Below are 68422 nucleotides of genomic sequence, written 5' to 3'. Positions count from 1 at the left end.
TTGACAACTGGCCTTTTGAGGCTTGTGGACTTGTGACCTCAGGGGGAAGTGGACTCACGCCGTCACCCTCCTACATACTGCACTTTGACTACTGAATTTATTGCGAATGTTTCAGGTTTTTTGAGCGATGGTTGAAAAACCGCTACTTCCTCTCTACATTTTGGCCTGTGCTGCTGAAAGAGAGATTAAGGGAGAGGAACAGAGGGAGATCAGATCCCTAGACATGAGGACAGAAAATAAACTGCCGATCGTATTTAACGCACAAATGACAGCATAGTTGTGAAAATACGTTGCCGCAGCTGGTCATCAAAATGAAGACTTCTAAAATATCAAAACTAAATGTTTAAAGATTATATTAAAAAGCTGGTCTTTTTGCTGGGATGGCAGCAAATATTAATTTCCATGGTCTTTGGGTCAGCCTCTAAATGCTGGAATAGAGCCTAAATTCTCCAAAGAGAAGCCATAACCCGTGCCACTCGCTTCTGTGCTCAATCCACTGCTGCTCTAACCAATACATGGAAAGTTCTTTCTGTGCCAGTTTGTCTTCTGGTGATTTCTGATTCACGTTAAATTGAAGACAGCTTCTCTGATATATATGAAATACCTATTTGCCCTGGAGCAACAACAGCATGAGATAGATCTCACTAAGCAATCAAATAGAAATGAAAAGATGTAGAGATAGCGCCGGGACTGCTGGCAGACAGACTGTGAAAAGGAACTGCAGGCTCAGGGAACAGCTCAGGAGCAGCTCTGGAAGCTCTGCCATTCCGATTTTCAACTAGTAACATAAATACAGATCTTGTCCTTCTGGGCTATAGGCCTGGGAATAAGTTATCATCTGATCTGCTCACTGTCCAGTGAACATAATTACATCTCATGGATGGAAAGGTCCTAATTATGTATCCTGCATACAATTTATGCCACCAATCGCTATCACGTACAGAGCGCGGCAGTTGCATTGAGACATCAGTCCTTAGGTGAAAAGGCCCTAGAAACCCAGCTAAGTGTATCAGATTTTGTAAAATCCTTGCAAAGACAGAGAGTAGCAGCTACCGGGCAAAATGGGATTTCTAATGAACATATTTTCCTTAAAAGCAAGAAGCAGGAGAAACTCCTGACTGCCACGAAGAGCCCCTCGCCCCTCTCTCCCCATGGCTTGTTACCATATTCCTTGCACAACCTTGGCTAAATCAAAGATGCTTGCAAATTCTTTCCTTTAAAACCATGTAAAATTATTTTTTCAACCACCTGAGAAACCAAGCGTCCCACAAATACTACACATCATTTATTTCCTTCAGGGATTTATGCTTTGAACTAATTGTTCTAGCTCTTGCCGTGGGGCTTTACTGGCTGAAGAAACAGGGAGCAGCACGCCCATTGCTTTGCTTGAGCAAAAAGCTGTTTCCTCAAGGGACACCCACCTGTCACAGAAGTCTCTTTATTGCTTTTCAGGGCATCGCAGGCTCTCAATCATAAAGCAGTGATTTTAGCCCCTCTCTAACAGCCCAGTGCCTTGAAAGATGCCACTGCCTGGCTCATGAACGCCATCCCTCCCCGCAATAGACTTTTGTGTATCAGCTTATCATAACGTAGCCTGCTGCCAGCTTTAACTTGCCAAGGGAGGGCTCTGGCTTTTTCTAGGTATTCCCTGGGGCCTGTGTGAAAGCTGTAGCTGCCTAATGGGATGTACACTTCCCACACAAAAATCATCTAAGGGCAAACTTCAAAGAAAAGGCAGGGAGCATCCACCCCAGCCCAGAGCTGGTGCAGGGTGTGCAGGCAGCAAGGCAAGGGCAGGAGCAGCAGGCAGGTTCTCCTCCGCTCCCCTTGGCATGCGGGCAGGCGGCGGAGCCACGCTCGGCCAGATGAATCCCTTGCCGGTAGGCAAATGCCAGAGAAAAACCAGCAAACTGCAACCTGATGTTTTCTCTTTCCAGCACAGTTTCCAGAGGGATCGCTGCCCATCGTTCAGCCAGACTGACCAGCAGAAGGCTCAAGCTTTTGGAGAAGATCTTTGAGGCATGACGGGATTTAAGGCATAACAGGAGAGAAGCTTAAAAGTCCACCCTGGGGATCTAAAAGAAATCTGAAGAGCTACCACTTGCTCTGCCAAGGTGTGCAACTTGGAAAAAGGAAACCTCTGTGGCCAGAGAAAGCTCTAGCAGACATTCAACCTGATTTGGAGACTCCATCTGAGACAATTTCCAAGTTAACACCGTTCTGGTCACTAGGACTATTTTTGCATCCACTTGTTTCTGTTTAAAAGGGAAGGGGTGGGATGTGACAATACGGTCAGTGTTTGCACACTGAGGGCCCAATCCTTATCTGCACACTGGTGCGCTTGCACTCGGCAGAGGTGGGATCACAGGCCAGGACTATGGGATCCCTCTCCAGATGCAGCAGCTGTAATTCAGCGTGACAACTTCTCCAGGCTTCTCCATGACTCTGTCTGTCTGTCTGTCCACAGACCGCTGCAGCGTTACCGACTTTCTTTGAGAAAGGTCCTGCTTTGAATCCAGGGGGAAGCCAGCTCACAGCCTGTTAGTTTGTTTTCTCGGGAACTCTGGCAATGCTGAACATTATTGTCTCTTCAGTTTCATGGAACTATAATTTACAGAAGTGCAGGAGACAAAACCCACATCTGAAAAAAAAATGCTTTCGTAGATTTTTAACTATTGTTTCCTGTTGGGGTGTGATATTATAATGTTCAAATTAATCACTTCTGAGGAGCATTTGTGAATTTCCACAGTACTAAAGAAAATTCACTGCAGTAGGTGACTCAATTCCACGTTTGATTTCTCTAAAATGCTGTCCAAGCTAGTGGGAAAAAATAGTGGGCACCTGGTATCAGTTTTATAATTGGGGTTTTCCATATTAGAATGGGAATTTTGTGAAGACTCAATTAAAAGGAGTGTCCTCCTGTTCTTCTGTCAGCCATCAGACTGAGTTGCACATGAATGCCAGGATGCTGTCATACATACTCTTCTCTTGTTTGCTGCTCTCTGTGCAAGCACAGAATTGCAGTGTCGGTGAAATTATCCGGTATACAAAGCGTCTGCTTGTAAGTGGCTGTTTAGCACCTTAATTCTGTAAAAATGCATGCTTGTGAAGTAGATGATAATAAATACTGATTTCTCACTTATTATTCTTTCAGGAGGAAAGTTCTGTAAGTTGCCCATGTAGGGAGACAGCTGTCAGTGTGAGTATATCACTTTTGAGAGTATGAGGAAACTAAAAATTGTACTTGTGTGTCGAATGCTAGCACTGCTGGATTTTAACGCTCACTCTTTTCATTTTCAGTCATGTTCATGTCTTCCCATCGCTGAGGTAAGCCTATTTTTTTTAAGCTATAGTAGTTGTTGAAGTTCAATATTAACTGAGTTTCAGTTTGTTCACTTTGCTCCTTATATAACTTTTGCTTTCGGTTATGAGGAAGGTTTTAATACGCTAGTAGCAGCAAAACTGAGCTTGACGAATAGTGGTGGGGAGGGAAGCAGACGTCCTCTCATTATCAGTGCAATCAGAAAGAAGCCCAGAGTCAGGCAAAAGTCCTTTGTGGCTTTGACTTACCAATCAAAAGACACAGGCTCTTGCTTTGAAAATCTCTGCAAGACCTTGTTTTATGGTTAGGTGCCTAAAAACTGAGTGACCCTGGGCCAGAGAAGTCAGGCTTCAGATGCTCAGCTCTAGGTGTATCCAACACCATTTCATTTTTGTAAGCCTCCTCAGATATGGTGAAACCCGGCATCAGCTGAAGCTATACTTCAAAGAGGTTACTTTTATGGTTTGAGGTTTTCTGAGAGATGCGACAGGTGTTTCTTGCGGCATGTATGATGATTCGGTGTTTTACAATCCCCCCCAAAGTTCTTGTACCAGTTTTCAATAGATGCAAAATATCTTACATGTAATTGTGACATGCTGCCACGTTTAGGAATACATATTTCTTCTTTCTGTAGATAAACACAAAATGCGTTCTAGCTTTTTCTAATGCCTTCTTCGTTTAACAGCCTGGCCACGAATTGGCGTGCTTTGTGGAAGGAACTGAATACATGCTGAAAAACAACATCTTTTCAAATGTAATAATTACAATGCTTAATCAAGCCTTTCAGACTCAGCTGGACAGAAACCTCTGTGAGGTAAGACTTTTCTTCCTTTTCTAGAGATCTTTGTCTATCTTTTACAAAAGAAAGGATTTTTTATAATTTAAACATTTGTAGCTGTTTGATTACTTTCAAATAAATGTGTTTTAAATACTCGTTTAATGCAGGAGCCAGGTATGATAGATGCAACATGCGTGAGGCAATGGAAAGCTGCTAAAATTGGCAGAGGAATCAGGGAGATGGGTCGTCCCCTCTGTGCCCTTTCCCTTCTCCAAACCCCTTTAGCATGAGGACCTTTAAACATAGATCTCTGGGAGAGGAGCTTTATTTAAATTGCTTTTCTATTCTCCTTTCTCAAAATGTGTTTCTACACTAAATAGTAATGATATAAAACCAGAGAGTAGATATACAGAAGCTGCATGGCTGGGGACAGGCAGGCAGAGGCATCCCCCTCTTCTGGAGCATTAATTCTACCTAAGCTGCAGTTCCTTCAAGAATGCTTGGGCATGAAAAACTGCTGTGACCTGCAGCATCTTCAAATTGTGACGATGCTCAGGAAGACTCCTGGATCCCCAGGTGCCTTTTCTGAGGCAGTGAAACGTCCTTTATTTACATACTGAGCAAAACATTTGTGTAATTCAATAAGACACGGAAGATGCTGATTTTGCAGTGTCTCAAGCTCCTTTAAGCTAGCGTCAAACTTGCAAGGGGGAATATTGTTAGAATGGCATTGCAAGACCGAGCAGACCCACCGCCCTAGTCTTACCCAGCTTCTCATACTGCTCCATCTGCCCTGTTTTCTGCGTTGAAACAGCCTCGTTTAAATTACTTCAGCTATAACTATATGACAGTCCAGCTGTCACCTTCTTAGTCACCATGAAAAGCCACTCTTACACTCACTGCTGAAGGAACAATTCTTTAGGAATTGTCTTTAAAATCCTTGCTTAGCTCCAAAGAATGTATGTTTTAACTGTTTCATCTAAATCCTTTATTTTTATAAAATCTTTGGTAACCCAATGTTTGTTCTTTTTTCCATCACAGAGCCTGGCACGCGGAAATCAATGCCAGTACAAGACCAAGGGAAATGTGAAGGAATTTTTGAATAAAATCCTGAGTACCTATCAAGCAATCAATAAACCTAGAGCTTAAAAAAATATTTTAAAACCCCCAAAACTCTCGAGAAGAAGAGGGAACAGAAAAGTTATTTATTGTATTTATTGTCCACTTGAAATATAAAGGGTAGAAATAATGACTGCTAAAACAATAAAACTGCAATTTATCTGAGCACCAAAAGAGTCTTCATTTCTTATGTTTTGTACTTGGTGAAAGGTTTGAACATTCTGTTTTCTTAAGAGTGGGTGCCAAAATGCTTCTGCAAAGCTCCGGTCCAACAATTTCACTCATGTGAGATGCTACAGCAAAATGCACACAGACCACTGTATCGCACCAGAAATATTTATGGACTTGAGATTCAAACAGAAATTCTGTGTTTTCTTTCTGCATCGCTTTTACTTTTTGGTAATATCTACACACCATGAATAAGTCACTTCACTTCTTTCTTGAAAGGTTGCACATTTTCCTGGCCATAGCCACTTTTTTCTTCTAAATATTCAGTAGTAGAGAAACACACAAAAGCAAAACCATACCCAGGGTTGATTACAAGGTCTTAATGGGCTTGTGTATTTGGAACGCGTTTCTTTCTCAGGATGTATTTAACACTGGCTTTGAAGAAGGACTTTCTATAGTGCCATGAGCTCAGATACGCTTCTCTAGCACCTCTCCACTCAGCTCAATGGAAACAAAAGGGTAAAAAGGGAACTTTGCTGGAAAAAAAACCTATATAAGGGGAGACACTTATCTCAGCCACCTATTCCAGCCTTACTAATAGTTTCTTAGATCTCTTCACACAAGGGAAAATCCCAAACAGGTGAGAGGTCAGATTTCATATCCTTTGTGCCTCAGAGAGGAACAAAAGTGATGAGACTTTGTAACAGGGCTGGCCTTTGAGATGGAGGGTGTTAAAAGACCTCCAATGATGTCACTTCTTCACCATCTCCACCGGAGTATGGTGGATTTTTCAGACTTCAAGGAACAGACACAGGCTCATAATTCCCTTTCTTTTTTTCAGCATAAAGTGTGATATTGATGGGATGAACATGTTTCTAGGATCAAAAGCATGATGGAAATGCTAATCAACTACACTATTATTCTTAAGATTTCCATTAATATGGGTTTGGGGGAAAAGACAGAACTAGATTATAGAAAAAACACCTGATGCAACTATATAAAAGGAGTTACAGTTATGTAATATATATCATATCAAATGCATTTCTTGATGTGTTTCTGCTACGTGCTTCAAATATAATAAGAAAATAATAAATATTAAAATACAAAAGACTATTTCTGTGGTAATGCCTACGCAGATGAAACCAAGAAATAAAATGGCAACTTCACCTTTCTCACATTTTTGCATCTTCCTACATTTTCTACTCCAAGTTCAGCTCAGACAGCTTTCTCCTAAATAACCATTTTTTTGGATTCTAGTGCAAAGAAAACTCATCCACATTTCTGACAAATCAGCAGAATGCACACGCATGATCCTGGCCTTGAACAGAAGAAAAAGGCTCATTAACATCCATAGATCTTATTGAACCTATCATGTCAGATCTCAGATTTCCAAATATCACCTCACCAAATACTGATATTCAGTCTTGTTAATATTTCCCAAGTGCAAGTCCAAGCTATTTCAGTGTTTCCATGATGCTTTGCTTTTCGTGTCTTTGTGCGTGCAGCTCATCAGCATTGTGTCTTGTCACAATCTGTAGCAAGCATAAAATCTGAAAAATGTTGACTCATTTTTATAGAAGAGCAAAAGAATTCTCAGGTCCCAGGACTGCAGACAGCTGTTCTAACCTATGTTTTCAGCAGCTGCAAGGAAAAAGAAAATTCTTTGTCTAATACTTTTACTCCCCAAATTACTTCATTAGATTTATGAAATAGACACAGTAATTGTGAAGTCGTGACACAAGCAAAAGACACATAAATTCAGTTCTCCCTAACATAAGCTGGCAAGAGTCAAATGCAGTCAGCTTCCAGTCGTATCACTTCTGCAAGTAATAGCAAACTCTTGCACGGAATTTCAAAAACCAACCCAACTTACTAAACTGAAGAAGGTAGATCTGCAAAATATCTACTCATCTGATGCCTCGGTTTGCAATCTGCCTGACAGAAATAATCGTTGTGTGCTCAAAGCATTCAGTGTAGATTTGTGCAACCTGAAATAAGTGCCTCCACTGCTGTCTGTCATTGTAGTACCCCTTGCATCTGTGAGCTGATGCGAAGTGTTTGCTTGCACTGGTGACCTCCCCCAAAGCTCTATGATCTAGAGTCCAGAAAACGTGGTAGTCCTCCATCCTAGAGTATTTTAGCCCTCTGCCACCCCACAGGCATATTCAGATCTTCTCCTTGGGACTCCTACGTCCTGTGGGGTTTTGCAAGTCCCAGGGCAGCCCTGTGGGAAGGGCTGGATGTCTCCTGGCAGGACCGAAGATCCCTTCAGCCAGACCTGGGCCAGCCCCTGAGCAGATGGGGGACCCAGCCAATGCTCTTGGGCCTCTTCTCTCTCGAGTTTGGTTCACAATAGGATTGTGAAACTGCCAGATGAAAACAAAAGGAAACTAATCCATTGAGTTACTTAATTACTCTAACAAGTACCTTTTCCTGTTACGTCAGTTATCTTGCTCTAGCAGCTCTCTAGCAGGACGTGTCTATGCTCTGATGGAGAGGAGGTGGCATAGGGCAGGGGGGACAGAGGAGGTGAAGAAGGTCAGACATTCAGTATACAAGATGACCTGCCTGTACAAGTCAGTCATACTGTGGAACAGATTTACAATGGGGATTTGATAATCAACCATGATTTTAGGAAAGAGCCCTTTTTCCAACCATTCAAACCTGTCCAGGTGTCCATGGCAAGGTGCATGGTCGTTTTCAAGTATGTACAGTTGCCTTGCTTCTATGACTCACATCAGGAAAAAAAGGAGGCTCTGAACACTATTTACTTGATGATTTCTGAGACAGAAACCCTTGCTATCTGAGGATGCAGGGCAGGAGTGGCTACTTTCCGCAAACTGGAAAGTAACACCATAATCTCTGTACATAGCACCTCTTTCTTCAGGAATGTCTGTCTCATGAGAGTTAAGTGTTGGGAATGTGCAAATTCCATACCACTTACCACCACAACTATATCATTTTCTCCATTAGCATGGAGTAATGCTAAACTGTATGCTATGAGTGATCCAAAGGCACTTGAGAAGCTACTCTACTCTTCAGCAAGGAAGAATTCTCCCAGTCCTGCTACACCAGCGAGCACACAACCCTTTCTTTGAAAGTTTTTGCTGCTGACAGCAGTCAGCCAGAAACACATTCACAAGATCTGCAGTTCCACAGCAGTATTTTCTTAGTGCTGGCATCCACTTAGTAGCATGGCTATTACAAAACTTCTAGTGTTGTCTTCAGAAACCTGGCTAGGACAGCTTTTTATGCTTGAGTCTCTGCTGTGATCCTTATCAAGGCAGAGGTACAGCAGCAGAGCCAAAGTTCTTGTGCTCCAGTCTGCTATCCCTGATTTTGCGTAACTCATGACCTCCTGCAGGAGAAGCCCAAGCCCTAAGCAGCATCAACAACCTAATAAGAAGCTGTCTCCAATGACATATAGAAAGCATTTTTGGAGGGACTAGAACTGCCCCAGTGCACCTGGCATGTTCTTGTTTGTTCCTGAGTCTCTTGCACCCCTGTAAGAACAAGTCTGGTATATGCCATGCAATGGGAAGGAGAGGCACTAGGCTGCTATTCAAATGCTTCCCAGTCATAAATCACAGTCGATATTTAAAAGCAGTTTTACGTATTTGTGCAAGAAAGTTGATCTTATCTCGCTGATCCTCACAACTCCCTCCTGAGGCATGTGGACAAGCCTCACTCTTCTAGTCTTACAGAAAAGTAAGGAAACAAGAGTTTGGTGAGATGGAGAACTCATTTCTACCCAACACTCTGCATTTTACAATTGCCTGAAGACTGACAGTGTTTGCTTGCAGAGCAAAACACACACCACAGTTTAACATTGCCAGGGCACAAATGACAGCACGCATAATATCAGGTGGTGCCACTGGGAAGACTAAAGCCAAAGTAACTACCATTTCTAGTCTGTTTTCCCCCCAGATAAGCCTATATCTGCCAACAGCTGGTTATAGCTCCCTTCCCATCTTCTCTATTGGTCTCCCATGTTTGATTCAATCAGCTAAAAAAACATCCTAAAGTTAGAACTAAAAATTCACAGGACTTTTATATTCATCTCTCATGGAAGCAACCACGGTGATCTATAAATTACAGCATCTTCATGGACACACACACTGTAGTGTAAATTGCACACCAGCCACCAGTTCAAACAGTAATCTTTTGTCACTTTATATGAGCTTCTATAAATAATCCTGAATGTTTACACCACCGTTATGAGATACAAGATAAATGTTGTGTTCTTCCTGTTGAGAAACTGAACGTATTATAGCTCAGCAGCAGCAGCACAGCTCAGGCAACCAAAGGAGTGAAAGGGATGGAAAGAGAAGGCCGAATGCTTCACTAACACAACACCTAAATTGCCATAATGGTCTTTTTTCCTGATTCATATCCAGGCTTTAAAAATCAAAGATGCTTACAAATGAGCAATGTGTCTGAATTGTTTCTGCTATATTAAATCTAGTAGTGTAGTAATACATGAAAGAATCCTAAACTAATATCGGGTTATAATCTAGAAAAAAGTGATAGTAAGTAAGAAACTACATTAAAGATATTTTTCCATGTAAAATTATAGAATGACAGAATGGTTTGGATTGGAAGGGACCTTAAAGACCATCTAGTTCCACCCCCCCTGCCATGGGCAGGGACGCCTTCCACCAGACCAGGTTGCTCCAAGCCCCGTCCAACCTGGCCTTGAGCACTGCCAGGGATGGGGCAGCCACAGCCTCTCTGGGCAGCCTGTCCCAGCGCCTCACCACCCTCACAGGGAAGAACTTCTTCCTTCCATCTGATCTAAATCTACCTTCTTTCAGTTTAAATCCATTACCCCTTGTCCCATCACTACACGCCCTTGTACAAAGTCCATCTCCAGCTTTCCTGTAGGTCCCCTTTAGGTGCTGGCAGGCTGCCATAAGGTCTGCCCAGAGCCTTCTCTTCTCCAGGCTGAACAACCTCAACTCTCTCAGCCTGACTTCACAGGAGAGGTGCTCCAGCCCCCTGATCGTTTTTGTGCCCTTCCTCTGGACCCACTCCAACAGGTCCATGTCCTGCTGATGTTGGGGCCCCAGAGCTGGACGCAGTACTGCAGGTGGGGTCTCACGAGAGCCGAGCAGAAGGGGAGAATCACCTCCCTAGCAGTGAGATTTCTTTTTATTCATGTCAGAAACAGCATCATCAAGAGGCTTCACAAGAAAACAGATGCCCCTGATTTGTTTATTGCGTTCATATCGCTAGTTTTTTTATTTGATAACTTTCAGACTAAATAAGTATTTTCCAGGGGTAATAGGTCAACAAAAAGCCCAGGAGTGAGGGGAGTTTCCCTGGACTCCCCACAAAATTGGAATTATAAAAGAGAAAAATAAGAGGGAAATCATGACTTAAGAGATGCAGATAATGATCAGCTTACTTCTGACTTTGCAAGCAGCCTGTGGGAGAGAAGAGAGATGTTCTGCCTGACATCACCTTCAGGCAGGATATAAATCAGCCATTGAGATATAAGATTGTTCCACGGTGGCAGAAAAAGTTTCTCACTCTAATTTTGTCGCGCTTCCATACACCTGACATCATAATATTAAGTCAAACACAATAGAAAGGAAAGCATGAAGACTTAAAGATCCCCATTGACCACAAGGTATTTTCGGCAACATAGTGCAATTAGAAATAAAGGCTATGGTGTTCACAAGAAAGAAAAAGCGCAAAAATGCATTTAACTGTTATCACCTATTTAGAGGCAAGCACCCCTAAAGACTACTTGCTTTAGCACATCTCACAATGATTTAAGAAAACATTTAGGACCCAATGATCCCCTTCACTGGTGGCTGACTGAGGCAGCAAAATTTGTGGAACAGTTCTGGGGAACAAGGAAGGGAAATTTAGGTGTTTTAAGTATGGTCTCCCTGCTCCTTGCAAACTCTGTGATATTGATGGGCCATGGAGGACAACATGGGCAGGCAAAGGGTAATTTAATGCATTTCACCATTCCAAAAATCCTCTTACGAAGCTATGTGCAATTAAGAAAAGCTATGTGTACACAGCACGCATTCTGCATATTTCAATATAATGCCCCCATTTACATGGGGCACAAAGATGAGAAAAAAAGAACTGGCAAGAATCTAGCAGACTTCTTGGGTGAGGTGGGAGCTGCTGCTCAGTGTTGCTGTTGGAGCTGTTCTTGCCTGCTGAAAATTTTGTTCCCTGCTAATTGCCTCCTGGAGGGGTCCAGCAGGTAGAAAATGCTTGGGCATTGGAACAACCTGCTTATGGGCAACCAGAGTTTCCCAGGCAGTAAACTGAGAAATCCCCTTGCATGAGGGGAAACCACCAGGGAACTGGAGCAGTGTGGAGAAGCAGGGGCAAGAGCTGCATATTGCAGGAATGCTCTGCTGCCAGCCCCATGACTGCAGAGAGCAAGTCAATACCAGTTTATGTGATATAAGGAAGAGGAACTATGAAAAAATGAATGAGGAAAACCTCTGTCTGAATGCATACATGAGAGATGCATCAGGAAAGTGTCAGCAGAGGCATATGGAAGCCTAGTCTGATACTTGTTTGACACTAGAGACATTTATCAAAATGACATGTCCTAGAAAAGGTCATTCTCTTGAATACAAATCCTTTGTGAAGACATTTAAAATCTACTGAGTCAAAATACAGACAGAATACGTGCCATAAACAAAGTAACTGAAGTTATTGGCAAGTAGACGAACTATAATATCAATAGAAGGCGCAAAAATTCTCCAGGGAAGTGGTGGTTAGAAGATCCTGACCAGTGCTGACAGCTTTGCTACCTGCTGTCCCCAGGAGGTGATCCAGTGACTAGAAAATACGTGGGCCTTTGGAACAGCCTTGCTGTGCTAAACAGTTCCCTACGCAGGAATCAGGGGGCTGTGTGGGGTGGAAAACTGTCCAACCTAAAAGTAATCCTTCATTTTCCATCTGACTTCATTTTCTTCATACAGCTGGCAGACAGCAAAGAAGAACGGGACTGTACCCGCATGAGGTGCGTTCAGTTAAGTAAGTTTAGGCACACCATGAAATTGTACTTGGACAAGTTGTCGGTTTTTCTGTTCACAAAGGCCAACTCTAAGTGCATTCATTAAAGGTATCTTTTCAATCAACACCCAGGTAAGGACTTGTGACAACATGCTTCACCCTCTTCAGCTTTATCAATAATGAAAGGAAACCTGACATAACTATGACTCCTTGCAAGTCTTGTCTGACATGGAAAATATAATGGATGGATCTATAATGAATCCTTACAAGATCTAACTGAATCTTTTTCATACTAAATCTAAGATCTAAATGTCTGTGTCCTGAAAACAGAAATATTTTCAAGGAGAATCTAGCTATTCATATTCTCACTGGAAAACTTACGGAAATGGTTTTCATTTTCAGCAACTGAAAACTAAGGAAAAACTCCTATTTTTGAATGAGGTCTTCTGAGAAAACCTTAGGAGAATTAATAATGAAGACTTCATGGTTTTTGTTCCCACTCATTTTTTCCTCAGTTTCTTGGAATCAACCAAGAAATGGTTGCCTTCTGGCATGGTTCTGCCACACGGTTCTACAGTTGGCACTCTTCCAGCTCCATTATGAAATGAAGTTCAGTTATCACCATGCTTTGGTTTTACTTCACACTTTGGTAATTATGTATTTGCAGTCATCCCTACTAAAATTCCTGATCAAGCTGGAAGACCAGTTATTGCAGATTAATCAACAAGGACTAGATTGGCTAGAGCCCAGACTCACAGAGTAACAACAGTATCCTATCACATACTCTTTTCCAAGGAGGACCATCCAGTCCTGTAATTTGGCTATATTTATTACAAAAAGACACATCTACACTAGTAAAGGGCATATAAAAGTATATCAAGACACAAACCAAGTTCAGAATCAGCAACAGCACAAAAAATGTATTAGTTAAAAGATGCAGCCTTGAGAGGGTCTTCACCTTTCTGACAGTGTGTTTGTGCTTACATCCAGGTTGCAGTACCACGTGGTAAATCCTAACAGCATGAGACATGTTCGTGACTGTACATCTGGCTTGAGGTCTAACTTTATTATTTGTTGTTTTCTTGGACTAATCCCAGTCTTTTAAGATGTTCAACACTAGATTGTGCAAACTTTCTTATCCCACCAAATTAAACAAACAGAACAATGGTATGCAGGTGTGGTGCAATTAAATTAATAATTAGATTGTTTAATAGATCAGATGTGCAGATTACAGATAATGATTAGTTACGCATAATCTTCTCTTATAAGTTTCAAGAACAGCAGCCCTACCATCTATCAAAACTGACAGATATCTACATGATGCGTAGTTCGGTAAGCAAGCTCAGGTTAGGAAAGCTGCCTTCTCCCATCTACAGTGTTTTTCATTGCATAAACAAGAATCAGCTTAACAGAATCCACTCTGTGCTTCTTGAAACTTGCACATCTCTCCAAACATCCTCTCCCAGATTGGAAACAAAATACAAAATAGTTCTTCTAGGAATCAGACCTATGGTGCAGGACACCACCTCTTTTCTCAAGGGCCCCAAATTCATTGCAACACATCACCAATGTGTGGCCCAACATCCACTGCATCTGTAGCAGTGCCACCAGCTGCGATGGGGGTGTTCTTCATGATGCTGCATTTGAAGGGTAGCAGTTGTACAGAAAGAAAACCTGAAGGGAACTAAGGAGCTCACAAGGTCAGAGGACAAAACAGAAAATGTGCAAAATTAACGTGATACATCTGAAAGACAAACCAATCAGGACGGCATGCTGCAATTATTGCCCTATTATGTAGCTCATGCTGGCATAGTGCAGTGGGTTTGCACTGCTTCACAGCCATAGCATAAGCTGAAGGGCCACTACAATTTGTGCTCAAGACAGCAGTGCTTAATGAATCTGTGTGAGGGACCAGACACACCCCAGGGGTGAGACAAGGCAGTTCACTTTCACACAGGAAGGTTGCTACCGATTCTGAGGAAGCCAACCACCCTGAGCATCTCCAACTCAAATATCAACAAATCCAGACCCAAAGCCAGCTACGGAACTGTCAGGGGTTATCTTGTAAGCTGTGTATGGGCTGTCTTCTCTAGCAGTTAGACAGAAACAGCAGCAAGGTTTCCAAGAAAAGTTCCCGTACTGTGCTCAGTTTTTTAGGGGTATTTATGTGTTTTCTTGAAGGAACTTGCAAATATATTAACAGGATTGCTGGCCAATTGCTTGACCCGTGGGAACATCAGTGTAGGAAGATGTGTGACACCAAGTTATGAAGACAATGTTAATTCTCAGGTTAGAAAGCTCTGGATTTATAGGTTTATTTTAGAAGAATGAGCCTTGAGCAGATTGGAAACAATCCATGCTGCTGCTACTGACATCTAGCAGAAATTGCAAACTAATTAGTATTTGAGTCTTCTCCTTTAATGAACAGTTAACAATCAAACAATATGCATGTACATTCAATACTATGAATTCTGGGAGAGATGCCAAATACAGTCAAGTTTGGGCTGGCAAAGGACTCTTGGCGAAGGTGAAAGGCGATCCTGGGGTCCAAACAGAAAGTTAAAACTAGGGGCTGCTGAAAACTACTAGCGAGAGTAATCCCTGCTGGTCAGGCTCTGCTGGGAGGGAGCATGTTCTGCTCTGTCTGTGTCCTGATACTGTAAGTTAGTATTAGTTTTGAGATTTACAGAACTGCAGCGTGGGAACAGAGATAAGCCACAACCCACAAGCATATGCCCACAAGTATAAGAAAGTTATTTCTGGGCCATTCTAAGGCTCTTTCTGCTTTCATGACTGCTAGGGTTATTGTTCCTTATTTCTATGAATGGCTTCCCTTCTTTGGTAACGGGTAAAACGCACAGGTATATAAATATATGCAGACTTATACAGGCACACTTACATATCTCACACACATGCATATCCTAACATATTCTCTTTATTAGTATGTGGAGTCCTCAGAGTTTTTATATAAAAAATAAATCATAGAGACTGATATGCGAGTTCCCTCTTGTGACCAAGTGATGTTATTGCAACATTTGAAAATAAACACAAAATACGTATTTAAAACCCCAGACCTTTAGAGAGCAAAGAAACCAAATTGCGCAGAACATGTCAGTTCTGCATTTTTTTGTTCACTGGCCATTGATCTAACATTTTTTTAAAAAATTACACCATCTGTGCATAGTACAGAAAGGAATTAACAGAAATATGTCTCTGGAAAAGACTGTCACAGGTATGAATCAAAAAGGAAGATAAGGCTGCTACAGCTAAAATGAATCCTAGGCCCCACAGACAAAATCCAAAATGGGTGGAGGAAACTGGGCAAACCCCCTTTTATTAGCTTTATCGTTGTTATAGTTTTCCTTCCTGGCAGAGGAACTGCAACAAACCCACTCCTTCCTCCTGCCAACTGGGTGAACAGATTTTCTCAAACCTGTGGAAAAAATGGCCACTTGCCAGTAACAGAAAAAGGCGATATGGACATAAAGAGAGCATGAATGATTGAAACATAGGATTGAAGGGGAACTTAAATGGTCATTGAATCCCTTCCTCTGATCTGAAGCAGTTTTGTATGTCTAGACCATCCTTGACCAAAATTTTGCTTGCTTGGTCCGAAATCTTCCAAAGAGGGTTCTGCAGCTTCCATAGGTAGCCTTTCTGAGCTATAACTCAGCTATAAAACTACAAAGCTTTTTCTAGTGTTAAAAGTCAAAATGTTTGCTGCTACTTCAGCTGCTAACTTATTAAAAGTTATTTCTATTATCAGCTATTTTTCTGATCAGATCAAATCTTCAGCTGCCTACTTGGGACAGCCTGAGTCCTCTAAGGTTTGTCTTTTGTTCAGTGTGGAGGGAATCTATTTGTTAAAGGAGGTAATCAAACCCACAGTTATTACAGATAACATCTTAAAGACAATTTATTGTGTGCTCAACTCAAAGACATTTATCAGAACCTAAGCGGATACATCCACTTCTGAGGATTTCATTACTCAGGTCAGCCACACTGCGGTGTTTACCAAATAGCTACTGACATAAAAACTCTGAATCAGACAATCTCTTTTTTTTTCTTCCTTTTCCCCAAAATGATAATCTGTATATCGACACCAGTAAACAGAAGTTGAATTAGCTGGCAATTTATTTTTAACGCTGCTCAGATAATATTCAATCAGAGCATCAAATAACCTGTGTTTTATGGATTAGTGGGCAGAGTTACCTATCGAAAGTGTCAGGGCACTTATACATTAATACTGTAATAGGTATTAATGGCCCTGAGCCGCCTCACCTGGGGCCTCACCCACACCCTTGTCCCAGGGCCCCAGGTGCCCATTTAAGCTCAGCCCTGGGCCTTGCATCCCTCCCTGCGCAATGCCGGAGGAGCGCTGGTCTGCAGCTGCTGCCACCCCTGTGCCTGGCCAGGGACCGTGACCTGCCTCATCACCAGGGACTTGCCTGATGACGAGACCCCTCGGTTGAAGCTGGCTGCCATCTCTGGACCTGCCTCGCTGAGCTGGTTGGTGGTGCCCCTGCCCAGCTGGCTGCCGTACCCCCCTGGCTCCCAGCCAGCCTTTCCGATGCCCTGACTGAAAACTTAAAAAGGTAATGATTGAAAATCTGGTCTCTGCTAGTTAGAGACGACATACGTTTTGGTTTTTTTGCGATTAGAACACGTTGGCCCAATGGGATTTTAATAACATGCCTACAGTATACCACAGGAATACAGTATCTTTACTTTACATAACTTATTTTTAGACAATTTAAGAACTATTGATATGCCTTTGTGGTGGCTCTTTCCACAGAAAGTACAAACAGCATCTGTATCAATAATTTTCTTATACTTGTTTTGCAGTTTAATGGCCACTGTTAACTGTAACTCTTATAAAATTTGTCTGAAAGACATGTGTCTAGTTGTATATATAAGCCAACTGTAATATACCATCTTATATCATACTTGCACCATCAAACAAAAGGATAGGATTACAACATACTTGGAGTTACTCCCTTTAGTGATTCATACTTCTCTCTGGAGAGATAATATTAGACTGCTATTCCATTTCTAAAAGCTTAATATCATCATATAAACTCATGTTTTAATTCTTTCTTATAAAGGAAGGCATTTGCAAACAGGCATGTAAGTAAGCTATTATTTTCACTAATTTTATTTCAGATTCAGTGTGGATTATAAAAAGTTTTATGAGAGGACTTTGGTAATTTCTGTTCCTAAAACAAGTTGTTTCTTGTTGCCTGCCTGTGCAGCAGCTGGTGTCTAGCAGAGCAGCTTACAAGCCTGCAGCAAACATAACATACTAACCTACTTTCTGGGCATGATTGTCATTTGCTACTCTAGTCAGTTAAGTTTTAAATTGTTAAAGCTGCAGTGTTTGATCACAAAGTTTGAGTATTTGGGTTTTAAATTAAGAATGACAGTATGTCACTGTGTTTTCAATACTGTTTGTGAAATACATGGTTCTTTCTAAAATTAAGCTTTTTAAAAGGAGAAGCTAAAACATAGTACTTACTTGGCTTAGCACATTGATACAAATGAAGCTATTTTCAGAGGAAAGCTAGACTGACTGAGTATTGTTCAGCATGGAAGTGATGGTGTCTGTGTGAAAGTTTGGCCAAAGCCCAGCACCACTGGCCTCCACTGTCATCCTTCAAGAGTTCAAGATAGCAACTGTGCAACCTTGTGCATCCTTTGGTTATGTGGATTTGTCAGAATCATGGTCATGACAAAAATGAAGCTGGGTTTGCATTAAAATGTAGAAGTCCTGCTATGAAATTCGGTTATGCCAAAGTTAGTATACCGAAAAAGCTGGTAGTCATTTCTTTGTGAGAGCTATCTGTATGAACTGTTGTTGTACAGCACAATATACTGCATGGTTTCAGACTTGATCTGACAATAAATGTCTTTGACTTTCCTTCTTTTCTTATTTTTTTCTCCAACTCTCTTGTCTCGTTCTGGATTCCTGTTAAAAACTAGTTAAGAAATAACCAATAATCTCAAGACACTTGTCTTTAACTTTTCACACAGTTATTGTAAATCTTCTGAGTGCATGACATACTGATTCTGAATTGACACACATTCATTCTTGTCTCAGGAAACTTTCTGATTTCCTGAAAGCTTTCTCATACTAACTCATGGGTTTACTCAAACTGTTTTTCTTGATTACTACGTTGAAGCCCAATAATAAAAAACACGAATATCACTCTTGATCAAAGTACAGAAAGACTATATAAGGAAACCTGTGCAAAACATTATGCAAAATATTCCTGTAACCACCATAAATGAGATGCAAGTAGAATATCTCTTTCTGTAAATCTCTCTCTGGGAGAGACAATCACAGGAGGAAGGCTAAGCTTGACTTTGAGTGGCTGGATGATGTGGGTGATCCATAGTAATGGGTTAGATAAGGAGGGCCTAGACCCAGGGGTACAGTTTGCCTTCAGCTTTTTGCATCTTGTGTATGAGATGAGGGATCTGGAGACACAAGCAGGAATTCTGTGCCAGGAACCTATTTGATACCTGGAAGATAAGTAGAAGACAGAAGCTCCTGGTGTGTGCTCATGTTTGTGCTTATTTCCTTCCAGTACCGACAAATCCGTAGCTAATTTTTTTGTTGTTGTTTGTATATACCTGTAAGCATTTTACAGGAATAATGAGTGTAGCTATAAAGTGCACAGAATTCTTCTGCACTATTCTATACTTCCTCCATTTTGAGTTAGGGATACAATATGTCTGCTAGACTAGATCAAAAGAAGAAACTCTTCTATAGAGAAAGCCTCAGATTAGTCTACGAGTCTTTCTAAAGTACATTTGAACCTCTTCCTGTACAGCAGCCCAAAGATTATTGGCAATGCACCAAACAAACCCATGACTGGTGGATTTAGATACTAGCTGCAAATCTGCATTAATCTCTGTTTACAGTCTATTATTGTCTACGGATAGTACCTCCTAAGATAAAGCTTCTTTTTGTAGCAGTATTTACTGAAAGATCAATTTAAAAACATTTAGTGGGAACAAAAGACTTGAAAAAATTACCTAGAACTTAATCTTCTACTTCCTTTAGGGTCTGAATAAATCAGTTGAGAATCATACAGGTAAGAATGGTTTTGGTGGTTTCTAAACTAAATTCATTTTAAGTGTGCAGTGTATTTTGTCATTCTGTTCAAGGAAATTGCATGCTTTGATGGATATCACAGTCACTGTATGATAAATATTCCTTTCAGTTTGTTTCACTAGCCCTTCAAGATGCTCATTTTCCAACTTTTCAGATCTGTGTAAAGAAACCATAGTTTGTTGGTTGCATTTTGCCAGCCTTGCTTTTATATAGGGTGGATATAATCTACCACTGAAATGCTTCATGTGTTTAGTGTTACCTCTTCGTAAAAAGATGATATACAGGCTTGTTATTGGTTAGTTATTGCTATATGCAAGAGCCAGGAAAACTGTGATTCTGTTTTGTAGCAGTTGGTAATAACTCAATTGTTCAGATATAACTAGAATCGTAAAGAAACACTGACTAGTGATGAGCTGTTAAGGAGTATGTCTGCATAGATAAAATCTGCTTTTTTTTAATTATTATGCTTTAGGTCGTAAATTAAGAGGTATACTTTTGGCATTTCCAGTTTGGATGCACAAGACACTACTCAGCCCTGTGTCCTTGGCAGGGTGTCTTGAAGAGGCAGGCAGCCAGGATATGCATGGCAAGTGGGGAAGGCCTTGCTGTTCAGAATGGGGCCCTTTTTGGCCAACAGGTAGCTAAAAACTGGTAGAAGCTGCTTGTACTCCATCTTCTTTTGGAGAAATCAGTAGAAGCTGCTTGTACTCCATCTTCTTTTGGAGAAATCAGTAGAAGCTGCTTCTATTCCATCTTCTTTTGAAGCATTGAGCTGGTGTAAGCCTTGGCTGGCTGAGGCTTCCCTTTGGGGTGGAGTGGGGGGGGGGGGGGGGGGGGGGGGCAGAAATGCAAGGCAGCTGAGATGGGGTGTTGCTCCCACATCGATTTTGGGTTTCTAGGCTGGAAGGACCGAGCCCCGATGCTGCAGTGCCACAGAGCTGCTTCCCAGCGGCCTGGCTTGAACAGGAGGGCCTTGCCTGGAGAAACAGAAGAGGCTGGTGGGGCAGTTTCCAAAGGCCAGGACTGCCTCAAGGGAGATATGGCGTGACAGGTTCTTCATGGAAGGGAAGGATGCAACATTCACAGGGCAGAAAACGAGTGCGAGGCAGAGCTTGCAGCGAGGGCCTGAGGAGAAGCACACCCCCCCCCCCCCCCCCCCCCCCGCTGCTCCGGGGAAGGGAAAGCAGAAGCCAGGCGACCAGGGGCAGGATCCCTCCCTGCCTGGCAGGGGAGCACGGCCGGCTCCAGAGCGGGGCGAGACACCCCGTTGGCCGACCTCCCCATTTTAGCCGCCGGGGCGAGGTCCGCCTGGGCGCGAAATGGCGCCCGCCGCCTCCTTAGCCCCGCACGGCGCCTGCGCGACTGGGGCGGCGGGGCATCGCCCGCTCCTCCCTTCCCCTCAGCGGGAGGCGGCGTGCCCAGCGAGCTCGGTGGGCCGGCTGGCTTCGGGGCTCTTGGCGGCCTCTCCCCGCCTCTCCTCTGCGGCTGGCCTCGGCCCAGCCGCTGCGAGGGAACCCCGCGGAGGTGGCGGTGAGCGGCCGGGCTGAACCAGCCCTTGCGCGGCAGGCGGGGAGAAGCGGCGGCGGTGGTGGTCCCCGGGAGGGCAACGCGGGGCCGGGCGGGCAGACGCAACGCCGCGGCTGGAGACCTGAATTTTCTCCCTGAGGAGACCTGACCTCAGCAGGGCTCCCGCGGACGTGTGGCGGTCGTAAGCAGCTTCTCCCCCCACCTCCCCTTACCGCCCTCGGCCTGAGGGGAGGTCACCGCCGCGGTCAGGGACCCGGCCGCGCTCCCTCCCCTCAAGGAGAAGCTGCGAGGGATACCTCCGGGAAAGGTAATGCCCTGCTCCGAGCCGCCTTGTGCTGAGGGTTGAGGTGAAACAGAAATTCAAAACCTCTCGGCGCAGGAAGGGGTTGACGTGCTTTGTTGGACCCTCTCTGAAGTCACCTGCCTGTCCCCACGCAGGCAAAAATCACTGGAGAGGCACCCGGCGGGCTGGATGTCCGACCGAGAGCGTTGGGAGCGGGGCGCTGGGGATGCTCGGCTTGGAAAAGAAGGGGTTTTTCCAACGTAAAGAGCTTGAACGGCGTGAAAGTCGGGTCGAAACGTTTCTACAAAGCCTGTAGAAAAGAGTGTTTCGGAGTATTTTGTTTTATGCCGTGTGATGTTTGGGTAAGCCCCCAAGAGAACTCGTAAAGAGCTGTGGGGAGCCTCGGGGGGTGTTCATAGTCTAAAAAGGCTATTCTGGTGGGGGTGGCTTTCTTCTAAAAATAGTGCATCAGTAGGACAAGAACAGCTAAATTTTGTCACCTAAGTAACACTAAAAGTGGCAGTGTGTTTGTATTTCTTCGGTTAAAACTAACGCAAGCATTAAGATGTTCAGCTGAATGCTGTTACTTTTAGGTCTCTGAGGTTTTGTCATAAACATTAAAAATGTGATAAATCTCTTGAGAGGCTCAGAGGCTCAGTTTTGAGAAAAACGAGGATTGATTAAAAAAAAAAAAAATAAAATCCTGTTCAGTAGCAAAAATGCCACCCATTAAAAGATTGCTGTGTCCTAAATGAAGGAAAAGCTTAATCTTGGAGCTCATCATACTGAAGGACTAGATCTTTTGAGACTTAAGCTTAAAATGCATTTTTGATCTATGTTTTGAAACATATGCAGCACTTGAATTTGAGGCTGCATCAGCAGTTGCAACAGCTTTCCAACACTACATTTCTTGTGTGCTGCATCTGCTGCTCTCGCTCCCCAGACACAGGCTCTGGATTCCTTAACGTTGTGAGTGGGTGACCTTGATATTATCACTGAACTGCACTTTCTTAAAGACACTGTGACAAGTACTTCAGCTGTTAAAGGCAGATCCAGAAACATTAATTTCCAACTGTTAGAAAGTTAAAGCTTAATTATTGTGCTGCCAGCTTTATCCCAGTGGATTTCCAAGCATAGTTATTTGAAAGGTTTTTTATTTCTCAGGAACTTTGTTTCTGCTGGATTTGTTTTGTTTTCGTTTGGGTTTTTTACTCTCTCTATTAGAAACCTGATTTTATGGTGTTTTATTAATTCCTGCTGAGTCCTGGTGTTGAGAAGTGAAAAGCAGAATCTGAAAATTAGAGGAAGCAGTTATTTCTTTGTGGCTTGAATCTGTGATATGTTGGGTTATAGTGATAAAACCTCCGTTTTGCAACTGACGTTGTAGCATGGGAAGTAGTGAAGAGCTGCTAGCTCAACTGAGCCACTGCTGATCACTTCTCAGAATCCCCCGCTGAGACCCCGTGTCATGGGAGAGATTTTAATGTCTTGATTGAGGAAGAAGTTTATGGTTCTGTTACCAGGATAAGCTGCAGGAATAGTTATTTAACTTGAATTTTTCTGGATCCCTGTTGGTTTTTGTGGACTTGAGTTTGAGTGGGATAACATGCAGCTGTACAAAATACTTGATCACAGGACATTGAGGTCAAAGAGTTTATAGAGGAAAACAGCTGTATAGGGTAGTGCGTCAATATTTGATACTTTGTTCTACATGAATGAGAATATGAAAAGATTTGATAAACCTTATGTTATCAAAGTGTTTCATTTCAATGACTGTGTTGCTGCTGTTTATCTTTAATAATTTGGGTAACTCTACCTTAGACTAACAATTCACTCTTATTTACATAACAAGCCTGTATTTGATTGCATCTCTGGTAACTAGTTAATTTTTTATTATAAACATTTCTGCTTACATGAGTTGACATGGTTTGAGCTCCTTTGGATGATTCTTGTGGCCTTGGACACTTAAAGGAAGCATCATTAGACTGTACACCTGACCTTTTTTGTTGTTGTTGTTAACAAAAACTTTCAGTAACTTTGTGTTTAAATGTAGTATCTAAAATTTTGCTACTTTTATCTGCAATGCAAAGTATAAACTTCCTGCTGCATTGAGGGGTTCTAGGACAGGTCTGTGAAAGAGAAGCTCACTTCATCGGGAGGTAGTCTGTAGTTAGGAGGGAGTGTTCAGCTGTTACAGGTAACCAGTCCAAACCTTTGTGAGGTTCAGAAGCCTGCTGAACATTGTAGCTAGTCTTTATCAACTACATTAATAGAATTATATTTGATACATTTCTTACTGTAAAAGGATATTACTGTCACTTTCTTAATTTTCAGATGTTATTTTACTATTAACAATTATTTTGCTTGCAGCCACACTGAGAAGTGTTGGGAAGAATACTGAAATCTTGAGTTTAGAACAGATGAAAGCGTATACTCCCCCCAATCACAATAGGCACATAAAGTATCATGAGGAAGATTTCAGTTATTTGGTGTGTTTTTATAAAAGCAAACTTAGTGATATTCTTGGGGGTGAAGCTTTGGATAATTACTTTTGATGGAAGACCTTGAAACACAAGCTTACCTCTAATGTAGTATTAAAAGAAAATAGCATGGAGGCAGGTAGGGGACCTTTAATCTAAACCCCCTTGATTTGGTAGTTTGTGATGCAGCTCCCAGGTTGCACAGACTGTCATCTGGTTTCTGGGAGCTTGTAAACAGGGAGGAGGCTGCAGGCTGGCTGGTTTGTTGTTGATAGATGGACCGCAGCTCCTGTCTTGCTCCTTGCCATGTGATGCTGCACCGGGTGGGGTGGTGACTTAAGGCTGCTGCACGTTTGGTGGTAGGAAGCTATGCCATGTGGCCTCTGTGTTTTGATCCTCTGTCACGTAGCTTCCTAGGCCGATAGACAGCCTTGCCAATGAGGGGAAAAAGGCAGGAAAAAACATGTTGGGGTTTTTTTTCCCCTAGGTTTTCCATGACTCTTAGGTTACATTAGTAGTGATAGTCAGTGGTGTTTACCAAACTTCACTACTAATGGTAATGATAATGCAAATGTTCAATAATTTACTGTTTATAATGTACTGGTGGCCAGTACAACGTGAATGCAGTTGCAACACTTGTTTCCTATCAGTATTATACTTAATCTGACCTTCCATTTCTATTGCTGATACAGTATTTGCAATTTGGGATAAGCTACCTTGTGTTAAGATGATACCCTCAAGCTCCTTCACTAAAGCAAGAAAAAGTATAAATTGATGTCAATGTATTTTCCTATCATTTTTGCATAGGATTTAATACAAGGGTAATAAAGGTTTTTGTGGCATTTTATCTGAACAGGAGGGGAAAGCAGACAGATGCTTTTGAGTGCCCCATGGCTGCAGCTGCCTCAGTTCATTCATTTATTGCCTATTGTAACTTGGAATCATTCTTTAGGTAAGAAAGCCACTTCAAACTGTTGTGCGGTTTATAAACTTACACCTAATATACTTCTGTGTTGAATCTTTAAATTGTATCTCAGTGTTTTGCACTCTCAATTATAATGTTATTTATGTGTTTTGTTTACACATGTCATTAGAAACCTACCTTTTATGAGTTAGAAACTGACAGCAGTTTTTGTGAATTAATTTTACATGCTGTGCAGAGTTAGCAAAGGGACAGTCTGCTCACTTCACAGAAGAACATGTAATACTTGCAGACTGTCTGTGCAATACAAGGCCACCATAAATTACAAACTTCTTCACATGCTGTCTACAGAGTTACTAATTTATATCAACTTTCTTATAGACAAGCATGGCTATGCAGCTCTTAGATTTTTCTCATGTGTGAGCTGAGCAATGGCATTACAAATTTCAGTGCTTGAGTTTGATTTTGCTTAGGAGATGGGGGCTGCTTCTCTTGTTGTATTCATAAATAACACAGGTTCTTTACAACTATAAAGCTGATACTAACTGGGTAATTTTTCAAAAGATGATATGACCTGGGAGAATCTAAAGCCTCATGTCTCCTATCTTAAAGACAAATAAAGTTCAGCATTAGAAGGTTTCTAAAGATTTTATTACTGGTTGAACATGATACTTTGTAAACATCTTCAGTTTCTAAATCTACTTTTTCATTTCAAATCTGTCATAATTTAGTAAGATGTGTGTAGCTGTTCTTATAGCTTTCCATTAGACCATCTTCAAATAATGTAAAATGGCTAACTGAATTTGGAGGTTTGGGGTATACTTAGAGCAGGCCAAGATACTCTTTCATACTAAGATACAGGGTAATTTTTTTCATACTAGCATATGGGAGCATATTCGTACATCATCGCTATCTTGTTTTCCAGCTAGAGTTTAATTAGCTAAAATTGTTTACTGTCAAGATTATTGTGATGCGGTAAGCATACTTTTGGAGTAAAAGTGAGTAATGTTTAAACCCAAGGGTCCTTAAATTTTAGAATATTAGAAATCATATCTTTAAGTATAACTACTTCGATTCATGTGGGTTTGGTATAAAGTGAATTGAAAAAAAGTGCTTCTTATTTAGGTTCTTACTTTCTCTAATGTTCAAGAATCCAGAGGCATACCTTGTGTTGCATGAGTACTGTTGTGATTAAAATTGTAGATCATGCGAAAACTAGGTTTGTGCCAACACTTACACCTGCCCATTAGTTAAATGATAGTTTTCAGATGACAACATTTGGTAAAGCTAATTTGCTTGTCATGTTCTGTTGTTCTGTTTCCACGACTGACTTGCGGCACAGAGTGTGCTTTTAATCTCAGTCTTTGTTCCAAAACTGAGTTTAGTCCCTCCTGTGGGTCTCCCAGATGTTGCAGAACAGTTTTTCTTTGGTCGGTGGCTTCACAGGTCAGTTCATCTTCTGGGACCCATCCCTGCCTTCTGGTTAAGGAATCTATGCACACATACAGGATGACTCAACAGAGGGATGGATGTTCAGATACCAGAAAGGTGCTGGTAACTTGACAGGAACTTCCACATTCTTTGGAGGTATGTGTGCATGTAAACCTCTCATTGAATACTACCTGGATTATATCACACGGAACTGTAATTTAGTTAACTTCAGTTGTGTTTTAAAATGTATACTGTTCATAGTTTAAGTATTCAGAATGAAATAAGCATTCACATTTTCACAGTAAATATTAGGGCTTCATGTTTGGTAAAAACTTCATGATATATAACCAATGGAACCTTTTTCTGGCTTTGAAACCCACAGTGTAATTTTGCTAGATTTAAAGTACTGCAATTTAGAATACTAAAAATAGAAGTTCTACAGTTATCAGTTTTAAAGGGATGTAGCAACAAGAACAAGTTATGGCCATGTTCCATAAGCGTAGATACTATGTACGCCATGCATGTCTTGTCACATCTCTTCATACATCTGGACTCTGTGTGCTGCATCTGGTCTATAGCCTGGCCTGTGGTTTAGGGGAATGCCCTTCCGGTAGTTCTCAGATGCCCAGACTTTGTGAGAGCCAAAGCAGCACCCATGAAGTTCAAATAAGAAAGTGAAAATTTTCATTTTTATCAGAAACTTACATTTTACCGAGATGTTGCAGATTTGCATGAGAATAGCAAAAGCATAGAGAAGGTTCTCAGACAACAGCGTTTATTTAATTTAATTTTTTGTTCTGGACTTTAGTTGTGGAAACAGCTAAATTCTTGCTAAGGAGGGAGGAGGAAGAAAAAAAAAAAGAAAGCAGGTACTTGACTCAAAAGGTATTTAGCCATTGCTAAATTTAGCAAAGCTATGAGCAACTGGAAGAGTGTTATGTAATGGTTAATTACTACATCCACACATAATGCTTTAGAATGCCCATTCATTTTGTGACTTAAAGCACTGAAAAGTCATAAAACATGGTCTTGTGGATGATAATTTGATGAAATGGTCTAGTAGCAAAAAGTTTATTGATGCTGAGCTTGCATCTTTGTTAGTAATACTAATGTATTGTTTAGAAATACTGCTTTTTTTTGGAGCATATTGTTCGTTCTCGTTGACTTGCTGCCTTTGCTTGTTAAGGTAAGGCACATGCGTCTATTCAGGGGAAAAAACCCTTCTGTTATTAAATATAATTTAAAGAGTGTTGCTAGTTTATTCTGCATATATTACCTATCACTATAATAAATGGAACTTTAAAGAGACTGAGTGAAGATTTCTAACGACTGCTAGAATAAATTCCTTGGTCGTTGAGATTATTTGTCAGGAGGACAAACGGTAGTGAAGCTGGTCATACGATCAGCTATTGATTGACTGGCTAGGTTGTTCTTTCCCACTTCTCGAGGAATGCACGTGCTTTCTTTTCATAAAAATGGAGTTACACTTGTGTGTCAGCCACCTTATCAGCCATACAGATCAGGTTTTATAAGTTGGGGAAAATGCCAGATAAGTTTGTGATAGGATAGTCTGTATTTTGGCAGTTGTTTCTGGATTTTAATTTTTTTTCCTCCTATAATGAAGATACCTTGGAAAATTTTTGGTCCAGAAAAAGCATGCTGTGAGGGTTGCCATGGAAGGTTGCTCAGTAAAAATAGATAACGTCTTCTGTTTGTTCTTCAAGAATGCATGGTTGCTTTGAAAATTTTAGCTTCAGACTGCTTGGGAAGAGAAAAGGTCTGGCTGAACATCTAATTAGTAGGACATTTGAGAAGGGGCCTCATGCCACAGTAAAATGAAGTGGCATTTGAAACAGTTAAGACAGTTGTTGAGAATTGACTGAATAACAGAATTCAGTCTATAATGGACTTGAGTAGATTGTACTGCTTCAGCATATGAAAGCAGAGCTTTTCCTTATGCTGCTCTTTTCTGAATTCTGGCTTATGGGGCAAATGTTCCTCAGTGAAGTAGATTCATCCAGTTTGCTGTACTCCAGGGTCACTGTGCTTTTTTTCCTGCAGAAAACCAGCATGAGAACCTTACTTATTTTGCCCTGTTTTGATAAGTGGCCTCTGAAGTTTTTTGTGGTTAGTTGTACCAACATTTTTCTTCTGCCTGGCATGATTTAAAAAAACCCAAACAAAGCAAAGAGGTAGGGCAGACAGGCAAAACTTTTGAATCTGACTCTTCTGAACACATTTATTCCAAGTTCATCAGTGTTTGAAAAGGGAGTTTATGAATTGGGTTCTATAGTTGATAAAATTCCTCTAGAAATCATGAGTAGATTCTGTAGTTTGTCTGCTGAGTTTAAACTTAAACATACGTGATTTGCTACTGCTAAACTACATTGCTGTTAAATACTTTCTTTTTTTTCTACAAAGTGCTTTATATACTATTAAGTACTAACACATGAAACTACACTTGGTAAATAAACAAAACCAAGTTCTCCGGTTCAAATCAAGTTATACAAAATAAAAGGTGTTGAGGAAGAAGGTCCTTGCTCATGTCTGTGCACTGGATATTGATGTATGGATATACCTTTTTTCATAGTAGCATGCAATATTTAAATTCTACTAACTTGTTATCTCTTATTGTGTTTCTACTGCCTTGTCTCCCTTCCTCCCCTAATCTTCTCTATTTTTCTAGGGACCTACTGTACGTGAGACCTTTCAGGAAACTGTGCAGTTTGAATACATCAAATTGTTCCAGTATCTGAAACTTTCATGATGAAGAGAGCTAGGCAGAAAGTTGTGGTTGAAAATGAAGCTCCTCAAACATCACAGAAAAGCAAAAAACAGAAAACTTGTTTATATGGCTCAGTGTTTGGTGACTCTAACTTGCGTGCCTCAATGGACTGGGGAAGCCTTCCGCACCATGTTATTCTGCGTATTTTTCAGTTTCTACCTTTAGTAGATCGAGCCAGGGCGTCTTCTGTTTGTCGAAGGTGGAATGAAATTTTTCACATCCCAGATCTCTGGAGGAGATTTGAATTTGAACTTAGCCAGCCAGCTACTTCTTACTTAAAGTCTACTCATCCTGATCTCATTCAGCAGATTATCAAGAGGCATGCTGATCATCTGCAGTATGTCAGCTTCAAGGTAAGTCTTGGATGAATGGTGGCTTGTTCTGTCACGCTACCATGCATAATGTATGTAGCTTGTCTGTTGATTGGCTCAAGTGTTGTACCTGGGAAGTCTTATATTTAAAAATGCAACAACTGCAACAATTTATTTCCACACATGCACGCTGTTTCCTTTCAGTTTCTGCACTCTGATCTCTACAAAGTAAAGAAGGAGCTAAAGTTATGCAATACAGTGCTGAAGATTGAATTACATATTTTCAGAATATGCAGAATACGTAGCTTGTGTGAGTCGATGTTAGTGGCAATCTGAGTACTCCACAGATTATTGTGCAGATAAATATTTCTTACACATGGTAGCATTTAAGTTTGTCTTGTGTGTATAATTTACTTGCAAAATAGAGCTATACAGAGAAGAATGTCTTGAAATTTTAGAACCCTGCTTTGAAAAAGTGTGAGTGAGGAAGATGCTGTGCCTGTATATCCAGGTGATTGACACATAAGGACATAATTAAGTAACAGTAAATTTGATTTAAATGCAAGCTATGTTTGTAGTCTCAGGATTGCATGAATTTGGACTTCTTTCATTTGAATGCTTGGTACAGTTCACTCTGAGAAGATCGTAGTTAGAATTACAGGTGCTTTGTTCACTCTTGGCTGTCTCTTTGTAGAGGAAGTCATAGTTCTTAGCTGTGAAGGAAAAGCAGAAGAAGGGATTGATACTAAAGCTAGGATGAAAATCAGAAGCTTCTTTTTCTCAGCACTGGTAGCAGTTTTACATTGGGAGATACTGTGATTGGGTCACACAGCAGTTCATGGATAATCAGTTATAAAATACCTGTAACTTCTGCACTTCATATAACTGATTACAATGAATTGGCATTGTAATGTCTTAATGCAACTTTTATGCTTTTTCAGCTACTCTTTTTTTATCATCTCAGCTACTACAGAGGAGGAAGGTGACATGAAGTAGTGATTTGTCCAAAGTTAGTCATCAGGCTTTGAATGAATTGAGATGAATTGAGAATCAGTTGGTGATGAATTGAGAATCAGTTCATTATTCAAGATGCAAAGGTGTTGTCCCTGCAGGTAAAAGGGATTAGTTTGCTGCAGTATATCTAGGCTTTATCAAGTCTTTTTTTTCTGCTCTAAGAGTTTAGAATTGGCATTTTAAAAAAAAGGTGCATACATACCACTGTCTATCATAACACCAATACTAATTACAGTTGTTTAGGAAGGTATGAGGTTATTTGAAGAGAAGGCTTAGGTGTAAGCTCTGTTCATATTGGAAATACCAGCAGTCATACGCAGTAAAGTTTTCTAATAGTAACTTTCCTGAACTCAATTTCTTGTTTTGAAATATCTGATTAATGTTGAGTTTGTCCTGCTGCTGTCTGGTGCAGTACAGCTGAGTGGGTGTGGACCTTGCAGTCTTGTTTATCCATAATGCTGTTTTCTAAATAATAATAAAGAATGACTTCATGATTTTTAAATTGCTTTTATAGGTTGACAGCAGTACTGAGTCAGCAGAAGCAGCCTGTGACATCCTTTCTCAGTTGGTGAACTGTTCTATCAAGACACTGGGTTTGATTTCTACAGCAAAACCAAGCTTCATGAATGTCTCTAAGGTAATGTTCTGCAAACTGTAACTAGGGTGCCTTAATTCACTCTTAAACAACTTTAGCTTTTTTATTGTGTTATTCAGTTGACGGTAATTTTTATGAAACAGTCTGTATTTATTGGCATATCTTCTTTAATTTGTGGTGTCCATTACTATTAGGAAAATAATAAAATATTGATTCCATTCATTAAATTTAGTAGTGTTGATACTTTGTGGCATAGAGATGGGGAATAACTTAGAAGGCTTGAGTTTTCTCTTTTCTAGATTAAAAGATACAATGACCACGTGCTGCAGCATATTGTTAAAATATTTGGGAGATTTTTTTCTTTGACTCTATAGGTCATGGCAGAATTACTTTCTGGAAAATAAAATAAATGCCATTTCCTTTTTTCTGCAGATAAATTCTAGGTACTTCAGGCTCATCACTATGTCCACTTACCCCTGTGAAAGTTTATTGCAGTGAAAAAATAAATCGGAGTGGATGGAGTTAACTACTGAGTGTAAAGTTAATTTTTGTCACTTGCAGCAGCACATTTTTAAATGAAGATTTTCTATGTTCATGTTCAACTAAGCATTTCTTTGTTACACAAGAAAGAGGATGCCAAAGAAGTGATTGTTTTTGTAGTTTCTGTGTACAAAACCTGAGGTTTAGATGCTGAAGGTCTGCCTATCTTTTCATAAGATCTTTTTTGCCTCCCTCAATGTCTCCGAACAGGCCCATTTTGCTTCAGCACTGACAGTAGTTTTTGTAAACTCAAAGTCATTATCGTCAATCAAGATAGATGACACACCACTTGATGATCCTTCCTTGAAGGTTCTTGTTGCTAACAATAGTGATACTCTGAAACTGCTAAAAATGAGCAGCTGTCCTCATGTATCACCTGCTGGTGAGTAGTGAATATATATGAAAAATGTAGTAGTAAAGTATCATAAAATGGTAGTCAATACTTAGTTTGAAACAAGTTATTCATAAAATTTCTAGTGCTCTTCTGAGTCTTTTAGCAGAGGCCTTTTGTTGACCTAGTCTTGGCTTTGGGCAGTTGGAAGGGGAAGGAGAATAATGTCTTTGTGTTACTGAATGAGTCGTATTAATGAAGGTGGAGGTGCTCCTCGCTTGACTGTGTCTTCTAGAATCCTGGGGACTTTTTTTACGTTCTTCTCAGCTGCTTCAGTACTTCTGATAGGACTTGAGGAGGAAAAGCCTCCAAAATTAGTGCAAGTCTTTTAATGCATGTTCCAAGGACTTGATGTTCTTTGCCAGTTCTCTGTAATGGTAAACAAATGTATGCTGCTTAATGTGTGTCATTTTGTAAACTTAACTAACTGACATTCTGTGGGAACACAGAATGTGTGGGGAAAATCCTCAATCCATGAATCAACTACTGGTTGGTGGGAAAAAGGAGATGAAAGCAGTTGTCAATAACTGTTTCACAAGATGCTGGGAGCTTAAATTACTGATCAAAAGTGTTAGTACTTCAAAGTTATATTAAAAAAAATGGAGTGTGTACATATTTCAAAAACTAGCTGTGTAAGGCTGAGTCAGTTTCTGTAGTGCCCTCGTGTGTCCAGATGTGGTAGTATGAACTTTCTCATTTTAGTATTTGTTGGTGAAGGGCTCACTCCCTTCAAAATACAGGCTTGCCAGAAAGTTCAGAGGGCTTTTGGGTCCCTTTTCACTTACCTTTCTCCTTGGTGCTAGGGAAAGGGAATCATGGTCTGGTCTCTTTCCTATATTCTTTTCCAGAGTCGACAAAAGGTGATTTAATCTGTGTACTTTGTATTCCAACAGATCAAGAGCAATGATGGTGTTTATGTCTTAATTCAGGGAAGGGTCTGTTTTAATGTAGCTCTTAAACTACGTTGCTGGTGATCATTTAAATAGAATGCTTAGATGAATGCTGAAGGAAGGAGTACTGGGGAAGGGAATAGTGGCAGCTTCAGCTGAATCTTACCTGACTTCTATTGCTTCTTCAAAGTTGAGGAAATTCTGCACAGGGAAGGGCAAAGAGGAAGAAAGATATGCAGATCCAAGATGAATGCAACTAGTTAGACTTGCTTCTTTTACTGATATATGTTTATGGCCAAACCCCCATAAAAGGATGCAGATATCTAGAACTTTGATATTTCATGTTTTTTTGATATAGGCATGAATATTCAAGCCAATAGAATGATTACTTGGTTGAGCTTTACAGCAAACAACTGTGCTTATATTAATTTTTCATTTTACAGAATAATTTCTTTTTTTTGTTCCTCAGGAATTCTTTGTGTTGCTGACCAGTGTCATGGACTTAAGGAGCTGGCTTTGAACTACTACATATTAAGTGATGAACTGCTGCTGGCTCTTTCAAGTGAAAAACATGTTGATCTTGAACACCTTCGCATAGACGTTGTGAGTGAAAATCCTGGACAAGTTCAGTTTCACACTATTAAAAAGCAAAGCTGGGATGCTTTTGTTAAACACTCCCCCAAAGTCAACATCGTGATGTATTTCTTCTTATATGAAGAAGAATTCGATGCTTTCTTCAGAGAGGAAACCCCTGTTACACACCTTTACTTTGGTCGTGCAGTAAGCAAAGCAATGTTAGGTCGTATTGGCATGAATTGCCCAAGGTTAATTGAGTTGGTTGTGTGTGCTAATGGACTTCAACCTTTGGATGACGAACTTATTCGGATCGCTGAGCGCTGTAAAAACTTAACAGCAATGGGACTTGGTGAATGTGAAGTAACTTGCAGAGGTTTTATTGAATTTGTAAAGATGTGTGGGGGCAGGCTTACCCAGCTTTCTATAATGGAGGAGGTACTGATTCCAGATAGTGACTATAGCTTAGATCGCCTTCATTTGGAAGTCTCCAAACACCTTGGAAGAATGTGGTTTCCTGATATGATGCCAACGTGGTAAATTCTCTACATTTTTCAGTAAAATGGTAGAATCAGGATGTTGCTTTCTATGCAAATAAAAAATTTAAAAATGAAATGTGAAAACTTATTTCCAGAATTGAGTTTTTCTACCATGAGAACCTCTAGTAGTGTAACAGCAAAACATTCTAGAATGTTAATGGTATATTGAAATAGAAAATAGATTAAGTGTACTTAACACTTCTGAAAGTATGTCTGTGGTTTACAGGTGCTTCAAACTTCAGTGAACTTGGGCTTCTCTGAGCTTCAGTTTAAATATTCCATTCACATTAAAGTTGGTTGGGTTTTTTGGCATTTTTTAATGTCTTTGTTTAGTCTGTATTTAGAAGAGGACTAGAGAAACTTTCTTCCTTAAGCAAATCCATCTTTATGGGAAGCTGGATACAACTTTGAGTTCAGTATTATTTGTCATGATATTCTATGCAGCTATTTTTCCAAAATATTCATGTTATAAATATAAAAGCTTGTGCATTAAAATACACTAGCCCAGGTTACTCAAATATAATCTAGCTTAAACTCATGGCAGTGTATTAAAATGTTGTGGTAAATAAGCTTATGCTTACAAAAAACTTTTCCAGTTTTAAATTGCACTTTAAATAACTTTGTCAGATTAGCTACACTGTAGAGACTACATTGTACAGTATGTTGTTTTTCTGTCTTACGCATTAAATTGATGGGAAAGAGACCTTGTTAAAATTAATGGATTTAAAAGTTTGGATCTAGATTGATTGGGTGGATGACAAAGCACTTTGGAAACTGTCGAGTATAAGGAATAGCTTCTTGATTTGGGAGAGTTCGAGCCTTTGATTACAAAGATTGATGTCTGAATGCTGTTCCATGCTTTCATTTTTAAGAGATAAGAAGAATCTCATAAATGTGGCTAGTGAAAAGGAAGGATCAAATGGAATACAGTTGTCTTTGATCGCTTTCTATCTGGAATTAAGGATTTAGAGCATTTAATAAATAAATTGTTTGTCAGTTAAGAGGACAAAATAGCTTGTAGTAATTTTGCCTGTATCTCAGAGCTGTGCTGTAAGCCCCAGTTCCTAGAGTAAGGGTTGCTGGAGGTGATACTGAAATTTTTAATTCAGGACTGTTTAATACTTGTTGCTATTAATTGTTTTTTGAGGAAGATTTTATTTCTTGATTTTCTTTGAAGGGGAAAGGAATGGTGAGTTGATATGAATTAGAGTGTTTTTGTGTTGACATTTTGCGCACTGTAAACTGAAATGCATTGTATACAAATTTTGCTGTAATTATTTTCATGTTGTAGTTGTTCTGTCTTCCTATTTATAATGAGAAGTCTACATTTGGTTTGATGGTGGTATATGTTACATCAGATAAAATGGCAGTTTCTTCCACACTTCTTTACTGCAAAAATAACAGCTAACGGGTTAAACCACCATTGTCTTGGACAGACTTGTTCCCAGTTGCAAGCTAAAGGCTTTAAGATAACATGTAATGCCTATCTGAATCAGTAATGCATTGTTGCCTGTTGCACAGTTAAGAAGCATTTGACTCTGGTTACTAGCACCTGTTACCCAAGCACTTGCTTCCATAATCAAGGGGATTATAATTGTTTTTTAAACACAAGACTGAAATATTTCTAAACAGTATTTGTTTTAAGATGTGTGGTTTGCTTTAAATGTAAACATAATAAAGTGATCTAATATGTGCACTGATATTAGACTCTTACCAATCTGTTGCACCATGTCCTCCTGTTAGGCAGGGTTCTGTCCTGTTAGAAACCGTATACTTGACAAACCTGGGGAGTTGCAGTAGAAATGTTTAACTCTTGGATTATAGAAAATTAGTCATTGTCACTTCATGTTTGTGCCTCAAATGTGAGGATTTTTGACATGCTGAAACTGTAAAATGGAATGTGCACAAATCTTGTAGATGGTTGGTAAGTCCTAGAGTCCTTCATGTCTCACATTAGCCAACATAACAGTGTTAATGAAGTATCAAATGCTAGTGGCTATATAGAGGAATATAGTTCAGGAGGAAACTGTTAAAATGCTTCTTTGAATATTGTCCCTTTCTCTCTCCCTCTTACTAAAGCAGCTTTTCAGTGAAGCCATGAATGTTAGCTTGCTCCAGCTTTAAGCTTCTAGAAAAATGGGCCTGCATTTACTGATGATGTGATTTTTTGATGCGATGATTTTTTTTGTGCACTTGCTCTGCTAACTGATCTTAACAAGTAAGACCTATTGATACTTGAGTCTATAACTAGATGCCAACAAAATTTATAAATCAGTATTTCATATTGAGACCAATTCTTCACTGATAGTGAGGGAACCTAATTTTAATTGAAAGGTAATTTCTGACATTTGGTTAATGTTGAATTTTATAGTTTTAGTGTTAGATTTGTTTAGTGTCATGTGTTGGTGCTATGGTGTATGCATTGTGCTTTGGGGAGGAGTGCTGTCCTGTGTAAAGCATCGTGAATTCTTCTTTTCTTTCTTAAGTAGGTTTTCTTGAATGACTGCAGTGGCGGGTATTGTGTTTGGCGAGAACCTATAGATGGCTGCCTACTGCCTGTACTTCCTTCTATCCCTTGAATAGCCTCTACTTCAGAGCTCTGCCTCGTCCTAGCTAAGGCAAGTTTTGTCTCTTTTATTGGCTTTTCCTAGTTTACTGCCCTGCAAAGGCTTTCTAAACGCCCATCCTTGAAGCATATAAGGCAATGATACAGTAACTAAACCGTCAGAGTACAGAATTTACACCCCATATGCTGAGGAGATCTGTAGGATCACTAAAAAGTCCATGTTTCAGTGAGAAGTTAACAGTAATGCACCTCTTCTGCCACAGGAGGGGGTGAGCTAGTTTTCATGCTTGCTGATTTTTCAGAGTCTTTTCAAAAAGCTTATAATTAGTCATTGCTTACTTATTCTCTTGTAAGTGCAAATTCCAACAAGAACTCAGATCTTTTTTCTGTGTGCGGAGTCCCTTTTGCCATCCAGTAAAGACACTGGTTGTTCTGGCATGACAACTCCAAACAGCATCTTTTACACCTTGTGGAGTGTTTCAGTAAATTTCCCTCTAGTTTTCCACAATTCGGGTGCCTTCAAAATCTGAAGTAATCTTGTTTTCCAAGGTGTAGTGAAGTTCATCAATTAGGCTAAGATACAATGTTCACAACAACTACAGGTACTTAAAATTTAACAGTACCTAATTGGTACCTGGAATGTATATTAATGTTAGCACCTTGCAATATTATGTAAGATTGCAAGATTATGTATTATGCTCGAAGTATTGAATCAGTAGTAACATAAACTGTTGTGCATGAGAAGAAAAAACAACTTTTGGATGCTGAGATGAATTTATTTGGAATTTACTACATTTCCATTTCACACTCTTTGCCCTTTCCCCCTTTCAAGATTGCTAGTAGGATCTGAGCGATCACAGTTCTCAACATGAATATGAGAGGTGATCCCGGGAAATACTCTTTGCATTGGCAACATTCTCCCAAGGACTTGTCCCTTAGAAATTCTACCGTTGTATCTGATGGGATGGATGCAGACGAGTTTTACACAGAAGCCTGGTGAAAATAAGAGGAGGTAAAACATCCGATGGCTGATGAAGCACTTGTTCTTCTGTACTATTTCAGAAATACTAACATTTTCTGCCTTGTCATTTCCACTGAGATAACAACAGTGGAAATACCCAAATAGCAAAGACACTGTGGTCATAAAAAAATAGAGATAGCGGTTGGAGTTCTTGGCTTGGTGGAGGAGGGAAGATGAGAGGCAGGGAAAAGGTGGGAATTTCTGCTTTAGTAAAGACGAGAGCTTGAAGACAATCTACAGAACTCAATTATTTGCATTCTAACATAGAAGCAAAAAGTTCTGCATGTAAATAGATAGAAGATGCAGTGTTTCAAAACATGTACCTTGCTTAACTACTTGGCTAGTTGCAAGGTAATACATCCTATATGACCTCAAGATAAAGAAATATTAAGTGAAAAATAGCTATTTACCTGATCCTCTGATTTGGACTCCATCATCAATGGCATTTCCGTTGTGGAAAATTTTAATGGGTCCAGAGAGCTCACCAGAAAAGGGAGCATACACGGTTGCTCCATCAGCACAGATGACATCCACACCCACATGCTTTCCTTTACCGTTGTGTCTGAAAACAAATACGTAATTAAAGAATTCTCTTGTCAGGCCTAACTTTATATAGAGATAGATGATGAGTTAGCATGCTGCAACATTTGGAAGTGGGTTGTTTGTACTGAGGCAGTGTTGACATAGTTGACTGGCTGAAGAACCTATAAAAGTGTTTTGGTGTAGGTGATGTAATGCCATGTAGGGGTTGATGATCTGTTAGAGTTGCAGTTTTGCAAATTGGAGGGAAAAAAACACGCCTTTCTTCTAAGCCTTTAAATAGAACTGTAGAGTCACAGAAATGTTGCTTGCCAGGTACCTGTGGAGGACATGGAAGTCCAACCTTCCACTCGAGTCAAGACTGTTCTCAACACCAAGTCAGGTCAGGCATGGCTTAGTCCGAGTCATAAAAGCTTCCAAGCACAGAGGTTTTATGAACAATGTGGGCAGCCTGTTCTGGTGCTGCATTACCCCTGTAGTGAAAATATTACCTCGTGTCCAACCTAAACCTTCAGAGCTGTAATTCTTGAGTAGCTTAAATAGAGTTCAACTCTGTTTCAGTGGAGGAGCAAAATAGTACCTTGGAGCGCCGTAGTATCCGCAGCCATACTTATCACAGCCTCTTATCTCATTTGTAGGATTGCCAGAGCACACCGTTGCCCAGTGTCTGTCTTGTTGTGGGAATGGTGGAACAACTTTGAAATACAGAAACACAGCACATTAAAGTTAACTTTTAGGTTCTGTTTTAAGTGTTACATGTTTGTAACTACTATGTTTTCATTTTAGTTAGGTAGGAACATATTGGAATTGCATCCCGTGCGTGTAGTTGGATGTTTTGTCCACAAAATTTGTCATCTGTTAGGAAATGTAAATAGAAAGTAGACCTAAGACTGGATTATAGTGTTTCTGAATCAGGGTTGTCTCATACAAGGAACATGCTATAAAGACAAAAATTCAAGAGTGTTGCAGTTCCTAGAGTGTAATCTGAGGAATGGGAAAAGAATCAGTTTTGTTTCTTATTCTATGCCCAGGCTGATGGGACTGGACTCCTCAAGTCCTCTTCTCCCTTACTACCAATTTTTATTTGTAGTAATTTGTATTTAAAAAGAATCATCCCAAAGTCTGTTAAGATGCATTACTGAAAACATTGCTAGTAGTTAAAAGTGTACAAACAGAGGAGATGTCTGACTCAGTTTATTGCTGAGACTTGATGCTGCTGTGGCATGGCAGGGCAAGAAATACAACTTGTTAAGCTGATACATTTTCCTTCCTGTAACAGTCTACAGTCGTGTTACACTGTATTTATAATGCCTATTTTCTTTTGGGTGTTGCTGTCAGGGAGAATCTAAGACAGAGGGGACTATTGCTATTTGATATTGTTTACCTTATTTGAAATTAATTAATAACTTAATTTTCATTCATTATATTACTTATTCTGGGAAGGTGGGTTGTGGGGATTTTTTTTTTTACCAGGTGCATTAGGTGTAAGTAAGTGAGTAGGATCGGAGTGGTCGCAGTTCTCAACGTGGATGTGAGAGGTAATGCCAGGAAATACTTTTTGCATTGGCAGCATTCTCCCGAGGTGTTGCCCTCTCTGGATTTGGCCGTGGTACCGGATGGGGTGAATACAGACGAGCTTTACACAGTAACCTGGAAGAGACGGGAGAGGAAGCGAGGTCAGGAAACATCAGATGCATCTGTTGTTGGGGTGAGCAAGAAACCTTCCGTGCTAGCCTCTTACTGAAGACTGTAATGATGAAGCAGAAATGTAGTCAAGGTACTGACAATCCTGAAATCAAAATTATTTGGATTGTTGAGGAAAAGAGGGAGTTGGAAAATAGTGTCAGAAAAACATCGTCTCAGCAAAATTGAGGGTATATTTCTGATACTTTATTTTTTTACTTGGGGTGGTGGTTTTTCTGGTACCTGTTTTTCAACTCCTTTCTTTCCTCCTCTCCAAGAAAAGCATAGGAAAAAGACTACATCCTGCTGCTACTGATTTCTGATATTTCTTAGCAGCAGTCTAGATATGCTGTAGAAACTAGAGAGGGTGTAAGAATAATCAACACTTTGCTTGAATTGAAGAGTCACAAAAACCTTCTCAAGTAAATAAAATAGCTAGTTGTGTGTGCCTCACAACATATCTGCTGTTATTACTTGCCTGATCCCCTGATTTGGACTCCATCATCGATGGCATTTCCATTATGAAAGAATCGAATGGGTCCGGAGAGCTGGCCGCTAAAAGGAGCGTACACCATCGCTCCATCAGCACAGATGACATCCACGCCCACATGCTTTCCTTTACCACTGTGCCTGAAAACATAAATATGAAATTAGAAAAGTCTGCCAGGCTTAACATTATGTATAGATAGATCAGTTAACACAGTATAGTGTCTGAAGTTTGTCTAACAAAATTTTTGCATGTGCAATGAAATTGGAAAGAAATAGTGGCTTTGATCTGTCTTTTTTTATTGCAAAATGTTTGTATTGCTCTGACCTTCTTTAAAGGGGAATGAGATTTTAAATATTAAACAGACTTTTAATTTTCCCCAAGTTCATGGGTTGTTTCTAGCTGCTATAGAAAAGTACTCCTGTTCTACCCCAAAATACATGTGTGCCAGTGTAAAATAAAATCTTGTTTGACATTTTCTCATTTAGAAATCTGGAAGTTGCATGATGAGGATGGACACTTCTTACAGCGCCTGGGGAGAGGAGACAACAGGAAAATGCAGGGAAGGCAGGAGTCATTCTACATATAAAAGCATTTTTCAGGGAAATATAACCTGTTCTGTTATGAGGTGCCTACTTAAAGACAATGATGCTAGCAGACCTTTAGCTTGTGTAAATTAATCTACTTGGCTTCCTGTAAGCTGTTGCTGAATGCAAGTTAAATATCTGGTCTATAAGCAACAAGAATAAATGACACAAATCCTTAAAATACTTTACATTTCCTTTACTCTGGCTGCTAATTCATGGAATGGTCTTGCTTCTTCCCCCATGCATCAGTTAGTAGTAGTGGTATTACTGCACTTCTGCGAGATTGCCAAGTAACATCCCCAAAATGAGTAAGAGGTCCTGCAGACAAGTCTTCTCTCATTCTAAGTCCCAGCTCTGGTTAAACTCTTTCTCCCATGTGAACATTTCATTTAGGAAAGCAACAGCGAACCCCACTGCTCCAGACTCCCAATGCCCTGCCATGTTACCTGTCAGCACCAAAATGGCCACAGCCATATCTATCACAGCCCCGGATTTTGTTGGTGGGATTCCCGCTGCAGATTTGTGCCCAGTGTCTGTGTTGTTGTTGGGGCGGATGTGCGTCCAACTGCCTGGCAAAAACTTCACATGCAAAAGAAGAAAATGGGGAAAATTCAACCATGTCCTTAGTACAGTATAACAAAGTGTTAAGGTGCTAAATAGGGTGTTTAAAGTGGAAGACATGAGCTCATGGGAGTTTATAATTTCAGAAACTGTAGGTAAAAGAACATTGTACAACCGGCTATATAGATTTGAGCCCTCCTTCTTGAGGTCTTATTTTAAGGTACATACGCTAAAAGCAAAGTAAAGCTATAGATAAATATTTTTAATATTAGTTTGTGAAATAAGTTAAACTACTTTCTTCATGAAACCTCTAAACACTTCAATATATGGCTCTAAATTCCACCTAATTCCCTATTTTATAATAGTCATAACTGTGCACATTACTCTAATTCATTATAAAACTAGATTGAAAAAACTTAGCATTATTTATGTTTGAGCAAATTTCAATAATTCATTAGTGTCTACCTAAAACCGGTCAAGACCAACTGCAATACAGCAATCTGAACTCACCAGTGGACACCAAGCTGACCAGAGCGACCAGACTGAGAGCTGGCATTTTGTGGCTGTTCCACCGGTGTTCTTTGATCGAATCAAAGACGTTGAGCAGTAGCTGCCTGGCGTATTTATGTGTTTTTGAAAGTCGAGGTCTGTTGCCTTGGCCAATCAGTCTTGAGCAAAGTATTACAGCTCCGGACAGATGGTGTTGCCATATTAGGCACTGAGGATGTCTACAAACTCTTAACAGTTTTTTAGAGCTGGTTGGGAAAGATGGATAAAATAATTGGTCTCTTAGCACACAGTAACAGATGGAAACGAACGATCCCACATTTCAGGAAGTTCTGGTTGAACCGTTTCTTAACACCTTTTCTTCCTCCTCCTGAAGCAAAGGCGCACTCAGGCCAAAAATGGTAGGAACCAAGAATATGGTCCAGAGGATTGAGTTGGAGGGAGAAGATGGGCAAAACTCCATGGTAGATGTAACCACTTTGTCCTTTGCCGCTCATTCCAGTACCTCCTCCCCAGGTGTATGCGCCCAGCAAAGCTTTCTAACAGAGTGACAGAAAACACATGAAGGTGTAATGGTTGGTATAGCATGAGTATTCAGTTAGGCTAAGAAATACAGGTCCTTTTGCACGGAAACGTGTCCTTTTTCCTGTTCGGCTGAAATTATCACCTAGCCTAGACTTATTCCATGAAGTCTTTTCACTGAAACCCTAGTTTTTGACAACTAAATTCTTGTTAAAACATCTTCAAGTTCTGAAACCACACAGTTGCATACTGAAGTTGCGTGGCATAACTGACATGGAGTTAAAAGATTCTAGGTTTTAAAATTATTCATTTAGTATGTGCTTCACTTCAGCTATTGTACTATTAAGCAGGCTCCTTAGTGTCTCTTTTAATCCTTCTGTTTGATTTTTCTGCACTGCTTACAGAAAAACATTAGATTTTCTTTACAGATATGTCTTAGTATGAAATTTAAGTGAGTCATGGCCCTTTCATGTAAACTATCTGATATTCCAAGTTGCAGAAACCTCTGGAAGTCCTGCAGATTTTATTCAGAGGAGAAAATGCATGTGTGTCTGCCCCACTTCTAGTTTGCAAAGAGCATCTGTACATTCTGTTTTCTGAAAATCTCCACGGAACAAGCAGCTGGAGACAAACTTTTCACTTGTGGTTCCAAGCTTTTTTTACAGCCAATACTTAACCCCCAAACAATCTTTCAGCCCTCCCTGGGCTTATTACAAGCAGCTTTGCTGATTTTACCCCTGCTGCTTTCTCCCCCATCCTGCCAGAAAGAACTGCTGTTTTTCATACTTGTAGCCACCAAATAAATATTTATATAAATGTTATGTCCCCTCAATCTAGCTTTGATGGGGCTTTTGGTTGTAATTTGCTTGACATAATGGAGTCTAGGCTTACAAATGATACAAGGTGCTGGTAAGAGCTCTCATTGGGTATTCAGGATTTAGTGATGCTGCTTAGTCCTGAACTGAAAGACGGTGGGTTTGTGTGACCCTTGCCAGAAACAGCCTTCGTCGTTGTAAGCTGGGAGAGCTCCTGTAATATTTTTTCCAGCTTTCCAGGCTTACTCTCCTTCATTTGGTGCTAGCTCTCTGCAAAACCCCCTCAGCTCTCCTTCACAGAGAGAATCAGCAAGGGAGGTGGTATGGGTGACATCTTTCAATGAAGATTTCATAGCACAGAGGTAGTAAAGTATTTCTGAGCTTGGCTAGCTTGATACTAGCTGCTCTAAGCTTTTTTTCCTACTGGAAACAAAACTGTTTAAAAATAAAGACTTTATTTGGGTGGTGCCTGGCCATTCCCAGTTGAGGGGTCTCCAGTGGGGTTCCTGCAATAATGATTCTTATTTATTCCTGACTGCTAGTTTGCACTAGTGGAGTTTGAAGTATGTCATTATATAAATTTTACCTGGGGCAGACCTGCCTTGAAAAGCTAACAGTTTTTACAGGCTTTTGTGAAATCACATGCTCCTAATTTTACCAAGGAAGGAATTGCAGCATCTCAGTTGACTCTACAAAGTCCTGTGAAGAAAAGGCTGGGTGTAAAGCCAGCCAAGCTAGTAGGCACGAGGAGAGAAGTACAACTGCGTTATAGGTGCACAGATGCTGAAGAAACTTTTCTGAGTCCTGTTTTGTAGTCTGGTACTTTGTAAAATGGCTCTAAGGTACCTGTTCCTTGCGATTTTTTTTCCATCTCAGAGCTGACTCCAAATTGCTCATAGCTGTGTATGTTTCTTATATTTTCTCCATAACAGATCTTAACAGCATCATATCTTGCTCTGTTCTTTCTAAAATGTGTCAAAATGTCATTTGCTACATTAATATATCTAATGCACTTCTGGTAAAGTATTAGTAAACCAGTTTTCAAGTATATGATATTGCAGTTGGGATTTCTCGGTGCGTTTCCCACCTTTTCTGGGCGAGCTGGAAGGTGCAGACCTCTCACCTTGGGCATGAGGAAGCTCTGAACCGAAGTTGGTGGGATTCCCGTGTTGGGCAACGGAGTTGATATAACAGTTGGTAGGTGCAGTTGTGAAAGGCATGAATTGGCTGCTTAGCACACACTAACAGAAGGATATGGAACGACCGGCTGGTGTTGCACAGCCCCTGGGAGATGCAGTTGCACCATTTCCTTCCCTGCGGTGGGCAGCGGGCAAGGAGATGGAGAGGAGCCAGCATGCAGCACTGCAAGGAGCACACCGAGAGCAAGTGGGCTGGCTTGGGAAATGCTGACTTCTTTCTCTTGCATGAATGGTGCAAGTTCCCTGGTTTGCCCCTTTCATGTCAGTAGTAACTTCCCTGGCTGCGTTAAGCCCCTTCGAGGTCGTGTTATGGACTGAGCAAGAGTGCAGCAGGCAAATGTGAGTGTTTGGGCTGATATTAACAGGCAGGGAATGAGTTAAGCCTGATGCTGTCCAGGAGAAATCCCTACTTTGCTACTCAGCCTTTCCAAAGATAGGGTGACTCTGGGCTTTTGGATAGATGGTACCTGCCACGTATGTGTCCATAAACCTTGCAAATGTTAGACTAGTCCCTCTTAACGTATTAATTATTATAACATCTCTTAGTGACAAAAGTCAGATGGTAAAATGATGGAATAAGGTTTTTGGGAGAAAAAAGCCAGAAAACTGACACACACACACACCTTGGCAATGGTAGTGGACCCTTTGAGCCAAAAAGGGTCAGGGCCAAAAGAAAGCCAGGGCCAAACCCTGAGCCAGAGCAGATCCAACCCCCCAGCCAAGGCCTGTGGTTTCCCTCCAGCTGTACCACCATCCTCCTTCGGTTGCCCACAAGTGAGGGCTGGTTTCTCCGTCTTTTCCTTTACACATATTTCAGCTCGGTGGCATTCAACCAATGTCCAAAACCTGACGATTTTGTCCATAAAGCTCTTCCTCTTTGCAACCTCTGTGTGGCTGCAGCCCCAGTGAATTGGATAAATGAGAGCTGCACATCTTATTTCTTGGTAAAGTCACAGTATCGTGACTGTAGGTTTGCCAGGCTTGTTAGCAGGCAGTTGAAAAGGTAAATCCTCTTCCTAAATATATCTTACAGAACAAGTGGCTTTGTCCTTCTTGGCTAGCCTGGCATGTTCAGTGTGGGAACATGTTAATGCTGAGCACTCACCTCCCAGCCGATCTGTGTACAATATGTTATTAAAGAACCTTAAAAGCTTTTCTCTGAAAAATGAGTAATATTCTTTGTGCTAATCATAAAATGAAATAGGTTTTAAAAATTAACTGTAGAAGAACTTGTGCAATTAGCAGCACAGGCTTTCATGGTGAAAATCCAGCTGGAACAACGTAAAACAAATTGTACTCGCTCTTTATTCAGCCTTCTGATCACTGTCAAGGCTGAAACAAGAGGAATTTTGCCTCAATGATTAACTAAGCTTTGTGTACAAGGCTTACTTATATTGTAGTATCTCTAGAAAATCAGCAGGTTGCGCTAGCTCATCGGCCAAGAAGCATGGTTGGGCAGGTAATTTTAAGTAGATAGCAGGCTGTAGGAGATCTGAATATGTTGGCTTTCTTCTTTGCTAAGTATGAGCAGAAGATGAAGCTGAAGTTGTTCTAGTGCGCAATTCTGATTGAAGACTCCATCTCGAATTTATTTTGCCTTTATTAACATACTTGCTAAGCCTGAGCTAGGCAGGTTTTAATGAGGAGGATTGAGGAACACAAAATAAAATCTTTTTTGCTACCTACATCCTATCTTGTGGGGAGGACAAAGCTCTGGCTGAATCTTCCAAAAGTCCTCTAATGCTTGGGGAGATAGATGGGTATAGGGTAGATTTGGGTTGTAGCCTTAGGCAGTTAGTCTGGGACCTTGTCTTACAAATTTATAAAATAAAAGGGATAGCGAGGAAAAGGATCCCCGCAGAACTGGTGCAGAAACAAAGCAATTCTGCATGGCCCGAGTTTGCTAACTCTTTCCTGAAAAGCCTAGTAGCCCCTGTTACTTCCCCCAGCACCCTTTCCCCTCACCCTGAGTATTTCTAGAAATGTGTATTTTACCAGCCCTTTATTTCCTTCCCGAGTCAGCTACAAATTTTACTTTCCCTTCCTCTACAGCCAGTTATTTTTTTTTACTAGACTGAAAAGATAAAGCTGGATTTACTTATACTGTTTGTTCCAACTGCTCTATAACCTAAACCAGAAAGTAATATTTACTTTTTCTTCTCTGCTGCTGGGTGACAAGCCCCAGCTAAAACTGGAAGTTTTAGCATTTGCCCCGTACCTCTCTCGGGCACCTGCAGGAGCATCCCGCATCCCTGCACTAAAGCACTGCACCTTGTGCTGCTGGAAAAACTCGGATTAAATAATAGCTCCCTGAAGAGGTTTGTGAAACCTGTCTGTGGGGACGCACCAGGAAAGTGCTGAGCTGTTGTCATTAATGTACAGAGGAAAATGTTATTTGTAGAGGAGCAAGGCTGGTGTGTTGGCTGGAGGCTCAGAGCCCTGCTCAGTCAGCAAGGTCAGCTCAGTCTTTCATTAGGATTTGCATGCAAAAGTGGGGCTTGACTGGGACCTTCCCTTTTTACATGTGGGAAGTTGACAACTGGGTTAAACCTGGGATTTTAACCAAGTGAAACTTAGGTGGGAGTCTTTCTTTTCTTCGGGCAACCAACTTCACGGCGAAAATTTAAAAAATTGGTCCAAACTGGAGCACACTGGGGACTTTTGCTGAAATGTTTCTGCTTTCAGTATGAGGAGAAGTTTATTTTCACAGCAAACTCAATTGTATTGACTCGCCTTCAATGTCTGGGTGCTATCTGCCCCTGCAGCTTTTGATTCTATATTTATGTGGACGTGCTGATTTTTCATTCATAGCAAAATTACAGTGGTTCCTGGGGAAGGTGAACAGAACACAGCAAGTTAAGCACTTTTCGGAGATGTAGCAAACATCTCTCTGCAGTTTCTTAGAAAAAAACACATCTGCTCTCAGGACTGACACAGCTCCCACTGAAGGAGCTTCCCTGCTTATCTGCGGGTGCAGTTGCATTAATAAATACGTGAGCCTACTGCACTTGTAGACCACTTTAGCCCTTGAGACTCCCAGTAGCATGCTGGTAGCCTTGGCCTGAAAAGCCCTGTCCTGTTAACAAGAACTTGTTGTCCCGGGAAAGTTTTCAGCTGATTTACTAATGGAAAGAAGTGCCTCACTTGGATAAAAAGAAACCTGGGTGTGCCAAGGCAATCCTAAAGCAGGAGTCTGGGGAAAAGGAATGAGTTACTTCATTAATGTTGTTTTATGTTTTTGGTCATGGGCCCCAGGAAAGATTTGGATTTCCGCTTTATACGGGTTTTTTCTCCCCAGCTGCATTAAAAAAGCAGAACCCAGCCCAAACTCTGTGACAGCACCAAAGAAATTCAAAGCAATTTGTAGTGAAGCAGCCCTTTAATAACATGATTTTCCATATGCAAGCACAAGTGAAATTTCTGGCTTCTTGAAGAAATCTTCATGTTTGGCTGCAAAGAGAGCAGAGAAGTCCAAGACGAGTGAGCTGCAGCACGGCTCCCTGCGGTGCCGCTGAGCGCCGAGATTCCACCACGTCCCAGCCCCTCGTCCGTTCCCCACTGCTTCAGCCTTCATCTACGCGCGTAGGGATGCGTGGGGTACGATAGCAGCTTTAGAGCGTGTGTTATACCTTACTCCGAGGCTGTTTATATTCAGATAACCACCAGCATTTTGTTCACGGATACGTTTTAGGTGGAACAACTGCCTGAGGCTAGTGGCTTCCACTTTACTGGAGTGACTACCTATGCCCAAGCAACTTAATGAATACACAAGTGGGGGGCTGAAGGCTTTGCCCCTGCTGTGCAGCTGCCCCTTTACAGGTTGGGAGTAGGATCTGTTAAGTCGCAGTTCTGGATATGGACATGGGATGTAATTCCTCGGTAGACCCTTTGCATGGGCAGCAGGATGCCGATTTTCTCTCCCTTCTTGATGGGGCCACTGTACTTGACAGGTTTGATATAAAACATCTTAATGCAGAATCCTGTTAACAGGGGAGAGAGAAGAGGGGGAAACCGTTGTTCCTATGAAACAGTTTAAAAGTCTGGCAAAGTCATAGTGTTCAGTAGTAAAATACAAATGACAATAAAATGACAAGGAGATTCAGCAGAAGAAAAACTTACAGAAGATGCTGTGATGCTCCTATAGCATCAAGAAGAGAGAATAGGAAAAGAAATACATTAACATGGAGGAGGGTGGGGAAGGGGATTAAGGTGGGTAAAACTGGATGAGCAAGTCTGAGGCTGTTCCTTTAGTTATCGAAAATGTGCAATGGGGCCAGCTTCATCCTTTGACCTTTTTTAATAGAGGTGAAATGCTGTAATCCTTTCAATCAATTTTCCTGCATTAACAGAACCTGGATTTCAAAGTTACAGTTATCACTTGGATTCACAGGCAAGCACACTGCAGTTTGGGTTGGGTTCATGATTTTTGGCTCAGTGTAACGCTCTATAAACGAATCGGAGCGTTTCGCTATCAGGCTTTGCAAGACGCATGCCTTTCAGCTCGGGTACCTGATCCCGAAAGCTGGACTCCGTCGTCAATGGCATTGCCGTTTCCATAGGGCCTGGCTTGTTTGTCAATCTTCCCCGAGAAGGGTGCGTACACCACCGAGCCGTCCTCACACACCACGTCCACTCCTCTGTGCTTCCTCCCTCCTCTGAAGAAGAAGAGCAAGGCAGGTTAGCCCGCGGCAGAGCGCCTTGCCAGCTAGAAACCCTCCTCTCGCCCGTTTTTTCATGCTTATTTCCATTTTAAGAAAGTTTCAAGCACAGCCATCTCCCGTCATCCCAGCCCAGGACCTGGGGTCATTGAATCCACCACAGCCCTTGGAGTCGCAGCCTCTGATTTTGTTTGCGGGTTGACTTGAGCAGATTTTCGCCCATTGTGCTGCAGTAGCTAGAAAAGAAGAAAAGAGAAGAACAGAAGATGAAACCCACAAGCTAGAAAGGGAATTTCCCAGCCCCTGTAGTTTAATCAATAGCAAGGTCCCTTTGGACTTTTCTGTAACCAGGGATCAGGCTTCAGGGAACTAGAAAGTTGTTGATCTTTCAATGCAAGTTAATTTTAGGGATGCAATGAAACAGCATTTTTTTGTTTTATGCTTTGTCCAGTGGTGTTTGAGAGTACTCAAAGCAGCGACGTCGAACCAAAAATGCAGAACAAATAAATCTGGAAGGGACATCACGGAGTGACCCACTCTTCTCCCATTGCCCGGGGCAGACGTGTTGTGCTGCGTTCACATGGCAGGCGCGGGGCTGGAGCTACGGGATCTCTCTGCCTGGGAGGTGACCTGAAGCACCCAGGAGCTTGGGGTACTGAACTGTAAGTGTGAAAAATAACACTGAGAGAGACCCACTGAGTCCATTCCTATTCCCTAATGTGGGATCCAGTCAAAAATACAATCAAAAATCCAGTCAAAATTAACTAATTGCATTTTGTATCTCCCAGCGTTTCTATATTACTGTTTCATAGTAGCAGCCGGTAAGGTACCATCCTCCTATTTTTTATTCCAGACTCCAGCTATCATCACCCACAGTCAACCCCATGTGGATCCTACATCCCCAGGGATAGGATAGGGGAGAAAGGCAGCTCCTGACTTGGTACCTTCTGCAAGCCTCTAACAGCCCTGCTCCCCCCCAAAAAACCTACTAGGGTTTCCCATAGGATGCTTTAGGAAGAATGGGGCTGGCCTAGTAAGAAGCAACAAGTTGAGGTTTATTCGTATGTGTGAGCAGCTCGGCAGGCACCATCCCGGTTGGGCTCTGGGATTATACACAAACAGGGGAAATAATGTGTAACAGGCGCAACAGGCACCGAAGGTCTGGTGCTAAAAGGGTGCAGGAAATCTCTAATGCCTTCCTCAAGCAAAACAGCCCTTTGTTCTAGGTAGTCTTCATTTCTTCTAGAGAATTGTGTATTCTTTGTGAAATCAAAGGTGATGACATTAAACACAGAAACATCTCTGGGAACGCTCTATGCTCAGCAGGCTGGTCTTTAAGTAAAAGGCTTTTAAGAAAACATGCATGCTGTTAGTAATTGATACGCCTCATCTGATTCTTTCTTATTCAATCAACGTTATTACTCCAACAAAATTTTGCCACAACTCTTTACCATATCTGAAAAGGATTTTTCTGGTGAGGTTTCTCTGCAGTGAAACTACTCTATTTTCTAAAGTAAAAAATGGCAGAGAGCAAATCAGTTCCTAAATCCTTACAGAAACACCTCATTAAAAAAAAAGACAAAAAACACCCCCAAAACCAACCAAAACCAACCAACCAAAAAAAAACAAAACAGAGAAAGAAAAAGAAGGCAAGCTACAATGAGCAATGCTTACTAAAATTCAGCTAACTCACCACTGGAGATCGCAATCACGAGTATGACTGCTGTGACTCTCTGCATTTTCATGTGCCTTGAGAGCTCTGCTTTCAAAGTGAAAGGTCTAAAATACTTTGCCTCCTATTTATACATCCCAACAGAGGCTGTATCCAAATTTTTCCAGCCAATCAGAAAATTGATGTGGCCTTAGTTATTTGCTTGCAGATTCAGGCCAACAGCAAGAACCGAGGAGCCCTCGAGGTGTACCACCAGCCTGGCTAATTGGCAGTGTAGAGGCTCCAACTTATTTAGCAATAGCAGCTACGTGTTTTTGTTTACAACAAAACTGTGAATATTAAACCCAAATTTTAAGGACAATTTGTAACTATTCCTGCCTGTTGCACAATCCTGATGTTTAGCAAGATAACTTGGGTGGAGAAGGGGAAAAGAGTTCAAATGAACTGACAAAAATATCTGAGCACATGGGTGCCACCTTGCCCTCCCACCGTGGCTGTTGCTTCACGGAAAGAAGTTCAGCCAGGTGGATGCAGCTCTGTGCCACACATCACACCCAGCATCACACTGGAAAAATCTGATTAGGCGATCTGTGAAATGAGACCCTTGCGCCCTGTTTTTATTTGCTAGCTTCATTAATGCATCCCAGATATTGCCATGTTGCTGCTGATGAACCTTCAACGTTAACAGTGGGAGAGACAGATGTTTACAATCTTCCCTGTGCCTGAACGGAAAATGTTATGAACCCTATAATATTGTGGCTGAGCAAAATTACAGGAAATTGAAGAAGAAGAAGAGAACACTGGAGCACGAACAAGGCTACCTCGAGTGTTGTTTCTGGGAAGGGAGGGAATGCGATGCCCTGGTTTACAGCCAGGAGCTGGAAGTTGTTTGTCTTCTCGGCTCTTTGGCCACCCGGCCTGTGCCATTGGGAGCCACTGACCGTTTTGCTTCCCGGTGCAATAAAAACTGAGAGCCCAGGTTAGATATGGCTTTGGGTCGGGGGTCTCAGCTGGAATGCTGTGCCCTTGCTGTCTGTCTTTCGTGGCAACAAATGGGTGAAGACTGGCCTTACATCCCAAAACAGAACTGAGAGCGGTTCTGCTGCGTAGGATTCAAACCCATCTTTGCCGGAGATGGAAATATCAGCAGCCAGTGGATGCCACTGGACAGAAGTTGTATTTCACTGGAGAAGAAAGTGATCCCACCAGGATGTCTTCGAGACACATGTGCTGCCTTCTCCTTTCCCCTTCCCCAGTGACGTGTCACCCAACTATGTCACTTTTGTCTGTCATATAATAACGGTGACAGGGTAACAGCTTGCCTTGGACAAAGCCAACACCTGAACCCAGCTGAAGCCTGGCTGGAGTGGGCTTCATCGCCTGGTGGAGACCCCGCGAGATGTTTCAGCTCCACACAGCCCGCTCCAAATGAGCAAGATGAGGAGGAGAGTCGCGCCAGTCCTGCTACACGAGGGGTTTTAAACCTGCTGCCACCTTCCTACGCCCCACGCTCCCATTTGAATCCCTGCGTGAGTTCTTTCACCAGAAGAAAGACTCCTGGTTTACTGTTTTCCTGCTCATCAGATGTTTTGTGCAGAGAGGGGAAAAACCTATTTGGCAGTAACGCTTTGAAATTATATGTTTAGACAGAGTATGTAGGAAAAAATATGACAGTACCTAGTGTTCTGTTCAATGCTTCTCATGCCCAGGGCTCAGCTAAACCAATCCAGATAAAATTGCATTTCTTAAATTAATTTTGTTAACTACTGATTTTGTTAGAGACCTACCAATCAAGATCAAACAGGAGAAAAGGAGTGAAGTAATTCTGTGCATTTCCTCAGAAGCTCAGAAAATGAGTTTTTTTCCTAATCTGCTACTAAGAAATATCCTGAAGGCCAGATACTTTCACAGCCCGTCCCGTTTCAAGTTGCAGGCTTAGTTTAGTGCAGCAGAGGCAAATGTGCCATGGTGAGATGCAACAGGAAAACCCACCAGCTTCAAGGGCATTCTTCAAACCCCACAGTAAGGTCTCTCGGCCACCTCTGATATTCCCCTGACTCATGGGAGCAGCCACAACAGCTAACTTCGGTTCACGCCCTAAATTAGCAGCGTCACCAATACACTTGGCCACGTAGACTATAGAAAATGTACATCTGCCCTTGGGTCACCCTGGGAAATTTGGGTTAAGAGCTTTTTGGAAATCTGGATTCCCAGGTTGGATATTTGTTTCTCCAGGGTCTTTTAATAAACTACTGCCTTGCCGCTTCTGGTGTGTGGAGGATGGGAAGACTGTTAAGATCTGCAAGGCATGGCTCCCTGTACCCCTCCGTGACATTTTTTGGCTCTGTTTTGATTTTGCTAACTGACTTGAAAAGTTTTTACAGGGCTAATTGAGTGAATTAAACATGGTAAAGACTAAATTATTTGCTGACGTTTTACGTTATACTCTGAGATAACGATCAGGGAGGTAAAGAGTAATTAATGTAGATTTTGTGTGAACTGTGCAAGAGAAGCGGATGCTTTGCTCACCTTCTCCGTGCCCACCACGCTGCATTTCACAGGGGTTACAGCCTTATTCTGTGTCAGAACACCATTCCGAGGACTGAAGCAACGCATGCAACCTAACAATTCCTTCCCATTTTGCTTATTGCTAGCTGTAGCCAAAGTTGTTGGTTTTTTTTTCTTTGCAGAAAAACCAGTCGCAGAAAGGTGGAAGCGATTGGCGGTTACTTAACTTTGCATTGATGGCAGGTGTGTGGAAGAGTTAAAGCAGGAGAGGGGGAGCAAAACCAAGGGCAGAGCTTTTGCAATGTAGGACTTATTCATTGCGGAGGAGATGGTGAAAACTGCGTGGGAGGTAAGTGAGGCAGGACAGAGCTTTTCCTCGTCTCATGTGGTGCCTGGAGCCACGGAGAAATGGAAGTAAAATGTGCGTATGGGATAAGCAATCCTCTTAAACAGTAGCTGCAAAGCCTAGATAGCATGTATGTCTGGAGAGGAAAAAAAACCAAACCCCCAAACACTGCAGCTTTGTAGGCTTTGCAGGACACCCTGTGGTTTATGAATACCCACTGTGCTGTGTTTGGGGGTAACACCTGGGGGAGGTGGGTGTCTTGCTTGCAAAGGGGTAAGTAGCAAAATGGTAAACTACTGGTATGCAAGTAAGCACCACAGTGCAATCAAATTAAATGTAATTCAAATAAGATTAAATTTAAAAGATAATGACTTTAAATCCTAGCTCCAAAGCTCATGAAACTCACTAAAAGCAATTTCCAAAATTGTAACCATGCTGGGATCTAATAAAGTTTTCATTAAAGAGGAAGTGTTTGACTCAGCCTGTCACTTAGGAATATGAAGGGTTTTTTTCCCCTGTTATGGAAGGGATGCAAATAGCTGTAATAGTTTCCTTTCTCTTTTACCAAGTATCAAGGCATGACTGATTTTGTTGGCAATGCTGTAAAGGCTGTGAATTCCCAACTAACTTATACTAAAAATGCTCTTTGCTCCTACCCCTTCAATTCTGAGCTTTTGATAACAAAGATACGCCAAAGCTCACAGCCTGCTCTGGTTTTTGCTTTACCACAATTACCCAGCATATAAACCTAACAGACAGGAGCCTTCTCATTTTCTTCTATCCGCCAGTTAGTACAACCTGAAACACCCCAATATGCTTAAAAGACCCTCAGATTCAAATAGAGTGAAATCCCTGGGTATGGGTAGATTGCAGTGAAGAAGAAAGGGCAGTTTGGTTACCTAAATGTCAGGTTTTGGAAATATCCAGGTTTTGCAAGATTCTAGTTCGATTTCTAACATGAAATTAAGGGAAGTAAGCCCCGAGGCATGGTACTGCAGATGTCTATTGTCAACGTCTTATTTTTCTTCTCTTTTTTTTTTTTTTTGGTGGTGGCAAACACCACGCATGAGCCATTCAAGGAGGTGATGAGCTGTAATCCTATGTGCCAGCACACTTTCCCTCTTGCTGGGCTGGGTTGTGTTGCCCATGTTTCCCAGAGACTGCTGAGTGCATAAAAGAGGGCCTGAATTAATCAAAAAGCTGTCTATGCGGATAACAACTTATTGCTTCTGTTAATTATGCTTATTAAAAAAAAATAATTGGAAGAACAGGGCATTCTAGAGAGCACTCTGATGTCCAAAAGCAGCTGTTTCATCTGCCTCCCCTTCTCTGATAACATCTTGGACTTTTAAAGAAATAGGAACTAGTTTATCACCAAAAAGTCTTTTTTTTTAATTAGTATTTCTTATTTTTTGTAAGAGGAAACATTTTTGTTGTTAGCATGTAATGGGTTCCTGAAATGCAGCATCCAGCTGGTGTAGTGGGCACTGAGGGAAAGGATGGTAATGAAACCCAATTTAACTAATGAGTATAATTAGAGAGAGACTTTATTGCAGAGTTCTGTGGGAAATAGTTTAGAAACATTCAGCCTGTGGAAAAGAAGGGGTTTGTGGTTCCTCAAAAAAACCGTACTGTAGAAAAACACAGTTGTTTTTTTATTAGTTAATGTGAGCAATGGAAGGTGCTGTGTGCATGAGCTGAGAACACCCTTGTCTGTCTCAGCACCCACTCTTTAATTTAGTCCGTTCTTAGCTTTAAACCCTGCAGTTTTACTGGGCAGAGCTTCCCGTTGGCTCTCGCGGAAAGAAATTTCTTTGGGGTCCCGGGTCCCCGGCAGCGTGGCAGGGTGCAATGGGATGAGGTGCATCGGCCCTAAGATGTCCCTCGCGTCCCAGGGAAATGGTCACTCTCTGTGTATTCTCCCTCAGTGGCCTTGTCTCTGCTCGTGTCCTGTTGCTGGGTTTGGGAGTATTTTAGGATTTTATTTGTGTTTTTTCTTCCAAAAAACCTATTGAGCAAGAGCTCCTCTTGGCATCTCTGGCTTTATCCAGGAGAAGCCTGTGGAAACCTGATCACAGCCAGGTCTTGGTTTTGGACACCCTGAGAAACAGGGAAGGGCAGTACTCGTCCTCCAGAACATAAAGGCGTTTGTGAGATGAACGGGACTGCGCAGGGGACGATGAAAATGGCTGAGCTGCCACTGCCCTCTGATGGAAAGCAGGCGGCTGCAGTCCTGCCGAGCAGCTCGTCCTTATCTCCTTGGATCTTTATATCTGTGTCTATAGAGACAAAATGTCTCTAAGTGTGTGTGTGGATATATATTTGCCACCTGTACTGCTTCTTGTCTGATTAAGGGAAGCCGAGCCCCAGTGCTGGGTTTTACGGAGATGCTCGTCAGCGTGTGCCCACTGGGACCGGGATGAACTGGTGTGTGCAGCTGCTGCCTGCTCTTTTCTCTTTCTTTTTCTGCTTTGCATGTGCAATCCCTCCCATGCCCATGTGCAATCCCTCCCATGCCCATGTGCAATCCCTCCCATGCCCATGTGCAATCCCTCCCATGCCCATGTGCTTCCCATGAGGAAGGAGTGTGTAGTGCAGAATGAGTCCCTTACCTCCTCTGGGGAGGTGCTCTTCATCTGACACGAAATGCTGACCCGGTGGCTGAGGTTCGTGGGCGGAAATGGAAAAGTTGCTTTGTTTTTCCTTCATTGCAATATCTCTTTGTCCCTGCACCTCCTGCCATCCAAGGTTGTGCTCCAGCACCTTTGCGTTCATTTGGAAGAAGGGAGGGAGACATTTACCTCGCTTCAAATAGTTAAATTCAAAATTGCAAAAGAGGTTTTGTGCTGCCCAGGTTCCCAAATCTCCCCTGTCCAGGTACCCCAGCCTCTGGGATCAGCCCACAAACAACTTCTCAGTACTTTGGCTTTAGCAGCATGGAGAACTGCAATATACTGGATATTTAAATATGAAAGCACACAAAGATGACTATAAAAATAAATGATACAGCTGTTGGGGTGATTGTTACGCTTTTGTGGTCAGCAGATTTTCTTTTACACTTGAAGAGGAGCTGTCGCTGGTTTTTAAAAAGCTGCAGACAGAAAATGCGGTGCAGGAGTTGAGACTGGTTTTGCTGATAGGCAAAGGCAGATACCACCTACCCTCCTCACCTTTGGGCTGGCAGAGCCCTGCCCTCACTAAAATAAAGACTGTGTGGGAATGGCCCCTTGGCAGGTCTCTGAACGGAAACCGTGTAATTATAAACCACTGTCTAGCCTAAAGTGCTGCTAAGTGTTTAAGCTATCGTATTTCCACGGCTCATTCAAGGGTATTTTTAGGGTTGGTGGAAAAAGTTGCTGACTCTAGGTCAAGTAATGCCTCCTAAAGTCTATGGTCCTGATTCGGGAAAATTAACCATTTGCTTAAATGTTTGTTCTGATGAAGCTTCTCTCCCTTCCTCGGCCCAAGCCTTTCCATGGAAAAGGATTGGGCCTGGAGTACAGGCACGGAGAAGGAAGACCGGCTTGCGTTAACGTTCAAAGTAGAAAAGCCTGCTACTGCTAAAATGTAGGTATCTGTCTAAATATAATTTCTCTTACCTACTTCCATTGCACATACCTGCTTTTGCCAGAGTGGAGGCAAGCCGCGAAGGAGCTGCTTCCCTCGGCAGTGCCTCGGCCGAGGCTGATCCTGGCTCATGAATCCAGCTGTGGGGCAGACCTGGCTCCAGAGCTTTGATTTGTTTGTTTCTAACACAAGTCTGTTGGTAATGATGGGAAGACATCGTTAAACTGTCACTCACCCGGCAAAGAAAAAAAGCCAGAAATTGGAAGTTTGTGCGGTATTTGTTATCCCGTTTGTGTGTCTGGTGATTTATTGCTCCATGGTTATGGCTGATGATTTCCCTCGTGTCACTCTGGTCCCTCGTGCTCAGGGCTGTGTGAAAGCCCACGGAAGGAGGTCTGTGCCCAGCAGGGAGACCACGTTGGCCGGCACCACGGGTGAAGGGCTTAGCCTGCTTTTTCATAGGGTCGTGGAGGAGCAATCATCCAGGAGACATCAGAGGAGGGTCGTTGGGTGATGGAGAAGAGCTCTTCTGCACGCAGGCAAGCAGGGGAGAGGACAGCTGAAGAGTTTGCTGTTGGCAGCAAAGGTGAGCGATGCTGGCAGATTGGAGGTGGGCGCTGATGGCTTGACAGCATGTGGGAGATGGCCAGTGTAGGGATGAGCTGTGACGAGCCTTGAGATGGGGATGAATCGACGTGTTTGACATAACAGAGGGGGAATGACAGAGAGAGGAGTGATGTGGTTATGCTGACAAGCCAGAAAATTAGCCCAGGCTCCTCTGAGTGAGAACACATCCTACGTTAGAGCCACGAACAGTGAAGCTGGAGTGGACTATTGAAGTCATCCAAATTAATTCTAGTTTAAACTAGAAAAATCATCCCATTTAGTTTAAAAACTGTCAGTGAGTATCCAGCAGCAACTCTTGCTTCTGGGCGACTAACCTCAGAGTTGAGGATACGAGCAAGTCCAGGGTTCCCCTTGATGCCTTTGAGATGTCACTGCTGCTTTGCGATACCTTAAATGCCACTTCCAGTGGTATCAGCCCCTCACTGCTGAACGTGGGCTTCAGGTTTGATAGCTACGCTTCGCCATTAAGAGAGGGTTTGTGAATAACTCCTACTTGTGCCATTAAATCCACAGTTCATTCCCTGCCCCTGTATTTTATTGCCTGGGTTGCTGATAACTTTCCTGTATGGCTTCTCTCGGAAAACAGTCTTTCCTGCTAAGCGTTTCCTTCCGTTGGTGCATGAGGTTTAATTAAAACCTCTCTGGGATTTGTCGCTTTGATGCAATGAAGGCTAGGGAAGCTTTTTTTGTTTCCTTTTAAGAAACAATCAAGTGTCTGCAGGTAGTCTGCATGCTCCTGCAGCTCTGATAAGAAATTCCTACTTGTTTGCAAGGTCCTTCTTGGACACATGGCTTTGGTTTAGCTGGTTGCATTGTGAGCTGGAGGAGACCTGTGGCTCTAGAAAGCCTCATGGATGAATGGTTTGTCATGGAAAACCCGGAAAGCTTTATCTCAGGCCACGGTAATCCAGCTCAGGAGCTGGATGATGCCTCTCAGTTTTGCCCCGTCGCCCCTCAGAAGTAGACCATGTCCCACCAAGAGCTGTGGGGTGAGTCGAGCTCATGCAGGGCTGTGGATCCCTAAAACGTGGTGCAGGGAGGAGGATGCCCTGGGCTGTTTTGGCTGGCTGGTGGGTGCTCCTTGGGCAGTGAGGGGTGCTTGGCCCCTCTCTGGCGTTTCTGACCCAGACATGCCCAGACCAGGAGTGTTGGATGCATCTCCCCTGTTTGCTCCTGCATGCTGCTGCAAGGCTGTCCCCTGAGCTGCTTTGGGTTCCTAGGCTAAAAGATGTTTCATTTTAATTATTGCTGGGAGCAAACTTGTCAGCTGCCCATTCACTTATAGTCATGACTGATGCTGGATTTATCATTCCTGGTACCCAGAGCACAATTTGCACCGCTGGGCATCTCTAACTGGGATGAGAGCTGCTTTGAGGCATGTTGTGGTTTCATCTGTGCTGTACAATTGGGAAGACATCTTCAGGAAAAATGAATTTCTCTTGTACAGGACAACATGTAATGAATGCAGCTTGTCTAGTTTGTGTAAAGGTTTCCTCTCGGCAGTGCCCAGCAGAGGGTGCAGTGGCTTTGCATGTCTGCACAGCTGGTTTTCAGGGAAAGGAGGTCTTCCTCACTTCTGTTTCTTCCTTTTTTTTTTTTTTTTTTAAAGGGAGAAAGCGATTGAAAGGGCATTTTCTTGCCTGAAAACTGAAGTTATTTAATGCCCATATCAAAAACAATCACTACATAATTTTAGAGAAAAGTATAGCAGTATTATAGTTCATTCAGAAAGTATGCTGATATCCAACTATGTGAAACATTTGCAAATAGGCAATGGATGGGAGGTTTATAAGTGTCCTTTTACATTTAATTTTATATGCTCTTATGAAGCCTTTACATATCAAATTGTGTTGGGGTTGTTAAAATTTTGTAATGCTTTTTGGGGTGTACTATTCCCAGTGTTTGTAGAAAGGGCAGGATATTGCTTTCCCCATGTTACAAGTTCTTGGTATCACAGATGCCCTAGGAGAGCATTACCTTGTGGATCATTTCAGTCTTTAGACTCTTGCTTTCAAAATGCACATACTGTGCAAAATTAGCTCTCCTTTAAATCAGCTACTAAACCTTTCCCTGTGCTCAACGGCTGCTCCTTCCAGTGTCATGTCTCCAGGGACATGAGCTTTTTCCCCTGGAATAACAAGCTTTGAAAACTGTCCGCACAATACGCACAGTTGGGCAGGAGGAACTCAATACTGCAGTTATGAAGCCCACCTGTGTAGGACCGGGTTCAGAAGTCACTTGGTTATGATCCTTATATCAACCAGTTGTGAATAATTTCTCTGCCACCAAGGGTCAGCCAGACAGCGCTGGAGAATTGCCAGGGATCAAGCAGTTGCTTTGGCCAGCAAAGTCTGTTTTGACACCTTTTTTTCTTTAAAAAAAAACCCCAAACAACCAAAAAACCCAAACAACAAACCCAAACATTGGTCCTACAAAAAGCCAGTGGGTGTTTTGCCCCTTCTTGGGCAGGTACAGCGCTGCCGTGAGCTGGGCAGCCTCGCTATCTGCTTGCCGAGGCACGCTGCTGCCTTCGTACGCCGGCGCCTGGTGAGAAGTGACAGAGGATAATTTCACTAGATTAGACCGGGGCTTGGTGCTGAAGGCTGAGTTGATCAAGGCCTTGTTATTCTCATAGCGGTGGGCTTTTGTGCTGAGTTCACCCACTGGCAAGCAGCGCGACACGAGTGCCAAGTCTCCAGAAGGTTCCCAACCCCTTGGTAGAGGTATGGGGATTTATTTATTTTATAGTGCCAGTTTTGATTGACAGAAATTGGCATGGGGATAATGAGGACTGCTGTAAAAATGATCTGAGGGTTTGCAAAATCTCCTCTTTGCAAGCATCCAGCATGTAAACGGGACATCTCAAACGGGATCAGGCTTTCGTGGTCTCTTTAAGACCTGGAGCATTGCAATTCAGCTCAGCCTAATTGGATTCAGCCTCCTAATTCAAGTCTATATTCTCTTCATAATGAGCTACAGCTATTACAAAGATTATTGACGGGATATCGGTGAGCGTGTTATGAGCAACGTGCCAAATTTATTCCTCTTGCAAAGGAAGAGAGAGCCAAGACCTCGGCAATGCTGTGTGCTGGCTGCACACAGGCAGAGCACCCTTCATCGCCTTAGCTGCTCTAACAGCCATGTGCATTAATCTAATGGAGGCCAAAAAGTGATCTAATTCCTGCAGGAACTGCACCGAGAAATCCAGCTCCCATATTCAGACCTGCTGCTCCCACTGACGTCTTAGGGCCGTGCCAACAACATCAGCTCAGGTCTGGGTACAGCCTGGGACCGTGTGCTCTCCTGCTCAGGGCTGTTTGATATATCTATTTATTTTGAGCTGTCTCTAGACATCGTTAAAGGGCTTGCTATTGTATTTGAAAAGCCTATTATTTCTCTAAAAGGAGACCATTCCCTCATTTGAATGCGACACTTCTTTGTGTTTCTATGTGCCAACATGATCCGTGTTGTTACACCAGGGCTTGGACAGCTTCCACTGGACCTGCTCAGATGTGTTGGGCTCAGACGATCCAGCTGCAAGTAGGAGGCACAAATTCAACAGCTCCTTGACACTCTTCTTGTGGTAGAAAGAGAAGATGACTCATTTCTGCTTCCTCTTTCCCTTCCCAATGAATGGGCTGAGAAATTGGGTGGGCTTCCCACATCTCTGAAAGAGGAAACCAGGCAGATGCTGGTCAGTATTCCTGCTTCCCCATTACTTGTGCTGTGAGTCAAAGCTGAGCCCATAAGAAGTGGCAGTATTATAATTTTTGATGGTCATTTCTCTGTAGAAAGGCTGTGAGCCCTCCCTTTGCTGTTGGGAATATCCCAGAAAGCTGTGGCAGAGCTGTACAGAGGAACCTCATCTCTGTAGGAAGATGGCATCAAAGCAGGTCGGGATGAATTGGTTGGGAGGGCAAGATGAGATAATTTCACCCATTTCTCAACTGAAACGCTTGTCTTCCTCCTTCTTTGCCTCCCACGGCCCCTTGGGTCAGAGTGGAGCTGGGGTGTGCGAATGCCTCAGCAACTCTGTTTCAGCAAATGCCCCACGGGATGCTCTGCCTGATTTGAGCTCTGATGGCCTTTCCAATGGGAAAGGGAATCAAAAAGGGTATGAAGGCCCCTGAGAAACCTTCCTGTGAGATTTCTTACAGTCTTGAGGAAACTCAAAATCTTACTCAGACAAGGGGGGAAGAAGAGGGGAATTGCCAGGGCTCTCCTGCAATGAACTGGAGGTGTGAGCTTGCCTCAGGCAAAAGGCTGCCCGCTGCTCAGCTCTGATGATAAAGAGTCCTGAATAACCTTCAGCCAACTCTTGCTGGCAATTAATAGGTGACTAATTAGTACTCGTAAGTTGAAGTCCATAGCGGGTATTTCTTTAATGACCAAGGCAAGCCGAGACCGTGGCGTGCAAGCACGCCGACTGAGCTGCATCCTGCACTCTCCATCCCTTCAGGGAAGGAAACCTCGTTCCACCGGCTCGCCGTGCTTCCTAGCAAAAAAGTTCAAATCCTAACTTAACTGTGTACATTTTCTTCAAAAATGATGAAGCAATGTTTTCCTACCGAAACGTTATTCCACCCCTCCCTGCAAGCGAGCCTTCGTTTTCGTTTTCTTTGAAAAACACACATCTCGTTTCAGCTCTGTCTCTGTACTGGTCTCAATCTTTTGCATTTGCAGTTAATTTCCTACTTCAAAGACAGACAGAAAAGTCTTTGATTTACTAGATTGGCTAAATTCAATATCTTTCCCAGAAACAGTGGCTCAGTGTTTCCTAACAATAAGTTCAAATGTTTGAATGATATAATTTCCTCACTTCTGACACTCATCAAAATCAGTGTATTGTATCCAATTTGGTCTCCTTCATATCCCTGTGGCAAGCTTAGCATAAATTTTATCCACTTTAAACAATAGTTGTGTTTGCCACACAGTGTCCTAAAGCTGCAAGGTCTGATTCGTGATACGAATAACATGCACAGTTGGACACCTACATTAAGTATGTATGATGAGATCACTTCCAGTAAAATCTTGAAATGCAGTAATGTGAAAAACATCTGGTTGTTGTGCATTTGATTTAATGTTGGAACTCTTGGACAAAGAGACTATACATTTATTAATGAGTTCTGTGCTTTATGGAGGTTTCCATGCAATTTACTCATTAGACTTCAAAAGCAGGAAATTATACAACCTCTTGATTGAAATTAGTTTATTAGACATCAAAAGTAGGAAAATATTATGATCTCTTGGTGGAAATTAATAATTGCATTGGTTTTTTTAAAAAAAAAAAGTTAGATTTTAACATAGTAATTCCCTCCTACGAACCCACCACCGATGCAATACGTGTGTGCGCCTTCAGGCACATGTGTGCCAAAAACAAAATGGGAAAAAGGTTTGGATGTTGGGAGTTGGCCACACAAAGCCATGTGGATTCCTTAGCTGAAGACGCTGGTGCGTGTACAAGGGGTAAGGCCAGAAGAGAAGATCCAGGGCTTCCCATGGCACAATCCTGTGGCCAGTGCCAAAAGTTTAAAGCTGAGTGTGGTGGCTACGTGACGTTTCTTCCCCAGAGCAAGGAGAAGCAAGGATGAAGCACCATCTCTCCCATCGCCCCTCGCCTGCGTTAGTCCCTGCCGTCACCTCGGTGCCCTCGGCAGGGACCGGCGCAGGGCTCGGCTGCAGCCCGCTGCTCCGGGCAGTCGTGCAGGAATGACTTGGTGTCTGCGTCTCCCCAGCAAAAATGTACAGTATGTTTGAGGCGTATCGGTAGCAAGCCCTGGTAACCATGGAAATCTGGCTGTTTAGCAAATTGTAGAGAGGAAAATTCAACAGAGATGGCCAAGGGGATGAATTAGAGCTGCCCCTTGGCAAGCACGGCATAGAAACTAGTGGGTTTTTTCTTGGTTTTTTTTTTTTTTTTATTAAAAAAACCCAAACATGTATGCATGTGAAATTTCTAATTTTTCATTCATTGCTGTCTGCTCTGAGATGTGGAAAATATTTGCAGAGGCGTTGCAATGTCTCCCACGTTTTGTTTGCGGTCTCGCCTTGCCTTGCCGAGATAGCCTCTCCTTGCACCGTGGGTGCCGCGTGGTGGGGTGTCCCTCTGCCCCCTCCGTCTGGCAGAAGTGTGCTCTTGGCAGCCCCAAATTCACATGCTCTGAGGGCAGATCCCCAAATATGGGGAAAAAGTTGCTGGGAATACCGCCAAGGGCCGGTTACTGCTTTCGTTGATTTAGTTGAAATTGTTGTGTGGTATATTCTCTCTGATGCTGCTTAAAGGTGCATTTGTTTCTGCATTTTATTTGGTGCTGCTGAGGATTTTGCTGCAATAATCCTTAGTTTCTTATAAATTGCCATGTATTTATATACTGTATTATGATCTTAGTCCCTCTAACCTCCGCTGTAGAGAAACACTGCTGGCGATACAGCTCTGCAGCAGTCGCTGCATTGTCCTTAGAAATATGGGCAGCCAACCAGGCATAATTTAAGCAGTTTATTCTGAAGAACAAGTTATTTTGATCTTCCCTCGGGCTGCCTTTTGGGGACACAGATACACAAATCCCTTGGCTTGGGCACAGTGGGGATAAATAGGACCAGTTTCTGCCCAATGTGCAGTTCCCCACCAGAAACAAAGGTGTAAACCTCAGGAGTTTTTTTAAACCTTGTTCCGACCAGTCATTTTTAACTGGGTCTGTTCTGGCTTTTTTATTTTGTGGGTCCAGCAGGCTTTCAAATGCAGCTGAGGTTCAACTCGTGGCATCCCTATGCGTGGGCTATGGAAATGGCTAAGAAAACCTGTCCTCTGGATGTGTAGACAATTACAAATGACCAATTACTGGAAAATATTCTTCTAATGAAACCGTCTGTATACAGTCTGACTCATCTAAAAGCAGACTAAGAAGACAAGTCACCTCTCATGTTTAAAAAAACTAGGTTAGCCCCATGTATAAATATTCTTTTCAAGTAGCCCCATTACTATATACATAAAGCATGTTCTGCTGAGCCCGCTGTGGGTCGGTTCCCATGAAAGCACAACCAAGGCTCAATAATCCCAGCTACTACAGAACATCTGCTCTACGTTTTCACATGATTTATGGTAACATGTTGCAAACATATATGCGCGCGCGTGTATATATATATATGAAAGAATAATACATTAGCACTGATCAAAAATCCTCTTATGACTCTAATGCCAACGAATGTATTTTTTTACATTTCATAAACTACTTGTTGTCCAAATTCCTACAGGGCATACTTGCATAATAAAAGAAGAAGGAAACAGCAATTCCATTGATCTTCTTCAAAACCAACTGCACTTTATTTTTCTATATTAAAAGATCATGGAGAGATTTATATGCAATATTTCTTTATTCCTACAGTTACCCAAGGCTAAAGTACGTAGCAGGAGTACAGATCAGCTTTGGACTGTATGGAATCATTTATCTTCTTGTAATACCAATGAAGGCCTCTAATTATTTAAAAGCTTACAGGGTTTACAATATTATCTCAAATTCCTCACATTAGGCTCTTCATTTGCTTTTTATCCTGAAAAATGTGATAGCCCTTGGAAGAAAGGGAAATGGTTTTTTTTAGATAAAGAGAAATCTGAGCTATGACTTAGCAGGAAATTTTCTTGATGAGTGTCTTACAGACTAGATTTCACAATTTCTATGCTTTTGAGTTTACTTCTCACTCTAGCTTTCTTTTCTTTTTTTTTTCCTTTAAATAGGAAGGACTTTGTCTTCCTCCTTTTCTGCTTTTTACAGTCTAAGCAGAACAAAAGGCAGTGCCAGAATTTCCCAGTGGGGAGATAAAATGGGAAAGTCAAACTCTAACTGTAAAAAAATGAAAAAATCCTCAATGAAGATGCCCAAGGGTCTCAGGCAGCACTTAGGCCAGGTACTCAGCTACCATCAGCGCGTATGAATTGCTGAGCACCAGCGAGACATATCCATTTCATGGTGCTGCTGGTTCATTAGTGTCGGTATTACGCTGGGATTTATAGTCTGGCGAACCAGCTCGTAGCGGAGAGCACAGGCTTGGCCTCTGCTTGCAGGTGACAATTTGATGTAATAGGCTAATTCCAGATATTGCATGGCAAAAAGCAGTTGTGATATTTTCCCTTCTCTTTCGCCGTTTGTGCTAGCCGTGATGATTTCATCCTCCCTCACGTAATACTCAGAGCCGCAGCCTTGGGTCCCCTCCACGTCTCTGCCGGCGGCCGGGAACAAGGAGCAGCCCTCGACAGCAGCACGGACTCTGCTGAGGGTACCGGGATGCGGGTGAATCACGGCCCACAATTATGTCAGACTCCGCAATATGTTTCTCATTTGCTGAACTAAGGCTTTTAGGAGACAATAGTGCAGTGTTTGCTATGTAAAAGGCAAGAGAGTTGAAGGATAGCGGGGAAGCCAGAGCAACAAGAAATAAATAGCCCACAGTATGTATGCACCCGGCTTCCTTTTCTAATTTTTAGTTTAAATTCAGTCACTTTAAAGGGTATTGGATTTACCTCCTAGTAGGATCAGTATTGCCACACATCCCCCTTTCTTCCTTTAGGCTACTTAGAGCCTTCCAATGTTTAGGGGGGGGGAAAAATTATTCTTATTTAATTAATCATTCTTAAAAAATAATGATTGGCAATTATTAATGGCATTGTTCCTTAATCAGGATATAGGGGCACATCAGGCTCTTGCTGCTATGACCGAGGAATCCAAAACATTTACTTGGCGGAGGTTATTAGACCTGTTCTCAGTGCTGGGCATGTGCTGAGGTATGGTACAAACCTGGGGGGCCGTGGTCAGGACCTCCCCCAGGGCTGCTGCTCCTGGTGACGAGGGGTCCCTGTTTGCAGGTTGTCCCCAGGCTTTGGAGCAATCCCAGCTGCCACAGGACTCTCCCCACACGTGGGAGCTCTGATAGAAACACTTCACGGAAATCCTCAAGTGCTCATAATGCCATTTTTTTGCACTGACTGTTTTGGTTAAGAGCAGTATAAAGTTACTGGAAAATGAATAACCACTGTTAAAAGTGTCAAAGCAAAACATTTGCAGAGAGCTCTGCTCCCTGGTTTCACCTATCTCATTTTTCACTCTGGTTTTCTGTCCTTCCATCTCACCTCACTCCCCAAACCGGAGCCAATGCCTGGAGCGTGCTGTGTTTTCTGGACCAACTGTATCACTTACTGGAAAAGAATTGTGTGGTTTTGTCCTTCATGGGGAGGAATAAGGTTACGTTTGTGTTTTCCACCACACTTGTCTGCACCTCAGGACAAAACTGCGTTGTAGTCAGGCTCTGAGATATTTGCTTTCCATCACTGAGATGAGCTGTAGGAGGAAGAGGAGGAGGAGGAGGCAGCCTGAGGTGTACAGGAGGGAGCGACTGGGAGGCATTTTGTGACAGGTCTGAGTGGATGTGGGCTTGGGGATGCACAGGGCTCAAGGGAAAGGAAAAGTGCACAGGGGGACCCCAATATTGCAGGTTTGTGGGGTTTTGGTTTTTTTATGTCCATTTGCTTTAAGGAACAATGTCCATGAGAGGCATCCCCCCCCCCTCCAGGGCATTGCAGAAGGGAGCAGGGAGCATGGGGCAGGGCTGGGGACTGGGGGATGGAGAAACAAACCCACCTCGTAGGTGGGAAGAGGGCTCTGGGAGATGGGTTTCTCCAAATTTCCTTGGGGAAAACATGAAGCACCCTACTTCTGAGTGCCCAGTGAATGTGTGTTAACTTCTGCTGGGAAGGAGAGAGAGGTCTTGTTTTGGAGAGAGCTACTGGTCCTTTCCAAGGGTCATGGATATGATAGTAGTGGAGAAAAAAAGGAAATAAATCATCACCGGGAACTGTGTGAGAGGCAGTGAGCTGAGTCAGCACTTGTGGGCTCACTGTTGAACAGAGCTGCATCTTCTAGTGGTTTTATCTGGGAAGTTTGGAGGACTGGCTCTCGGGCAATGCTCCCGTGGGCTGGCTGTGGTGGGCTCACATGGATGACCTGAATCTGGGAAGGACTCAGCCTCCAGCTGCTTTTCAAATGGGTGTGATGTGAGCGGTTCTCCGCAGAACTGGTGGGTTTGACTTGAAATGAGGCACTAATGTCTTTGAGGACATATCTGTACGTTCTTTTACAGCACGCATTTGTGTTGCTTTGCAAACCAACCTCCTTGTTTGGGGTTTTTGCCGAGTTGCTTTATTTTCTGCTTCACCCATTTGCGGTACATTGCTGTAGGAGCGACGTTAATGCTGAAGCCGGTTTCACACCAGGCAGAACATCTCAACCCGCAACAGCTCTGCAGCATAAAGAGGTGAGCAAGGTCTGACTTTCTGGTTTATCTAGCAAATATCTGGTGCTCGCTCTGAGGCTGTGCTCAGGAGCACAGTTTCCAGAGGCATTTCCTAACCTTTCCCGGTGCTTTGGGTGTCCAGCTCAGGCACGTCGTACCCGATCACTGAGGGTCCTGCTGAGCAGGGATGGGAGGCTCCAACCCAGGCTGTGGGCTGGATCCTGCACAGGTCCGTGTTGAACCCACAAATGAGGAATAAAGCTCTAGGAGCTGAACCTTTCATCCTGTCAACCTGGGAGAGATTTGCCCAGATGACTTACATTAATTTTAATGGAAACTGTGTGCGGAAACCACAAGCTTAAATCAAGAAGATTATGTCAAAAGAGCAGACATTACATTCATAAATCCAAATGACAGACTCCAAGTGGGTTTTTCTGCTCACTGCAAAGAACCCATCGCTATTTTCAGCTTCTTAAAGCTGACACAATGCCCAACCT

General features: G+C 42.2%; 3 protein-coding genes across 9 annotated transcripts; 1 reads left to right on the top strand and 2 right to left on the bottom strand.

Moving 5' to 3' along the window:
* The first annotated feature begins 16774 nt into the window (after positions 1-16774).
* Positions 16775-35478, top strand: LOC126051139 (F-box/LRR-repeat protein 21-like). 7 transcript variants are annotated; one of them, XM_049829953.1, is made up of 7 exons: positions 16775-16975; positions 24644-24739; positions 26156-26296; positions 28827-29278; positions 30765-30887; positions 31596-31767; positions 33136-35478. In XM_049829953.1, exons 4-7 carry the CDS (start codon positions 28904-28906, stop codon positions 33777-33779), a joined length of 1314 nt encoding a protein of 437 aa, XP_049685910.1. In that variant the 5' UTR covers positions 16775-16975; positions 24644-24739; positions 26156-26296; positions 28827-28903; the 3' UTR covers positions 33780-35478. The 7 variants fall into 7 exon arrangements, with proteins under 7 accessions (XP_049685910.1, XP_049685907.1, XP_049685906.1 ...); XM_049829950.1 differs by lacking the exon at positions 16775-16975 and adding an exon at positions 20899-21027; XM_049829949.1 differs by lacking the exon at positions 16775-16975 and adding an exon at positions 20899-21331.
* Positions 35479-37070: 1592 nt separating this feature from the next.
* Positions 37071-41845, bottom strand: LOC126051142 (myeloid protein 1). Its single transcript, XM_049829959.1, has 7 exons — positions 41734-41845; positions 41109-41241; positions 40067-40218; positions 39376-39555; positions 38486-38600; positions 37776-37927; positions 37071-37337 (listed from the first exon to the last, which is right to left on the bottom strand). The coding sequence occupies exons 1-7, from the start codon at positions 41777-41779 to the stop codon at positions 37147-37149; spliced, it is 969 nt and encodes a 322-aa protein (XP_049685916.1). The 5' UTR covers positions 41780-41845; the 3' UTR covers positions 37071-37146.
* Positions 41846-47638: 5793 nt separating this feature from the next.
* LECT2 (leukocyte cell derived chemotaxin 2) lies at positions 47639-50840 on the bottom strand. The gene is made up of 4 exons (XM_049829961.1): positions 50618-50840; positions 49064-49160; positions 48776-48921; positions 47639-48246 (listed from the first exon to the last, which is right to left on the bottom strand). Exons 1-4 carry the CDS (start codon positions 50667-50669, stop codon positions 48080-48082), a joined length of 462 nt encoding a protein of 153 aa, XP_049685918.1. The 5' UTR covers positions 50670-50840; the 3' UTR covers positions 47639-48079.
* Positions 50841-68422: the final 17582 nt, after the last annotated feature.

Source organism: Accipiter gentilis, chromosome 26 (assembly GCF_929443795.1).
Source record: "Accipiter gentilis chromosome 26, bAccGen1.1, whole genome shotgun sequence".
In the NCBI taxonomy this organism is placed as follows: domain Eukaryota; kingdom Metazoa; phylum Chordata; class Aves; order Accipitriformes; family Accipitridae; genus Astur; species Astur gentilis.
The sequence above is the reverse complement of the archived record's forward strand: the minus strand, read 5'-3'. Positions and strand labels throughout refer to the sequence as shown.

Excerpts from the sequence above, each read along its gene's own strand:
- LOC126051139 (XM_049829953.1), top strand. The coding sequence starts at position 28,904 with ATGATGAAGAGAGCTAGGCAGAAAGTTGTGGTTGAAAATGAAGCTCCT. Across the intron at positions 29,279-30,764 it reads TGCAGTATGTCAGCTTCAAG|GTTGACAGCAGTACTGAGTC; the intron begins GTAAGTCTTGGA and ends TTGCTTTTATAG. Across the intron at positions 30,888-31,595 it reads GCTTCATGAATGTCTCTAAG|GCCCATTTTGCTTCAGCACT; the intron begins GTAATGTTCTGC and ends GTCTCCGAACAG.
- LOC126051142 (XM_049829959.1), bottom strand. The coding sequence starts at position 41,779 with ATGCCAGCTCTCAGTCTGGTCGCTCTGGTCAGCTTGGTGTCCACTG. Across the intron at positions 40,219-41,108 it reads GGCCATTTTGGTGCTGACAG|GCACAGTGGTAAAGGAAAGC; the intron begins GTAACATGGCAG and ends TTATGTTTTCAG. Across the intron at positions 37,928-38,485 it reads GGATACTACGGCGCTCCAAG|ACACAACGGTAAAGGAAAGC; the intron begins GTACTATTTTGC and ends ATTTGTTTTCAG.
- LECT2 (XM_049829961.1), bottom strand. The coding sequence starts at position 50,669 with ATGAAAATGCAGAGAGTCACAGCAGTCATACTCGTGATTGCGATCTCC. Across the intron at positions 49,161-50,617 it reads CGTGATTGCGATCTCCAGTG|CTACTGCAGCACAATGGGCG; the intron begins GTGAGTTAGCTG and ends CTTCTTTTCTAG. Across the intron at positions 48,247-48,775 it reads AGTCCAGCTTTCGGGATCAG|GATTCTGCATTAAGATGTTT; the intron begins GTACCCGAGCTG and ends CCCTGTTAACAG.